At 32.2% G+C, this 70,394-nt stretch overlaps 9 protein-coding genes and 2 long non-coding RNA genes across 15 annotated transcripts; 8 read left to right on the plus strand and 3 right to left on the minus strand.

The window, feature by feature from the left end:
- The first annotated feature begins 4,644 nt into the window (after positions 1–4,644).
- On the plus strand, positions 4,645–9,976 carry LOC146943925 (Telomerase activating protein Est1). Of its 4 annotated transcripts, XM_085742266.1 has the most exons (7): positions 4,645–4,858; positions 5,531–5,619; positions 5,995–6,088; positions 6,183–6,785; positions 6,876–6,998; positions 7,108–7,316; positions 7,702–9,976. In XM_085742266.1, the coding sequence occupies exons 3-7, from the start codon at positions 6,032–6,034 to the stop codon at positions 9,728–9,730; spliced, it is 3,021 nt and encodes a 1,006-aa protein (XP_085598392.1). In that variant the 5' UTR covers positions 4,645–4,858; positions 5,531–5,619; positions 5,995–6,031; the 3' UTR covers positions 9,731–9,976. The 4 variants fall into 4 exon arrangements, with proteins under 4 accessions (XP_085598392.1, XP_085598389.1, XP_085598390.1 ...); XM_085742263.1 differs by lacking the exon at positions 5,531–5,619 and having other exon boundaries at positions 5,964–6,088; XM_085742264.1 differs by lacking the exon at positions 5,531–5,619 and having other exon boundaries at positions 5,975–6,088.
- Positions 9,977–15,274: 5,298 nt separating this feature from the next.
- Positions 15,275–16,027, minus strand: LOC146943926 (uncharacterized). Its single transcript, XM_085747749.1, has 2 exons — positions 15,476–16,027; positions 15,275–15,391 (listed from the first exon to the last, which is right to left on the minus strand). The coding sequence occupies exons 1-2, from the start codon at positions 16,025–16,027 to the stop codon at positions 15,275–15,277; spliced, it is 669 nt and encodes a 222-aa protein (XP_085603875.1).
- A 767-nt stretch (positions 16,028–16,794) lies between these two features.
- LOC146943927 (uncharacterized) lies at positions 16,795–25,183 on the plus strand. 2 transcript variants are annotated; one of them, XM_085742261.1, is made up of 21 exons: positions 16,795–17,041; positions 17,129–17,229; positions 18,873–19,006; positions 19,097–19,365; positions 19,690–19,738; positions 19,830–19,929; positions 20,076–20,125; positions 20,292–20,501; positions 21,022–21,102; positions 21,216–21,269; positions 21,583–21,663; positions 21,778–21,831; positions 22,148–22,228; positions 22,342–22,395; positions 22,557–22,704; positions 23,218–23,327; positions 23,437–23,586; positions 23,795–23,950; positions 24,253–24,366; positions 24,482–24,673; positions 24,805–25,183. In XM_085742261.1, exons 1-21 carry the CDS (start codon positions 17,007–17,009, stop codon positions 24,952–24,954), a joined length of 2,373 nt encoding a protein of 790 aa, XP_085598387.1. In that variant the 5' UTR covers positions 16,795–17,006; the 3' UTR covers positions 24,955–25,183. The 2 variants fall into 2 exon arrangements, with proteins under 2 accessions (XP_085598387.1, XP_085598388.1); XM_085742262.1 differs by having other exon boundaries at positions 16,819–17,041; positions 22,345–22,395.
- Positions 25,184–27,951: 2,768 nt separating this feature from the next.
- LOC146943928 (uncharacterized) lies at positions 27,952–29,282 on the minus strand. The gene is made up of 4 exons (XR_015028119.1): positions 28,992–29,282; positions 28,556–28,866; positions 28,389–28,464; positions 27,952–28,302 (listed from the first exon to the last, which is right to left on the minus strand). It is a non-coding gene; the product is annotated as an uncharacterized LOC146943928 (long non-coding RNA).
- A 1,806-nt stretch (positions 29,283–31,088) lies between these two features.
- On the minus strand, positions 31,089–33,869 carry LOC146943929 (uncharacterized). Its single transcript, XR_015028120.1, has 2 exons — positions 33,542–33,869; positions 31,089–31,273 (listed from the first exon to the last, which is right to left on the minus strand). It is a non-coding gene; the product is annotated as an uncharacterized LOC146943929 (long non-coding RNA).
- A 3,237-nt stretch (positions 33,870–37,106) lies between these two features.
- On the plus strand, positions 37,107–40,164 carry LOC146943930 (small ribosomal subunit protein eS6-like). The gene is made up of 6 exons (XM_085742270.1): positions 37,107–37,169; positions 37,252–37,316; positions 37,412–37,469; positions 37,560–37,668; positions 38,499–38,771; positions 39,782–40,164. The coding sequence occupies exons 1-6, from the start codon at positions 37,164–37,166 to the stop codon at positions 40,015–40,017; spliced, it is 747 nt and encodes a 248-aa protein (XP_085598396.1). The 5' UTR covers positions 37,107–37,163; the 3' UTR covers positions 40,018–40,164.
- Positions 40,165–40,989: 825 nt separating this feature from the next.
- Positions 40,990–42,338, plus strand: LOC146943931 (uncharacterized). The gene is made up of 2 exons (XM_085742269.1): positions 40,990–41,853; positions 41,967–42,338. Exons 1-2 carry the CDS (start codon positions 41,119–41,121, stop codon positions 42,249–42,251), a joined length of 1,020 nt encoding a protein of 339 aa, XP_085598395.1. The 5' UTR covers positions 40,990–41,118; the 3' UTR covers positions 42,252–42,338.
- Positions 42,339–44,054: 1,716 nt separating this feature from the next.
- Positions 44,055–45,603, plus strand: LOC146943932 (uncharacterized). The gene is made up of 2 exons (XM_085742271.1): positions 44,055–44,259; positions 44,520–45,603. The coding sequence occupies exons 1-2, from the start codon at positions 44,134–44,136 to the stop codon at positions 45,408–45,410; spliced, it is 1,017 nt and encodes a 338-aa protein (XP_085598397.1). The 5' UTR covers positions 44,055–44,133; the 3' UTR covers positions 45,411–45,603.
- A 2,528-nt stretch (positions 45,604–48,131) lies between these two features.
- LOC146943933 (uncharacterized) lies at positions 48,132–49,921 on the plus strand. The gene is made up of 2 exons (XM_085742272.1): positions 48,132–48,310; positions 49,299–49,921. Exons 1-2 carry the CDS (start codon positions 48,203–48,205, stop codon positions 49,764–49,766), a joined length of 576 nt encoding a protein of 191 aa, XP_085598398.1. The 5' UTR covers positions 48,132–48,202; the 3' UTR covers positions 49,767–49,921.
- Positions 49,922–56,701: 6,780 nt separating this feature from the next.
- LOC146943934 (uncharacterized) lies at positions 56,702–58,157 on the plus strand. Its single transcript, XM_085748779.1, has one exon. The coding sequence runs from the start codon at positions 56,720–56,722 to the stop codon at positions 57,743–57,745; it is 1,026 nt and encodes a 341-aa protein (XP_085604905.1). The 5' UTR covers positions 56,702–56,719; the 3' UTR covers positions 57,746–58,157.
- A 7,323-nt stretch (positions 58,158–65,480) lies between these two features.
- On the plus strand, positions 65,481–69,094 carry LOC146943935 (uncharacterized). Its single transcript, XM_085742267.1, has 12 exons — positions 65,481–65,933; positions 66,188–66,352; positions 66,429–66,696; positions 66,785–66,878; positions 66,962–67,086; positions 67,247–67,337; positions 67,422–67,563; positions 67,644–67,801; positions 67,891–68,011; positions 68,142–68,312; positions 68,458–68,544; positions 68,646–69,094. The coding sequence occupies exons 2-12, from the start codon at positions 66,194–66,196 to the stop codon at positions 68,871–68,873; spliced, it is 1,644 nt and encodes a 547-aa protein (XP_085598393.1). The 5' UTR covers positions 65,481–65,933; positions 66,188–66,193; the 3' UTR covers positions 68,874–69,094.
- Positions 69,095–70,394: the final 1,300 nt, after the last annotated feature.

Here is a 70,394-nt window from a genome sequence, read left to right on the forward strand (position 1 = left end):
CAATCCAGGAGTAAGATACATACAATTATTTTCCATTGTTTTCAATGAAATTCATATAATTGGTAGGTAGAACCCAAGTGACAGAAAATTATAGCTAATTCAGCTGCAACTAACTTGATATTTTCTAGAAATTGGAGTAATACTTTACAAACTACTCCCTCTGTTTCAAAATATAAGCAAAATTCACTTTTTAAATTCATTCATTTAATGATGTATGTGGTTGAACCACATACATCATTAAATGAATAAACCTAAAAAGTGAATTTTACTTATATTTTGAAACAGAGGGTATTGAAGAAGACTGAGTCAAAAAAACTATTGAAAAAGATGATGAGAGAAACAAGTATGAAGGCTGCTCTGGCTCTTGGATCTCCCATTGAAATTTCTATGCTCTAGGTCAAAGGTTCATATCAATTTGACTAAGGAAATAGGAGCAATATTTCTTGATAGCTTCAATCTTCAGGAGAGATGGTTGGTTACCTCTATTATGAGCACTAGTTGTTACATGGAGACGAGACAGGTGGGACCCTGTACCATGTTCACGAAGACACTTTGAAATTTGGCATGAAAGAAATGGATATCATATCAAGGCAATTCTACAATATAAATCTTGTTTAATGCACAAACTAGTTTATATGCTTGGATCAATAAATACCATCAATAAATTAAATGAAATATGATATCATATGATTTATTGATCCAACGATGATAATAAAAACAGGTGTGCATGATGCTAGGGTCGATCTAAGGGTCAAGCCACCAAAGCGAGGGATTTAGGCCTTATGACTTTGAGTTAAAAAAGGTCTCAAAATAAGTGTAATTTTAGTTATAAATATATAATATGACATACTAATGATCAATATTTATCAAGCTTAGTTGATCAATTTTAAGGCCTCAAATTCTTTTGGACCAAAGTTCAAATCTTAGATTCAACAAAGTTTGATTTATTATGTTTTTAATATGCATTGTTATTTTTTAATTACAAAAGGCCTCATTATAAAAAATTTGCTTTCGGCCTCTTGACATGTTGGGCCGACCCTCCATGATGCAAGTTTATTTTGCTTTTCACAACAAAGTCTCTAATCAAATTATTAACCAAACAACAACTATATATGCCCCTGCCCCCACAATCATGTCTATGTCCATCAATATTTTTGGTGCATGTACGTTACAGGTTATGATTTGTAATTAAATCCAACTTGGTGAATATATCGACCTCACCCAAACTAATACGACTAGCACTTAACTTGGATTCTTGTAATAAAAAAAACCAATTAATTTGGATTTAGAGCCGTTTGATATAGCTTAATATGGAAAAACTATTTCTTTATAGAAATATTTGTTTGGAAAATGCTAACAAATGCTTTTGAGTTATTATAAAATAGTTTTTCCAAACAAATATTTCTATAAAGAAATAGTTTTTAACATGAATTAAGTTTTTCTTTCGTGTTTTTTGTTGTTGTGATTTCATCTTTTCAGTACGGTGTTATTTTGTTTGTCACCTTGACGTGGTATTGTTTGATTTCTTGTATTATTAAATGGCTCGTTTGGTTTAGATTGATAGATCAACTTCAATCAATTACAAATTCAATCATTGCTCTTTATTGTTGCAAATTTAGAGACGTGAGTATTTCGTCCACATTGAATTGGTCATTTTACTTGTAGCTATTTTACCGTTTTATACTATTAACTTGAATGATGTGAATTTATTTGCATATTTATTCTTTTATTTTTAGCGATATAAATTTGTGAATTGTGATTGTTTTCAACGTAGTTTATTAATTTGAATGAATGAATATCATTAATTTAGTCACGAAAGCAAGCAATTCAGTTGGAATATAATTATCTTTCTAAGTTGGAATATTATCTGACCCAATTTGTTAACATGATTGATTATCCTCATTGTCTAGAAGCATCTATTGACTCCTAAAAGCGTGGTTTATGGTTGCTTTTGCGTATGGAAAATTCTTCTTGCACACTCATATTAACACAAACGCCTCACATTTGTGAATATTTATAATGCAAGTGTCGCATAAATTAATAATGATACAGGATCAAATATAATCATATGTAAAGATTGTCCATGAAATGACTTTGTAGCTTTTTGTCACTATTTTTTCGATTATTATTTAAGGGTCATGTTAACTTGTGCCCTTAGAGCACATGTTAAGCAACCTAAATAGAGCAATTTTGAATTGAAAAACACAATATAATAACTTTTAAGAAGTTGAATGCACGCCTTTTGATATGTGTATTTCTATAATGAGTATCTTAACATGTGCCTTGAGGGCACAAGTTAACATTAGCCTTACTTTAAATAATCTTAATTGGTTGGTAGGAATTCTATATGTAGTGAAAAATGTCACTGATTTCACATAAAAGAAAATTTGATCAGTAGTTAAATAAGTGAAATGCTAATAATTTTTCTGAAATTCTTTTTAGTATTTGTTGAGAAGTATGACGAAGTCCAACAAGAAAAAAATTATAAAAAGATTGATTTTGTAAGAAAAATGTTAACAAATGCTTATTAGTTAGGGACTCTTTATTTATTTTTTTTGAGAGAAGTTAGGGACTCTTTATTGTGATTCTAAAGTAACTAATATAGCCAACTAACGGTTAATCACAACTAACTTTTAACAATCTTAAATGATCTTAAGAAAGAAGGGTAGGGGGTTGAAAATCTCAGCTAAAAATTACTGTGTCTCTCAGCTCACCTGCACGTTTAATTTAATTCTCCAGTTTTTTGCTAGCATGCAAAAATTGAATGCTATCTTTTGTAATCCATTGTGTTTAGTATCTTTGACCCCAAGTAAGCAATTTAAGGTATTCAAATGGAAGGTGATTAAACCTTTTTTGTTAGAGTCATTTTGTCAGCTCAACCAAAACCATGGTGGTTGAAGATTATACTATTTATTAGTACGGAAATTGAAGATGATATTTCCAACCACACACACCATTCAGCAGCCACTTGCCCTTGCACACATGTACGGTCAGACCTTTGTCATGACCCACATGAAAATAATTGAATCAATTCAAATTATGATACTTGTTAGTAGATTATAAGAATTTGAGAGTCTTTAAGTAAATGAAAATTGATGAAAGGACTTAATTGTAACAATTAAAAACTTTGAGGGACAAAAGGTACTAGAAAAAACTAGATAAACCAAAATTACATATAGCTCAAACCAGAGAGATCAAAATTATTTTTAATGTAAACAGTCATGTTAAACCAAGCACTAAAACCTTTTTGAGAGTATTTTTATTCTAAGCTTTATTAAAGTTTAGAAGCGGGGTTTAGGAAATCTTCTTTTGAAAGTTTGTGAGTAATATCTAATCTAAGGTAACTAGGATTAATGGACCATAGATTTTAACCTTTTGTGCAATATAGTCTTTGTTGCTTTTATTTTTTAGTTATAAAATGTGATGTCATAGTTGGAACCTTCTTTGTCACTTGGGTACAGGCGTTTGCATTAGTGACGATATGGACTTTTTTTTAGTTTACAGTTATGGATTTAATTATGAGTTTTAGATAATTGATTGGGTAACGTTATTGATTTCTAGAAAAACTTTACGTGGAAGAATGGGATTTCTTTTTATACTAATATTAATAAGTTCAACTTTGCTCTAAAAAAAATTAATGACCTAAATTAGGAGAAACACTTGTGTGGACCAGGACCAAGAATTTTGATTTTGGTCACACACACAAGTTTTTTCTTTCTCTCTCTTCTCTTCTCTCTTCTCCATTTTCTCTCTCTTCTCTCTTCTCTCTCTTCTCTTTTTTCTCTTTGTGTGACCAAAGACCACTTGTGTGGACCAGGACCACACAAGATTTTCTCCCTAAATTAGTCTTTCACAGTTTACTCGCATCCTAATTCAATTTTGTTCAAATTAGTCTTTGAAATTGTATATAAAGGACAAATTAGTTTCTATATTAGTCTTCTCTCATCATAATAGAGGAAATATTTTGTCTACCGTATAAAAATGTCAGTTTTTTATTTAGAGAATCATGAATCTGAGTTGGTATTAAGTGAAGAGTAAATGACATGTTGATTTAGCTAAATAGACAACCACACATTTTAGTGTTAAGTGAATTTCAGATATATGATTGAATTGATCATTTCTAAAACTACCTTCTATCAACTTAAGTATATACAATTAAAAAAAAATATATCCTTAATTTAACAAGAATAATGACCACGTGGACCTATCTTTCTCCTTAGCTATTGAACTAGTGTGAAAGAAATTAGTTTGATCGTTATGATTAAGATTTTGGTTAAGTGATATCTCATTGGTTCGTGATTTCTCTATGCACATTGTTTGTCTTGTATTCGACTTATGTTGATCTTAAAACATGGATGAAAAATGTTGCAACGCATGTTCATGCCGATTGAACTAATCATTGTTTTAACAGTTAAATGAAGTTTATTTTACACTTTACAGTAAAAAAAATGAATAAATTTGCACAAATGAATCATAAAAATCAAAATTGCTCAATTGTGATATTCAAGACTAAAAATACAATAAAGTTTAGTTAAGAAATATGTGATGATAAGGACTATATTTAATTCTTATTATTATATTTTTATTGACCATAGTAGCAGAAAATATTTGATATGAAAAGCCTAAAAAAACGGGCTAAGAAGTAGTTTGTCTTGTATTCAGGTTCAGCCAGGCTCATCATCATTAATCCACAATCCTACCTTTAACTTTGTCTGTTTCACATCTGTATCACTGTTGTTGGTGGTCCAATTCTTCTTGCTTCTTCCCTTCCCCGCTTCTATCTTACCTTATACCAGCTTTATGCTTATCTAGCTGGACTTGGAATTCTTTACTCAATAATTCTTGTATATTTCATTAGGTAATCTTTTACCTGAATTATTGTATTTCACTTTCTCAGTACTGTTAACTGAATCTTTTTATTATTGTTTTTTATTTGGCTTATGCTCTATGTCTTTATTTGTTTAAGTAGGTATTTGTTTTATTTGCAGTCTAACTCTGTCAATTCAATTCTGCTATGAGTGTGGTCAGAAACTTGTAAAACCAAACCTTCTTTGTTGTTTTTGTTTTTCACTTTTCTCTTAAGCTGTCTCAATTCTCAAACATAGTTATATTATATCTTGTCCTGAATTATTTCATCCACAAAGAAGATGATTGATGATGGTTAGCACATATGATTGAACCAGGGCCGGCCTTGAAGGGGTGCAAACAGCTCAACCGAGCTGGGCCTCCCCCAAGGATGGGCCTCAAAAAAAAGAAATATACCCAGTAGTATACTATCCAGTAGTATACTATCCTGCAATAAAGGGGGTGCAAACAACGCATGACTTTTGATTGTTTTGTGCATGTTTAATTTTCCTCTTGCTTTTGGTGTTAGGTGGGGATTCCTCATGTATACAGTAGTTATTTTCACCTATGGGTGTACCGCATATATACGGCACGTTGTATTTATCTTTTAAAAAATATAAATAGAGCATTGCTCTTTTAAAAAAAATACGTTTTGATTTTATCACTGGCCTCTTTTCATTCCCAGAGCCGAGCCTCCGAATTCTCAGGGACGGCCCTGGATTGAACCTTCTCATACTTGCTGCAACTTGGATTCAAGTTTGGAATCTACGATTGGTAGGTTATACGTAAATTCTATTATAAATCCTCAATGAGGTTGATGATTCTCTCATGACCTTGCATAGGGTGTGCTACTCTTAATGTAAATTTTATCATACCAAATTAAAATAAGTTAAGGTCATTATTATTTTCTTAACTAGTAGTCTGGATGAATCTTTGTTTAAAGTTAGTTATTAAGGATGCATGTTTTCCATGAATGTTTTTGGTACTCGGGCTCTTGAAGCGCTTAATTGTGTTAATCTTTTAAACTCGTGTTATTGTTCGTATAATACTGGTTTTCTTATAGCAAGATTTTACCTTTGTTGAAATTGAATATTAACTTCATTTTCATATTTTTAAAGTTTACTAATAGGTCAGATTTGTGCCTAGCAGATGCGTTTCATTTGAAGGAAGCACTTCAATTTCGGTCATGGCAACCAATCTATCCCTTTCTCCTGGAATTCGTAGTAAAGAAGTACTCTTAGAGGTGACTTTGTGATACTGGCATTCCTTATGATGCTTAGCTTTTGAGAAGTATTTAGATTTGATATCGTTAACTTTAAACTTTGTTGAATGTTCAGATTGGCAATTCTGAAAAGCAATTGTGGGCATTGATCCATTCTAAAGGCATTCTTCACTCAGATGCTCAATACTTGTACCGCAAGATCCGTGCTAGTTATGAGAGAGTTTTGTTGAACAATTATACATATGCAGAACTTCAGGATGTTGAATATTCTTTGTGGAAGCTCCATTATAAGCATATTGACGAATTTCGCAAAATAGTAAAGAGAAACTCGGCTGATGTGGAGAGCAACAAATCAGGAATATCACAAACCGGTGTTGAGCAGAGAAGAAATAATGATCCTTTTAAGCTATTTAAGTTATTTTTGTCCGAAGCTTCTGAGTTTTACAAAAATCTAATTGTAAAACTAAGAAAAAACTCTGGAGTATCAGAAGAGGCATTGTTGCATAAAAAGGGTTGGATCTTTACCTCTACGGAACCAGAAATCAAGCTGAAATGCAAATATTTATGTCATCGGTCCTTAGTTTGTATGGGCGATCTTGCGAGGTATAAAGAACAATGTGAAAATCCTGATACTCAAAACCATAATTGGTCAGTTGCTGCCACACATTACTTGGAAGCAACAAGAATTTGGCCTAATAGTGGTAACCCTCAAAATCAGGTAAATGTTTCTTATCTGTTTCGCAAGGTATACTTTTATCATCTACGTATTTTTTCTTTTTCATGTGACAGTATCCTTATCCATTTGCAGTTGGCTGTATTGGCGACATATATCGGTGATGAGTTCCTTGCTCTATACCACTGTGTAAGAAGTTTAGCAGTTAAAGAACCTTTTCCGGATGCCTGGAACAATCTTATCTTGCTGTTTGAAAAGGTAATTGATGATAATCTCAAGGTTCTTTAATGAACTATATTTTCCTATGTTGATTGTTTATGAGCTTATTTTATCGCAACCTTCTCATGTGCCGCTTTTGATCCTGCAGAATAGGTCATCTTCTCTGCAATATGTTTCTGGCGAAGTCTGCTTTGATTTCTCTAAACCTTCTGGAAGAATCAGTGAAGAGAAGAAGGCACAACTGAGAAATGATTGCACAAACTACACTAAAGTTGAAAACGAAAGTAATCATTTCACTGACACAAAGTTATGGTCTCTTATGGTCAGAATGATAAGTTTCCTCTTCATAACATCAAGGTACATCTTAAATTCAATCTGTTGTAGAATTTTCGTGGAATTTTGTTTTGCCTCTTTACTGTTTGAATTTTCCTCATGTAGTTAAATTAAGTCATTCATGTTTACATATCCTTGATTTTCATCTCTTCTTCAACATGTATTTAATTGACAGTTAACAACAATTTATAATGTAGGGTTTCTATTTGCCTTACAGCAGTTAATATTTATACTTCATCATGACTGTAATTAAGCTGTGAGCATAAATTTTTACACCTTTTCCCAAAAGGAATGCCAATGTTCTAATTACACCAATTTGTTTGACACAAGTGAACTCCTCATATAATGAAGATTAATATGTGCTTTAAATATCTGAATTCTAATATATGTGTTCTGATCTCTGAATCAGTTTCGAGGAATTCTCTATTGCATTGGCATCTACAATTGGAGAGTTGGATACAATGTTGAAGCTTGAAGATATAGAACTGAAGACCATGTTGGACTCCTATAGTCAAATGGATTTAGCCAGAAGAGGTCCTTTTCGAGCCATACAAGCAGTTTGTATTCTAATATTTTCCCTAAAGAATCTAATGGGTAAGCTTGAAAAGGAAGATTCAGAAGACAAAAATGTTACACAGTTAACGCAGATGGGATTAGCTGCTGCGTTTGGTGTCATGGGACGTTTCGTTGAAAGATGCCTTGAGGCTAAGTCTTTGAATCATTGCCCTTTATTACCTTCTGTGCTTGTTTTTGTGGAGTGGTGTTCAAGTGTGCTTGACGCAACTGAAGTATGTTCCTCTGATCAAAAGTGTGGAAGAGCCATTTCTTACTTTTTTGATGTGTTTGTTGAGCTTCTAAATAAACTAAACGGCAATAGAAAGGAAACAAAAAAACTTCTTGATAGCACTCCGTTGTGGGAGGATTTTGAGTTGCGGGGTTTTGTACCTATAGCTAGTGCACATTTTTCATTGGATTTCTGTAGTAATTGGGAACACCGAGAAAATTTTGTAAGTGGAGTGGAATTGCGAGCTGAACGCATAAAACAGGCAGCAATGAAGATTGCTAGCAGATCAAATACTTTACAAAAGTGGATTACATATGATGAAATGGGAAGAAGATTTTGTGTGGCTAGATCAAATGAATGTCATGGCAAGAAAAAATCAGAACTTGTGGAGTCCAATACAAGAAGGGAAGAGACTAATCAGCAAACTAACAAAGACACCGAAGAACAATGCAAAAGGATGACCGAGGACAATCCAAGTAGCGCTATCATCAATGCAAAACCTTCTGTGGTGGAAGAAGAAGAAGTTATTCTCTTCAGGCCTCTTACAAGGTATAATTCAGCGCCATTGTCCCCGTCTACCTCAGCTGATGAGCAGTTATCACAGAAAGACCGTATAGACCAAAGCTTACCATCTGATGATTGTTTGCGACGTGCTACATCTCTTCTCATGGCACAAAACCCAGCTCAAACTCAAACTGATCCATGGGAATACCATGGAAGCAGTTCGAAATTCGGGAGTGACAAAGAATTCAAACAGCAAGAACCTTCAACGAAGGAATCAAATGCACTGAGCGAGGGAGGGTCAGAAGCTCCAATCGCTGCTGGCCCACCCTCGCTCAATGCTTGGGTCCTCGATGAAGGAAGTTTGAGCAACAATAGAAGAAATGGGACAAAGGGTCCTATTGAGCATAGGTTGCAGCCTATTCAAGAAATAGCTTCTTCATCTTTAGCAGGACTATCCATCAATAAAAATGAAAATTCAGTCATTAGTTCAGTGAATGAATCTTCAAACTTCAATGCCTCATCTGCCACATATTCTCTTCCAATACCCTCTGCTCCATTACTACCTGATAATGCTGCCTGGTTTACTGATGCACAAGCACAACCTAGTTTACCAGCTCCGAGATTTCCAGAAACTTCGTCACCGATAAGTGGTTACTCAGATTGGAGTTCTACTTATGGTCCACCTGGATATGATCCTAGATATCCAGTTTTTGTCAACGGATACCCTCCACCTGGACGAATGACTTCTTCGGAATGGCTGCGTTGGTACAGAGAGAACCACAAACCTGAGAAAGCCAACAATTATATGCAGCCTACTTATATGAATAGTCCTGCTCCTCAAAATCATGATAATCCTTACAGGTTTGATCAATTTGACAGATGGGGCATTCCTTTGTCGTATAATAACCAGTACACGTATATTGAGTCCCCAGGTCCCCCACCATTGCAGCCGGGCTTTCTCAATGCAGGCGAACACAAAGCTAGTCTCTACAACAACTGTCAAAGACCGGTCCCTTTTGTGTGCGGTGCTGTGACAGAGCTGAGAAACGAGCCGCAATCTCTGCTAGAGTGTCTGAAAGAGAAGGAATGGCGTCTCCAGCGAGATCCTAACCTCAGAGGGCCTACATTCACAGGAAATTATAACTCTTAGTCTGAAACTTGTGCTGCAAACCATTCCATAATTGTACACCTTGTTGTGCAGTCATTTTCGCAAAGTACCAAGTAGTATAAATGTGTAACATATGTATACAAATGTCTCAGCCATTTACTAAATGAATTGAAGAGCTCTAATTTTTAAAGAAAGTGGATGAATTATCCTTCATTCAGCCACTGTTCTAGGATATGCATGTAAATTATTTAGGGTTGAAATTAAGCGAGGAAATCCTCATTCTCAGAACTTCGTACATGATTAGTTAGTGGAAACAAAACAAGCATATACTTGCCATGGTTGGATTTGTAATATACTATGAGATTATATATGGTGGGATGAAAAACGTTTAGGAACATATGTTGCCAAATCTATGTTGACTTGAGTGGTATATATCAAAAAACAATTTCTTAGGACAACCTGGTAAAAAAGATCGCACTGTTGTTTTGGCAGTGGAAAACTTTAAGAAGAAGAATAAAATGGACATGAGAACAAAAAAATCCATGGATAAAAAACAATGTATTATATTATGTGATTGCTTGGTGCAGCTGGTGATTGTGGACAGAACATATTTATTTCATAACTTTGTTAACTATGTTAATGTGTGTGTTACTTGAATGTCTTCATTGCTCTTGTACCAACATGTTCTAGATTTTGAGTTCATATAAAACACTTACATGAATATTAATTCGCAATCCTTAAATTTCTCTTTGAGTGGTTCTTAATCTTAATCATATAGTTAAAGTTGTTCTTTTTACCGAAGTCAACATGGTTATTACCGGGGATTTTTGAGGTGTTAAATTTTATTGACTGCTCTTAGGATCTGTATATCAAGGCCAAATTGCTAGACTATAGCAAATGACTTATCAAGTCAATGACGGATAAGTTAGTTAATTGCGGATAAGTTATAACATATAAGTTCATATGATCAAAACAAAACTGTTTTGTAAGGGTTTTCTCTCACAGGTTTATAACATGTTTTCACAAGTTTATAGTATTTTTTGAGATTCTACTTCCAATAGTATTTGAGCTTATAGAACACCATATTTCATTTCACTTTTATCCACGTTATCTTAATTTAAATTGGATAGGAAGACACTGTATACATTAAGATAGATATAACTTATATCATATAAGGATTAAGATAGACAGAAAATGTTCAAGAGAATATATTCTAAGAATTTCTAAATGGATAGCAACCAAATGTTCCTGATCATGACTCATGATGAGGAACATAGGGACTGAAGATTTTCCCTTTGTTAAGGTCTCTTGGCTTCCTTCTTCTCCTTATGCTTCTCTTTCTTTGGTGTGACAAAACAGAAACATGAACAACATGGGAACTGCAATAAGAACTTCATTTCTTTCACTATATGTCTATATGCTCTTATTGTGGACTATTATGGTGGATATAACATATATATAGAGATCAATTACCTTAATGCGTTCTAATTCTTTCATTTTTTATTCTCATGTATATTCATTTTTTATTTTAATGCTAACATTTTTTCCTGTGAAAGGGAGATGCCTAACGTCTTAGCTTTTATACCTTGCATGCTAGATATGCCTTACTGTTATTCCCCTGCATCCACAAGTGGTTTGGATTTTCTTTACTCTGATTTCCCCTGTCTTTCTTCAACAAAAAATATATAATAATGTACAAGACATTCAAAGGAGCAGATGTCTGATTTTAGAAATAATGATTTATAAACATACACAACCAACAATAAAGTGGTTAGCATTAAAATAAAGTGGTTCGACCAGTAAGATATTTTGGCTCTTTAAGCATGTAGTCACTGGTTTGATTCATGACTCATGTGTATGGTAAAAATTTGGTTGGGAGAGGAGAACTCATCTTGTGTATCCTACATATGTTCTCGTTTAATCACTGTTAAGCGACGAAGAAACTTCGTACTAATATCATCATAATTAAAAAAATGAAACATACACACAAACAACTAAATCCAACAAGCAAAACTCAATTCTATGAAATATTGTACAATCTTTTTTGAAAGAAAATATTGTACAAAAAATGAATTTACATATATATATATATATATATATATATATATATATATATATATATATTTTATTTTAAATTTATTCATATTCAACTCTCAAATAGAATTTTATAATTTAACAAATTTTTCTTATCTTTGTTCACTTGACTACACTTTTACTTGAATGGTTTTTTCATAAACTTGTATTATTTTACGTGAGAAGATAATAAATATTACAGTCCCTTCAAAAATAAATATTACAGTAGAATAATGCACAAATTATAACGTGGTTTCAAGTAAAATATTCATTTTCGGAATAATTATAATTTCTCCATTTACCTTCATTCAGAATCTTTATCCTTATAATCTATGTTTAAAAAGGTTTTATCCATTTGGGTTGGCAATGTAGTGTTGCATGAGACACACACTCAAAAAAATGTTAGACTTCTTAAACAAAATGTTTTATCTACATTTTTTATTTTATTAAAACACACACTCAAAATTTGAAAACTAATAAAAAATTGAGGGGAAGAAATTCAACTCATTTCATTGGATAATAAGTCAATGATATAAGGTAGTACATCACTAAATAATTGGGAGCTAGTTTCTAATGAGGTTGTCAGTGCTAATTCATGAGTCACCTCATTTGCTTGCCTCCGGCTAAATTATACCTTAGAGTTGGTAAATTGAGTTCTAAGTAGCTATCGACAATGATTAATAATGCTTCCAAAATCATTTTTGCTACTATTATTACTATTGACAAGTTTCAAATCCAATGAGAAGTCCATACTAACATGAATCCTAACTCAGCCACCCACCGCAACGCTTCACAAAGTCCTAAAACTTCGCCTACATCCACCGAACACAACAGCGCAAACCATGTTGTTTTGGCAAGCACATATCCTCTATCAGCATCTTGAATGCACATACCGATACCCACCTGATTATGGGACGTCGAGAAAGACACATCTACATTGCATTTTTGTCTCCCAAGGGCGGGTCTCTACCATCGAACCCAATGAGAAGTATTTGGCCCTGGTGGCATAGGTGATGGTTGTTTACATGCGGTTCTTCACAATCCTTGCACAAGTTTCCATTCTTTTAAAATGTGGATGGCGTGTACACAAACTTGTGTTGCCGTTTCATTCACTTGTTGCCACAATCTCAAGTTAAGGTACTTCCAAATATTCCGAAGGACTGATGCAAATAAAGAGCAATGTGATGGTTAAAGTTAATCTAGTAAACAAAATATTATTGATGTTGTATAATCATACTCATTCACGACATCATCTACAATATTCGTTAGGTTCGCAACATGCCAAACTTGAGACACTCGAGGACGTGTAAAAAGAGCATGTAAAGAATCCTCATCTGCTTCACTATATATAACACATTTTAAAGGACATGCAACCCCTCTACTGTTGAGATGTACACGAGTAGGAAACTCAATAACGACAAACTCTCCAAACAAGATATTTCACTTTTGGTGGCACCTTGAGTTTTCATTTAGAATTCCATTGCTCGGACATTCTTAGATGTGATGTGTTTCGAACTACTACTGGACAGATCCTGTAAGCACTACAAACAGAATACCAACTATTTTTCTCATATTGTCGTACCAACTTATCATTAGTAGCTTGTGGGAAGATAGGTGTGTTTAGAATTTGAGTGATGGTGTCAAGGTCAAACAGATAGTAAACAAGATGTTTGTTTCACGATTTTGATGTCTGATCTATTAGCTCGCTAACAAGTAATTTGATATTGAGCATTACCATTGTGTCAATTATTTAGTTCATACATATGTTTATCAATTATTTAGTTCATAAATATGTTATAGCTTCCTTAAAAAAAAATGTTATAGCTTCTTTCAAAAAAAAAAATGTTATAGCTAATTTGACCATAATTTGTAGATTTGGTGAAAAATGTTATTCATATACATATTTCGATGTAGAAATTTGCTAAAATATTTTTTTTTATATTGAAATTATTATTTATTCATTTATTTCAATTAAACAAATATTATGTAGGCAAAAATATGTATGAACATGTGAGTTGCATACTTAGAAATTATTTATACCATATATAAAGGGAATGAGAGGTTTTGGGTTGGCTGTTTTATTATTTCAATTATATCCTTAAACAAATTTTCTTATAATAATGTTATAATTATTGGTGTTGTTAAAGAAGAAAATAATTTACATTATATTTACTATATTGTTGTTATCATTGAAAAAAAATAAACATGGTTTGCTGAGTTTTGCTACATTTTGAAAGTCACAAATATCTATACCTATACTTTTAATCAAAATCAAAATTTCATAAAAAAAAAAAAACTCATCATCGCAATAAAATGAACGGAAAGACGAGCACATAAGTGTCAGTCTTTCTGCTAGTATTTATAATAATATTACTCTCCCCGTCCCATAATAACTGACTTATTCGTCAAAAGACATAAAAAAAATGTCATTTAAATTTTTAGATGGTACCAATTATATTAATTACATGCACCACCCTCAATTCAATATATTTTACTTTGAATTTATGATATTGGTAAAATCAAAGATACTTTCTCTTTTATTTATATAATTTTTTTAATGTGTGTAAAATGGATTCCACTTGGATTGACCTCGTGATGTTGACTTGTGACATTAGAGTGTGTTTCTCTCAAGTCTCAGGTTTGATTTTCTCCGGTGTCAATTTCAATGATCTAGTTCATAAAAAATTTGGTTTTACTTTAAATGGACCTCGTAAGTAGACGGTGAGATTAAACTTCTCATATTAGTCGGTCCTTAAATCGAAAATCGAGTTTTAAAAAAGAAAAGCGTGAAGTTGTCAAATAACTTAATTATTGTCAAAGGGAGGGACTATGCTATATAATGTATAATAGAATATATTACCTTTCCTAAACTATATAAAAAAATTCATTAACTTGCTACAGTTATCCAATGGCATGTAACCCTCATTTTGTTACAGTTATCCAATGGCATGTAACCCTCATTTTGTGATTGATATATGTAAAATTCAATTAAAATTGAACCTTTCACTTTAAATTTCTTCACCACAATTTTTATTTATTGGTTAAAAAGATGTAATCAATGATATATTTTTAAACTTTAAATTATTTTATATATTTAAAAAATGCTTGTGTCAATTAAAAAAATAATATTTTAGAATATTTTAAAATTGACTTTGAATTAAAATATTTTATAAATTATACAATGAATATAGATGTATTTTATACCTCATTTAAGAAAATCAAATTTATTTAAAATATAAATTAATACTACATATTGAATGTTTTAATCATTTTACAATTTATTTATTTATTTTAAAACAATTCAATTAATGTGAGATGAGGAAAGTAAGTCAATCATTTATCAACATCATTTTTTTTTGAAGAGGCTAAAATGCAATATATTACCACAACAAAAATGGCCTTCCTAGCACAAGGTGTGCCACAGAAGAAACACCATAATACAAAAAGTATCTGAACCAATATTTACAAGGCACAAGCCTACCACCAACAAGCAAAGAAAGAAAAAAAAGACAATTAGCCTATTCCGAGAATAGAAAACGGACTTAGCCACCAACCATGATAATTGAGGGGAAGACTGACGTGTTTCCCCTTCAACCACATGTAAGTTAGTGACTTGATTTTGTCCACCACCTGCGAAATAGAGCAATTTTTGTTGTTAAAAATCCGATTATTTCTTTCTTTCCAAATCTCCCACACTGTTGCAAACCAAATAACCTGAATAATAGACCGTCGAGACGCAGCCACACCACCAATATAACCGAATTGATAATAATGACTTTGCGCATCGAAAGGCAAAACCGCGGTGAAACCCATCCACCTAAGAACTTGATTCCAAACTGATCCAAAAAGCATACAATGAAAAAGAAGATGAGAAGATGTTTCCACCTCCCCACACCCTCCAGTACATAACTGAGCATCAAAGTTAATAACACGACGCCGGAAAAGATTATCTTTAGTAGGTAACATGTCTCGAAACAAACGCCACACAAATAATACAACCTTCAAAGGTACTTGCTTCAGCCATAGAGATGAAACAGATATCACAGGATCAACATGAACAGAAGCATTAATAAAATTATAAGAGCTTCGGACAGTATAAACAAAAGAAGGATCCAATCGCCACGTCCACCTATCACTCCTATCCACCTGCAATGTTACATTAATAAGCAACAACCTAAGCTCCCCCGCTAACTCCTCCTCCCACGCAAACAACCTACGACGCCAACCCCAAGCCGCCCCATCCGCCCCCCACCCTAGCAAATGCATATTACACACAGATTCTTCCTTGAACTCAGACAAATCATATAATCTAGTAAACCGATCTCTAAAACACACTCCACCCAACCAAGTGTCCGTCCAAAATAGAGTAGATTTACCATCACCCACTACCTGACTAATGTTACCTTGGAACCACTCCTCAGACCGCAAGGCAAAGATAGCTCTCCACCATGCCGAAACCTCACGACCTCCCTCCCGCACCCGACCGTCCTCCACGCCATATCTAGACGCCAACACTCTAAACCACAACCTATCTCTATCCACCAATATTCATCAACATCATTATAATAAAATATAATAAAAAAATATATACAAAAAAATCAAATAGTAAAATCATATAGATACATGTCCGTTTTTCAACTAGTAATAGACATTTCATTCTTTAAAAAAAATAGACATTTAATTCAAAACAAAATAGAAACAAAAAAAAAAGGATTAAATACATTTAATTTTAAAATCTTTTGCTCATACTTTATTACAATAAATAAACTTGGAAATTCTTTATTAAAAAGATAAATAAATTTTGAAATTGAAAATGAAAGGAAAATGAAAGAAAATGAAAAAGAGCTGAGTATGAGTCCAAAACCCAAACCCAAATTCCAGAGCGAGTCCATCGGTGTCTGGACCGAGTCCATCGGATTAGCGGGACCCACTTGATTTGGTGCACAGTTGCCAGAGACGTCACACTCTCACTCATACACACACACACACGCACGCTGTCTCTATTTCTTTTCTTTTCTTTACCCTTAAAATCCAATTTTTGTTTTCTTCCTTTTTGCATGGCACTCTCACTCTTTTCTTCTCTACTTCTCTTCTTCTTCTCCTTCTTTCAATTTCAACTCCAATTCCCTCTTCTTTTTTCTCTCCATTTTCTTTCCCTCCTTCTTCCTTCCTTTAAGCGCCGCGAAAATTAGCTCAGATTCTTCTTTCACTATACGACACCGTTTTCATCATCATCATCATCAACATGGACTCAAACAACAATGATCCCATGGAGAATATGTATACACTCTAATTAATCAATCTCTCTATTTTTTCTTCATTTTTTTTTTATTAATTGATTTCGATTTTGATTTTTTTTTTTTATAGGTTGCGATACTACGTGCTTGAATATTTGACGAGAACCGGAAGACATCACGCCGCTTATGTTTTCATGAACGAAGGAAATGTTCCTGAATTTGATCCCATTGGTAATCTTATTTGTATATTCATTCATATATATACTTAATTCGTCGATTTAATTCATATCTAAATTCTCGTAATGATCAAGTTGTTGCTGGTGTGATTTTGGCGGCAGCACTGTTTGTTGATTTGGATTAATTAAAATTAACAAAATGTAATTATACGGTTTTTTAATTGGTACTAGTAGTTTTCAAATTGTACTGATTTGGTGTATTTGGTGTTTGAGTTTGATATACTTCATTGTTAAGTTACTTGAAATTGAAACAGTGTTAATAATATTAATAATCAAACTTAAGTTTTTTTATTGCTGCTGATTAATTAAAGACAGATACTACCCACACCCCAAATAATCCAAGTTACATCCCAAAGTTACTAATATACCCTTTATTCATGTTCACTGCACATTAATTATGTATACGTAAATTCAGTTTACATAGAGTATGTAAACTCAGTTTACGTAGTGTATGTAAACTCAGTTTACATGAGTTAAGTAAACTGAGTTTACATACACTGCGTACACCGAGTTTACATACACTATGTAAACTGAATTTACATAAGTAAGTTAAGACTGAGTTTTAGTTCATGTAAACTGAGTTTACGTAGTTTATGTAAACTGAGTTTACATACATCAAGTAAACTGAGTTTACATACACCAAGTAAACTGAGTTTAGGTGTATGTTATTCCTTTTCAGAATATGTACGTAAACTAAATTCACGTGAGACCTATATGTAAACTTAATTTACGTTACCTTTCTATGTAAACTTAAATCAAACAAATCGATGTAGATAGACAAACGTGAAATTAACAACAACTATAAACATCCATAAATCATAGAGCAAACGATAAATAGAAACTCGAAGAAATTTATGAAATTCACTTACTTGTATTAATCGAGTACGTATCAATGGAAGCGATGTTGATTCAATTGACGATTTTTGTAGGTATTGATTGCATATCCATGGTGGTTTGTGGGTGAAAAAGGGGTGAGGGTTCAGAATGATAGTAAAAGAAGGGTTTTTAGAAATTTAGAAGAAGAGGGTAATTTTGGTATTATTGTAAAAATTTTAATAAATTTGGGTGTAACTCTGATTATATGGGGTGAAACTAGAAAGAGTCTTAATTAAATCTAGGGTTTGCTTAATTGGTACTGGTTTCCAAATTGCACTGATTATTTATTTGATATTGATTTTGTTTTTTCATTGTTAAGTTATTTGAAACTGAAACAGTATTAATAATCAAATTTAAGCTTTTTATTGCTAGTGATTAAAACTAGCCATAATTGATTGATGAGTTTGCCATTGCTAGTGATTAAAACTAGCCATAATTGATTGATGAGTTTGCCTTGAGATTAATGTTGCACTGATGCAGGGGAGTTTATATTTTGGGGGTAAATTTTTATATAGTTGATTGATGAGCTTTTTATTGCACTGATGCAGGAGAGTTTATATTTTGGGGTACATTGTTATATATAATTGATTGATTGATGAGCTTGCCTTGAGATAATTAACTGTTGCTCTTTTAATCATGAATTTAATTTTGATGTACTTTTAGATCAGATTATATATTATTCTGAATATTGCTGGAATTTGATTGATTTTTAGTATTGATATTGATGTAATGTAAATCTCCTTGTAAATTGATTTTATACAGGCAGGGAATTTATGGGTTCAATGCTTGATCCTCCGGATGGAGTACTACTGCATGAATGGTGGTCTGTGTTCTATCCGGTATTTGATTCTAGACGAAGGAGGCATCAAGAGTCTAACACAGAGCCCTCTAATAAGGTGGTATCGAAATGATAATTGATAAATCTTATTTTCTGTTTACCCCCATGTTTCATCCTAGCAACTCATTCATTGCTCATCAATTTTTAGGTCCAAAGAATAACCAATGCTGCAAGGAATAATCCCTCTTTTAGAATTCCTCAAATACCAAAGAATGAGCAGAGACCTCAACAATTTCAACCCAGCTCCAGCTTTAACAATATGATGCCACCTCCAGCTGCTCATTTGATTTCTCCGAGACTGTACAATAATGATCACCTTGGAAATGCTGCTGAACAAGTTGATCCAATTTTGCTTGCTCTCATCAATGGAAATGGAAATGCAAATAACCCGAACTTCTTCTTAGGGAGTAGTTCAATGTAATTGTAAAGATGCATATTTTCAATTTTGAATGATTATCTTGTGATTATTGTTTTCTCACTTATGCAGATCTGTATTCCTTTCAAACCCACATGCGAAATAGTTTACTATAGGTCCTTTTACCTGTAGTGAGTCTAGTGACACTATAACTGTGCTGCTTCCTCTTTCATAGGCATTGATTTGTTTTAGAATGTTATTCTCCCTGATAAAAAAATTCTGTTACATTGAAGGGAGTACATTGTTGATAGTTGCACATTTTAAATTGGTGTTACATGAAATACCCTCACTATTTCTCTTTACATACTTTTATTTTGTTTTGTCAGTCATCCATCGCAAGATGTAGGCACACAGGTCCAGCAGCAAGTCTACAAGGTATCCTCTAGTTCACCAACATATAACAATGAGAATGGCAAACTCAGTTTTTGGCATGACAGATTTATTTAATGTCATTATAAACTTTCAGGATAGTGGAGTTGGTATGCATGTGGGGTCTCCCATACCTAGAAACCCTCTGGATGTAAAACAAAAAGCAATGCTGCCTTTAGATGGACCGCATGTAACAAGTATGTCTTGAACCTATTCTCCATATTCCCCATCGATGTAAATAATAAAATTCACATTCAATTTTAATGAAAAGAATTTTATTCCTTATCTGATTAATGCGTGAAATATTATATTTCGAGATCTTAATGATTATTTTTGTTTGCAGATAACTACGAAGCTCCTAATTTTGTGCCAATGAATGGATGGCCATTAAATGTGAGTGGTGGATATAATTGTGGAATCTTTTGGACAAAGGATTCCATTTGTATTCAGTTTTTCTCTAAATTTCTATATATTGAAGTGTATATGAAAGCTTGTTGTTGATGCTACATTTTTATCCTTTTTTATTGACTGAAATTGACCAAGATTCATGGTTCTGCAGGACCAGATGCTAACTTCCATTTTGCAAATACCAAACTATGGACAGCAGCAGTGTGAAGTGTTGAACACACAAAATCAGGATGCAATCCTTACTCAATCACTTACAAGTACTCCTAACAGTCAGACTTTCGCAGCTCCTCAAAATTTTACCAGATGTAACAATCAATATCCAGAGATTCCCAAAACTGAATCAAATAATAACTATAGGGAGGTTTGTGTTTTCGTGTCCCATCAGTTGACATTCCAGAAGTCATTTGTTTTGATTTTTGGATTTCAGGGAAGCTCTTTTATTTTCATAATAGTGGGGGTAGATCCCATAGCAAAATGAAACATCGTAAAGGGAAAGCATAGTTCACAATCTTTTCTCTTTGATAGTGAAGATTGCTCGTTAGTTATTAACTCATAAGATTCAGAAGTTTAAACACTAGGGAAAGTCAAAATGATGAATTTAGTGCACAATAGTTCTTGTGGTTTTTGTCTCGGTCGTCATGGTTTTCATGAATGTATTTGACATAATGAATCCGTAATGGTTTTGTTTCCCTCTTCTTAAAATAAGCTTTTGTTTGTCATTATTATTATCTGATCTGAATCAAACTACTGATGAATGTTTTCTATCCCATTCTATCTTACTATACATATCGTTTGATAAAAGTATCTGTTAATATTTCAAATGAATTTGCTTTCATTTTATTGTATTGTCTTCAGCGCAAACTAATTTCATGATGATACAGCTGGTGGACCAAACTGTTAGAGCTGGAGAACCTCAATGCAAGCAGGATCAGCAAATGCAGATGCAGTCCCAAAATCTCTATGTATGGTATTCAACTCTTTAAAATTCCAAATCACTGCATTTTACATTATTGGCAACAGAAAGTGATTATTGTGTTAATTTTTCTGAAAAATACGTATACCTATTCTCAATCAGGAGAGAAGAAGGAGAAAGATAACAGCACCCGTAGCACCTAGAGAATGTGTCCCGGTAGGTTATCATAAATTTTAAACGAAGAACCCTGATTTTATTTTTTTTGGAACGGTGAAAAATTGATCTTTTCATGAAGATCCTTTGTATTTGACATAATGAGATGAATATCTTGTGGCTTTGTTTCCCTCCTCTTAAAATAAGCTCTTGTTTGTCATTGTTATTATCTGAATCAAACTAGTGATGAATGTTTTCCATCCCATTCTATCTTATTATACATATCGTTTGATGAAAGTATCTATAATATTTCAAATGAATTTGCTTTCATATTATTGTATTGTCTTCAGCGCAAACTAATTTCATGATGATACAGATAATGGACCAAACTGTTAGAGCTGGAGAACCTCAATGCAAGCAGGATCAGCAAATGCAGATACAGCCCCAAAATCTCGATGTATGTTAATCAACTTTTTGAAATTCCAAATCAAAGGCACTTTATATTATTGGCTACAGAAAGCGACTATTGTGCTAATGTTTCTGAAAAATATGTATACCTATTCTCGATCAGAAGAGCAGAAAGAGAAAGATAATACCATCCGTAGTACCTGGAGAATGTGTCCCGGTAGGTTATCATAAATTTTTAATACAACCCTGATATATTTTTTTTGAATGGCGAAAAATTTATCTTTTCATGAAGATCGTTTGTATTTGACATAATGAATATCTATTGGTTTTGTTTCCTTCTTCTTAAAATAAGCTCTCATTTGTTATTATTATTGTTGTTATTTTTTTTTAAATCAAACTAGTGATGAATGTTTCCATCCCATTCTATCTTATTATACATATCATTTGATGAAAGGTATCAATGATATTTCAAATGAATTTGCTTTCATGTTATTGCATTGTCTTCAGCGCAAACTAATTTCATGATGATACAGATGATGGACCAAACTGTTAGAGCTGGAGAACCTCAATTCAAGCAGGATCAGCAATTGCAGATGCAGTCCCAAAATCTCGATGTATGGTATTCAACTTTTTAAAATTCCAAATCACTGCACTTTACCTTATTGGCAACAGAAAGTGATTATTGTGCTAATGTTTCTGCAAAATATGGGTACTTATTCTCAATCAGAAGAGCAGAAAGAGGAATACGACAGCACCCATAGCACCTAGAGAATGTGTCCAGGTAGGTTTGCATAATGACAAAGAAGAACCCTGATATCTTCTCACTCCAACTTGCAATGAATAATTCCATTACCATTCGTGTTAATTCATTTTTCTTTTTATTTGGTGAATTGGATTCCTGTCTTCTAATCTTTGTTATCTCCAATGGAATACAAACTATAGGACTGTGTGGATGCAGCAGATGGAAAACCAGCAGATGAAAATGTCGATTCTTACCTGTCTATTGAAAATGCTGATGCTGATCTTAGAAATTTGCCTTTCAGCAATCTGAAACGAATTCCAGGAACAAAGAGTAGAAATCAGAGTAAAGGTAAAATATTCATGGACGTATGCTATTGCTAAGAGTTCTATGTATGCAATCTGTACAGTGTGCTTCAAACTAGTTGGTTGGAATTTCATATTGATTTTTAGAGATGCTAGATATGAGCCCATATCAATTTTTTCTTTTAGCATAGCATCGTTTTAAAATCCTCTGGTGGTTAAATCTTGTGGTGTAGTTCCAGATGAGTTAATGTAGTTAGAGTGGCAAAAACCTTTTTGCAGGTTGAAATCAACTATGTATATTGATATCATGATACAGGTTTTTGTATGACATACCATAAACCTGGTAGTAGCATATACAGATTCTTTTTAACCACATTCTTAGTTGTAGTCTTTTTTTTTTTTTTTTTTATTTGTATTTTTTCATCCCCTTAGGTAATGGAGATGATGATATAACTTTCGTCGACATTATGAAGACGAATACGAGATTATTATGTGGCCTATAATCTTCTTGAGATTATAAATATTTATGTCTAACACAAGGATTCTGATCATTTGGCAGGGTTTTCACTCAAAGAGGTTGGATGCCTTCACTCGAGCAAAAGCAAGGTTTTGGCTAGCCATTTTTCATCAAATGGAAATTATTTGGCAAGTGTTGGACATGACAAGAAGGTGGTTCAATCTAATCAATCTTCAAATTTAGTTTGGTTGATCCCTTCTTAATCACTGCCTGGGTTTTTCCTTGTTTTCCGAACTTATTAACTGTAGTTTGTGATGACAGGTTTTTATTTGGGACGTAGGAACTTTTCAAAGTTATGCTACTGAAGAAACACATTCACTTCTCATTACAGATGTTCGGTTTAGACCACAGTCAACTATATTTGCAACATCTTCCTTTGATAGATCTATAAGACTATGGGACACAACCAAAGTAAGCTGTTACTTGCCACTTTCTTCTTGTTCTGATTGTCTTCATGTATGTTCATAGCTTCCAACTGTTAAGAATATGGATCATTCCCCTCTTCCCTTCACCTTTATCTCTCCTTTCCTATTTGCACGTTCATTTCTTCTTCCATTGCATTTTGTGGCAAATTTAATATTCGTTTTTTTTTTTTTTTTTTTGCTTGTTTATGGTTTAGCCCACCAAATCATTGTTCAAGCTTTCTGGGCATTCTGAACAAGTAATGTCACTAGACTTCCACCCAGAAAAGATGGACATTCTTTGCTCGTGTGATAACAATGATATAATTCGCCTGTGGAATGTGAACAAACGTTCCTGTCTGCGTGTAACTAAGGTCAGTTTTACGCCCACCTTTTGCTTTTGGAATAATAATATATATATAGTATATTCAATTCTATGTAACAAGCTCTTAACCAATGTCATTAATAAAACAATAGAAATTCTTCATACCTAATATCCTTTATTGATTTGGTAGGATTAAATCTCTAATGTCATGTACAAAACTATGCAGTTGGTCTGGATACATTATTTTAGAAAATTGTGATGACATTTTAGCCAGACGTGATGTACTCTTTCATATGCTTAAACATCTGCTATGAAAACAGGAAGCCAATTAATAATAATAACATATTGCAGGGAGGTAGTAAACAAGTTAGATTCCAGCCTCTTGGGATGCTTCTAGCTACTGCTACTGGAAATAATCTCAAAATAATTGATGTTGAGACTGATAAACTTGTGTACAATCTAAAGGTAAATTAAAGATTAATTCTTATCTACAGTATACCATGGTACTTGCCTTTCATTTCACCGCTTGAATGTTGCGTTTTGCAACATACTATCATAACTGAATTTTGTTTCCTTTTAGGGACATGATAAAGATGTTCTTTCCATTTGTTGGGATAGAACAGGAAAGTATATTGCCTCTGTCAGTGAAGATAGTGCACGAGTCTGGTCGGACGGAGAATGCATCGGTGAGTTGCATTCAAACGGGAACAAGTTTCAATCGTGCATATTTCATCCGGGATATTGTAACCTCTTAGTTATTGGTGGCTATCAGGTAACCCCTTCTTCCATGATGTGATTGATATTTTTGCCCTTGCCTTTCTCTATGCTCCTGAAGTTATAGTTTTTTTTAGCATATATTAGAAACTCCAATTCCCTTCTAAATTTATCTACTAAACTTTGCAGACCCTTGAATTCTGGTGTCCGACTGATGAGAGCAGTAGAACAGTGTCGGTTTCTGCACACAAGGGGTTAATTGCTGGACTAGCAGATTCACCCGAAGCTGAATTGATTGCCTCGGCTAGCCATGATTGCTTTGTGAAACTATGGAAATAAGGGTTTGAGTGTATGTTTCAGTGCCAGGATGTTAGTTAATCTTTGTGGTTTTATATGACCGTATTTCCTTTCTTGCTACATTTTTTTGGGATTGATTAGAAAATCTATAGGTAAAGGACTAAAGGTTTACCGTTCCATATAATCTTACATAGACAAATTATACAACTCCAATATGTATACAAGATACTGTAGGTTGACTCAATCTATTAGAATGCACAGATGTTAGAAACTTTCGTGGCTTTGTTTTCCGCTTGGAAAGAGGAAATTCCATGAAACTGCATTGCTGCATTTAGATTCTGCTCCGCTACTCTAGTTTTTCTTAAGAGCTTTAATTGTCATACATTTGATTTGATATCCTAATTTTCAAATTGAATAAGGTCGCAGACTGGAAGTAGTAAAACAGTTCAATTGTCACAAAGTATTCCAGAACTATGCTGAAAGCAAGCAATATATTGAATAGCTGTAGTAACTAAAGCAGACAGCCAGTATTTACTAATGAGCTTTGTTATTTGGACACACACCGCGTATACTCCTAATCTAATTTGGTTTGATGAAGCGTGCTTAAGGAGAAGAGAGTTAGAGTTTATGACGTGTGATTAAGTAGTGAGAGAGCGAAGAAAGATAACTCTTCATAAAAGCATTTTATTCTCAAAAAAACAAAAAGTAACCTTGCATATCTATAAAAAAAATTATGAAATTTCACATGATGAAATTACGTGACTGATGCAAGATTCAAATGTAAGATCAAAGCTTTAACTATCTTTAAAATTACATGGCAAATGATTAAGCCAGTACACCTGAAAATCCCTATATGTTAGTCTAAGTTTGAGCCCGATGAACAATATTGCATGAATGAGTTAATTAAGACACGCCATATGAATTGAGTTAACTTAGTCAATTTAGTTGGACTCACCTAACATTGGGTGTGCACTAAAAACACCTATTAAATAAACAAACATGGTAAAGACTTGATCTCTCATTCCAAACAACTTCCAGACGAGATTTGCCGTTATCTAGTGGAATTGAATTTAATCTCAATCTCTTTAACCTCAGCCTATTTCCCTCTCTCAATATGAAAATTTGAGAGTCTAAATATCTCTTCTCCTAACTCCTATCATAAACAATTAAAAGTCGGATTAAGGAAAATGTATGTCTCATGGCCGACCCAAATGGTAAAAGCAGCAACGCCGCTATCCAAGGCAATGGAATATGAGACAACTCCGGTGGAGATGCCACCAGTTACGGTAGCGCCATCAACACCAGAAACATCAAACATTTATTTATGACGGTTACTTGAGAAATATGCAAACATTTTTCAGTCGAGCAATGCTATATATCAAGAAAGATTTTATCAAGAAAGATTCAAAAATGACATGACAGAATAATCACCCTTAGATTTTATCAAGAAATTGTCCTGAAATTAATGTTAGCCAATAAAATCTCAGCCTGGCCGGAAATCATGGGGTGGTGGGATTGAAATCTAATGGTGATTATTCTGCCATATCATTCTTGAATCTTTCTTGATAAAATCATTCTTGATATCTAGCATTTTTCTTTTCAGTTTGCTCCCAAATAAGCATTGAGATTTATCGGAAATCTCCCGTCAATACAACATACATAAACAATTAAACATTCAATAAATTCTCTAGGATGAAATCAAAACAAAAGACAAAAAATTCTGAACAATAATTTAATATTTAAAAATTTTCCAGAATGAAACAGATGAAAAGAAATGAAAAAATTAATATATGTGATTCAAATATTAGACACACACATCAAAAGATAAAGAATAAACACACAATTGATAAGATCTTTGCATTTGGTTCTTTAACTTGTATTCTAGGATATTTGTTAGCATTTCTCATTTTTATACGTGCTTAAAATCATCAAGGATGAGCAGAGTGTCAACAAGAGAGCGAAAAGAGAAAGAAAAAAAAAAGTTGATGCTTGTAGTTCACAATAAGATTGATAGATCTTCTTGCTTAACTAGACGATTTTAAAACATCTCTTATAGTGTGCAACATCAAAAAGTTACTTATAACAAACTCATAGATCCTCCTTGATTGGAAGTTGAGAAGTTTGTATGAGTTGTAAATCATAAACTTATACTACCTCCGCTTGCTATTAATTAATTATAAATATATTTTTTTCAAGTTCATTGAAAAATTGATGTGTATGGATTATATTATAAACCATATACATCTTTTATTTAATGAACATGAAAAATGAATATTTGTTTACGATAGTGATCGGAGGGAGTACAAGATATAGTACTAAAATGACACTCCTTCTGTCCCAATCTATGTCATTTTGGTCATTTCTTATATATTAAGAAATGTAATTATGTTTGTACGAGAAAGAAAAATTACAAGTTGTTTAACAAAATTTTCTTTCATTCGTCCCAATCTATGTCATTTTGGTCATTTCTTATATATTAAGAAATGTAATTATGTTTGTATGAGAAAGAAAAATTACGAGTTGTTTAACAAAATTTTCTTTCATTCGTCCCAATCTATGTCATTTTGGTCATTTCTTATATATTAAGAAATGTAATTATGTTTGTATGAGAAAGAAAAATTACGAGTTGTTTAACAAAATTTTCTTTCATTAATGGTATACGAACGATAAATTAAAGAATTGAAAAAAAAAGTAATAAATAGTTAAGAGTATAATAGAAAAAAATAAAATAAATATTTTATTGGTATTGTAAAACAATTTATAATTTTGAACAATTTTTTTCCTCCAAAACGACTTACAATTTAGAACGAAATAAATATCCAACGAAAAACAAAACACAAATACATATGACCGGTTGTGTGTGTGAGTCTATATATATATATATATATATATATATATATATATATATATATATATATATATATATATATATAGCCATTCAAAAAAACAAAAACAAAAAAGACATATATTTGACCAAAATAAATAAATAAATCAAGACATATATAATAATATTTTTATATATTTTTTTAAGTTAACGATTACAAGAAGTAGTAAAGTACATTTTGATCTCTTGAAACCAAGAATCACTTTAATCTACGTAATATATAATAACATAAAAATTAAATTACTAATTGTAATCTTAGTTCCTGTAATTCAAAACTAAATTGCTAATGTGGACCATGAAAGTAAGCTTGTTCATAGTCGTGCACTATAGAAGGAGATAGTAGTATAATTGAGTTCTACTCTCTTCCAATTAGTCGAGTTTTTATTTCCTCGTATAGCTTGAGAAGACGTTGATCATCTACAAATTATATCACATCTAATTTTTGTGTTTCTTTAAGGAGATCCATAAATGTTGACGTCATACATATAACATATTTTGTTACCAGCCTGTAAAAAAATAAAAATAATCACACCCATGAGAAAACAATACTTAGTTAAAAATCCAACATCACTACTTTAACTTTCAATCTCACCTTTAGAAGACATTGAATCTTTCATATGGAGTCATACCCTCCCGGGGTGCTTCACCTCAACCAAACGCAGCTCCTACTATATCATTGAACAAAACATGTAAGAATCATTACTACATACATAAAGCAGAAAAGGAAGTAATAAACCCAATCTGAAGATAGATACTCACATAAGATTTAACCATAAATGCTCCAAGGTAAGAGCTATATGGAAATGTTCTCCCTACATTTAGTGGAGGAAACATGTATCTTGTTTGAAAAAACATACATCATAATAAAATGATGTAATGTTTGGAATGTGAGAAAAGTGTGTTTATAATGTTTGGAATGTGAGTAAAAATTGTTGTTTAAACAAGATGCCCAAAATTTGTGTTTCCATTTTGGAAACAAATGTGTAATGGACATGAAATTTCCATATTGATTGCATGTTGATTTGGCTTGAATTCAGAACTTGGGACATAACACACAAATCCACCTATCCCTGCACCAATAATATAATAGATTTAAGATCAGTTTGATCAATGATACTGATACAGGTCCAATAAATTTGCATCATGTAAGCAAGTTAAAGTCGTGTAATACCATAATGAATGATATAAAACCTACCCTCAAACCAAAAAAAATTGGTCTTTGCAGCCAAATGGGGAAGAATTTGGATCTCATCATCAATGTAATTGGAACATATGTTTTCACTCATCAAGAATATAAACTATTATTGGATCCTATAATTGGAAAAGAGAATACAACATCAACTATGGAAAAAATTAGGCTTAATAGCAGTTTTAGCCCCCTAACTTTCCCAAAGTTGCGATTTTGGCCCCCCAAGAAAAAAAACTACAAAACCGCCCCCTAAGTTTTGCAACTGTAGCAGTTTTGGCCCCCCAAGGCAAAAAAAAAAAAAAACACGTGGCACCTCACTTAGGGTGCCACGTCAGCGTAGACCGAGTCAAAATTGGCCTTGGGGGCCAAAACTGCCACAAATGCAAAACTTAGGGGGCGGTTTTGTAGTTTTTTTTCTTAGAGGGCCAAAATCACAACTTTTGAAAAGTTAGAGGGCTAAAACTGCTATTAAGCGAAAAATGCAATCACTTTTGTAAATACAATGTAATAGCACAAACTTTTGTAATTGTTGTTTCAATGGATGGTTATTGAAGAACATCTTGTCATTTATAAGGATGATATGGGGATATGCAATTACAAAGTATTGGTTCATGAAACTTTCCTCTATTCCATCCTTGTCGTTTTCCTTCTCAAATTTTGTGCTATCTAGCATTACGTTGAAGTTTGTAAAAAAATCGCGAAGTTAGAGAAATTCAAGTCAAGTAGAGATTAACACGATAAATGACATAAAATAACATTAAAGTAGGTTAAAAAAGAGAAATGATATTTTGACAACCACTTTTTGACAACTTTTGGACAACTTTCTCTCTCATACTCACATGATGTTGTTATCCTCTCTCTTCCTTTTTCTCTCTCCATTGTTTTTGACCAATAAGAAGTATGAAAAACAAGGTTGTCAACAAAGTTATCATCAAATGAATGTCAAAATATCATTACTCGTTAAAAAAAGATGAAGTTCAAAGAATTCAAGTCGAGTAGAGAGATTCATGTAATAAATCACGTGCGATGACAACTCCTTGCAACCAATTATCCTTGTTGTTTTCCTTCCCAAATTTTGCGCTCTCTGACACTAATTTGCAATCTATAATTTGCAATCTATAATTTGCAACTAATTTGCAATCTTCAAGTAAAGATTCACACAAACAAGCAGATGAGATGACAACTTCGCTGCCGGCACGCAAAAGCAGCAACAAGGTAACATAATGTGACATATCATAATGGATAATTTTGCCACAAAAGTACTACTAGTAGAAAATGTCAAGTTACAAATGAAAATTATCACATATGAATATTAGAGATAAAAAATATATTAAATCTGTTTATAATTTTGTCGATTTAGTTAAAAAAAATGTTCCTCTTTAAAAAAAGTTAAAAAAAATGTCAAGTTTTTTTTTTTAATACAAAGACATTCCAACACCTTAATGCCTCACTTAAAAGTTAAATTACATGCTTAGTAAAGTTGGCAAAAATGTTAAAGTTAATAAGTTAACTTGTTCAAACACTATACTTAGATAAGTTATACAATACAATAAGTCATTGTGAATTCCATAGCCATGGCGAAATATAATTAAATTTGGTGCAATTTTCTTTTCTTACATTGAAAATGGTTCATGCAAATTAAACTCATATATTTAGATTATTAATAAATTTATAAAAGAAATATATTTGTTAGATAATCCCTCTTAATATAAGAAAAGAGTATGTTGTGGAAAACTAATTTATGCCCATCAATGGTTGGCTGCCACATCTCACATTTGAGGGTAAATTATGTCTTAAAATTACTTTTTGTGACTAAATGAGGTCATTTAACTGATATGAGGTCATGTAACTACTAATAGCCTATATGTTGGTTAGTTTGCTTATTAAAAAACATAGCAACATTCAATTCCAACTAGAGATGGCTGAGTGCGTTTGAGAGGGAAAGAAGATAGTTTGCTTTTACTTGAAAAAAAATTGTTACTACCAATGACAACTTATTTGTGTCAGCCTTGACTTTTATGTGTACTCTACACAGCTGCCAACCAAATTTGGGGGCAAGTTCTCAAATTCAAATTTCAAATTCAATCAAATTAAGTTTCAATATATATACAAGTGAATACTCATACACTCTCTCCATCACCATTCTCTTATTTTCATCTTCTCTCATTCAACACAGTTCAAAAAATGTTCCACACATGAGTGGAAAAGTGGTAACAATAAAATGAAGAAATCATGAAGATTTTTTCAACTCTATCATCTTCAAGCTTCAAATACAAAATGAGCAACACCTGCAATAAACACCGAAAACAGAAGAAAAAAGGTAGCAACATATTTGTTTCAAATACAATCAACTTCAATATATATCATACCAAAAAAAAAAATTACACTATTATTATCTTCAACGTTTTTAACAAATTTTTAATATTTTCCACTACAAAAGATATATTTGCACAACTATGAACCATGTCACAATATATCACACTTTTATCCAAGATTCAATACTCCATTTCATTCATTGTTCTTCCTAACAAAAACTTTTTTTTTCTTTGCTAAAAAGTATTTTTTTTTCTTTCATATCATTATGTAAAACTAACTACACTTTTTTTCAGCTTATTCAACATGACATGTTCTACATCCAAGGTATAAAAGACATCATTCATAATTTTGTATTTCTTTTCTATTACTTTTACCTTCTTTTTACTAAAAGAAAGAAAATACACGAGCAACAAATAGCAGTATAAAAAAAAATTCAACTAGATTTAAACCAATGGATAAGGTATGATTCTATGCAACAAACTACAAAGAAAGACATTATTATGCAGAAATAAACTACCTTAATTTGATTTTAGTATGCGGTGTTACATTCAATAGAGTTCTTATTTTATTCAAAAGTTTTAATCTTTCATTCTTTTATATATCTAAATAAAATATATCTATTATGTCAAACAAAAATCTTCCAAACCTACTTCTGTAGATCTATATAGATATAGTATATAACAAACTGTGTTTAACAAATTGTCCAAAAAAATATATTATTGCTCTTTAAATTAAATTAAAAACATGATGAACTAGAGGAATAGATCCAAAAACATTTTCAACATGAACATCTTACACTTCTCTCATTAAAAGTTTTAACAGTAGTCCGCAATGGATGAAAAATTAATTTTAAAAATTGATGAATTTTAACAGTAACTTCTTTTGAAAATCTTATTTGAAAGATCTACAGAGAGATGGAAAACTAGGGAGGATAATTGTTTTTGGTACAGAGAGATGGAAAATTATAAAGACTTGGTTTGATTAAAAAAATTACAATTAATTATTATTAAATAAAAATAGATAAAAAGTAGATGTGGCATTTTTTCTTAAAATTTTTTTGTTGTGTGGCTACGACATATCACGTGTGAACAGTTGAAAAATTGATGTGTGATAATGAAAAATTTAATATATTTATTAATAAAAAAAAGTGGTGATAAGAGGCGTAATATTTTTATTTTTTATTTTTGGTATAAGGTGAGGTAGAAAAAATTTGGGGGAAATAGTCACTTTGGTCCTTGAATGAGTGACGAGTAGTCACAATAGTCCCTCAATGTATCGAAATAGCAAAATAGTCCCTGATTGTGCACTTTGTTAGTCAAAATAGTCCTTGATATTAAAATATTTCATTAATATTGTCATATTAGTCCTTATACGTACTTACTTATTATCATTATAGTCCTTATATCAAAAGAGTTATTGTGAGTGTTAAGGGGTTATTTAAGCTTTAGGGACTATTTTGACTAACAAAGTGGACAATCATGGACTATTTTGGAATTTTGATACATTGAAGGACTATTGTAACTACTTGCTACACATTCAGGGATCAAAGTGACTATTACCCCAAAAAATTTGAAAAGAAAAAAAAATTGTTGCAGATGAAAGATGAAGTGGGAGATAAATCTATGTCATTACTGCATCTTTTGATTTCTATCGGAGAACAAAACAAAAAAGTTTCAAATTTAAATTTTTTGATTTATACCATAATAATAATAATAATAATAATAATAATAATAATAATAATAATAATAGTTCCAATGACTCTAAAGCTGCAATGAAGGATAACAAATTTTTAGATTTAGAAACAATATAAATAATTTTCGGATTTTCCTTAAAAAAAAAATTAGATGTCACTTGAACAAGGGTTGGAATCTCAAATAAAAATAAGATCTTCAAGATTTAGGTGCACAAATAGTTACAAATTATTGGTAAAAAAGAAACATGACAACAAAAAAAAACATAAGCTTGGTCTTTTCAAAAGAATGGGGATAAATACAAAAACAGAGAATAAATAGACAGTCAAACTGGTAAAAGAAATCATACAATAGAGTCTAAGTTTTTTTTTTGGAGCAAGTAAAATACAAAAAAAAAAATACAGATTCAAACCAAATAAGATGAAGTTTTGTGCAGATCTACAGACAATTTACATATCTAAGAAAGTTGTTATTGTTGCATGTGCAAAAGAAGAAGTCATGTGGTTTGGTGCCCAAATCATGATGAAATAGGTACAAAAGAGAGCTTACATCATAAAAATTCCATATCTACTGCTAGACTCCTAATATGAGATCAAAGTTGGTAGAAAATGGTGTTTATTGCAGCGGCGGTGCTACAGGGTCAACCCTAGCTAGATAGTTTTGAAAAAGTAAACACATGGGAAGAACATAAACGATGATATCATGAGATTGGTGGTATTTTAATGGACATTATAAGCCAGATGGTTGTGGAGGAGCAGCCACAGCCAACGAAAGGAGAAGAAGAGGTGCTAGGGTTTGTTTAGAGAAGAGAGAACTTCTGATAAATGAAGAGCAAGAGAGAGAAAATTAAAATAAAATGAAAAGTGTTTGTATGTGTGGTGTGAGTTGTTGAACTTGAAGGAAAAAAAGAAAAAAATAAAATGAAATAAAAAAAAATGTGGGAGAGGAGCCTCCACGTGTGACAACAGTAGGGTTAATTAATTGTTTTAAATTTTTTTGGGTCAACTTATTAATTGTTTTTAATGTTATTTACTTAGATAAAACACACCACCAAAAAAAGGATAAAACACACCACAAATCTTGTTTTGTTTTTTTAAGGAAATATTGTTATATTGAATATTACTGCTTCCGTTTCATATTGAGTGACACAGTTGACTTTGTTTCATTGCATATATTTTAACATATTGGATATCATTTTTAAAGAAATGATTAATTATGTTGATTTCAATGATAAAATCAGTATTATCTCCGTTTTAAAATACATGTCACAGATTTACAATGTGTATTATACACATATCTTACTTTGACCACATTTTTTAACTAATATATAAATATAAATGTTAGCATGTAAGATATTTGATTCGTCTCAACGAATGTTTTTAGAATGTATCAAATTTTTATAATTTTTATTTATATAGAATTTTTTAATGGTCAAACTTGTGTATTGACATGTCATTATTGATTTCCAATGCATATGAACACAGTAGTTACTAATTTACGTTGAGTCCCAAGGTTCGCTGCAACGTAATTCTAAAAGGCATAGACTAATTTGCCTTTATGTTTGGTATGTACAGTATATTTACTTAAAAACTCTTTAAATTAATAATTATTAATTTATCGATAAATTAATAACTCTCTAAATTAATAAATTTCTTCAGTCCTGACATTATTAATTTATAGAGTTTTAACTGTATTTAAGTTGGATAAAATTCAATAAATAATAGTATAATGGTAGAAAAAATAATAAATGTTGCATTGATAGTTTAAAGTGTCGATTAGTATTGAGACAAAAAAAATATTAAAGAAACAATTATTTTGAGACGAAGAGAATATAAAAATAGATAAATATTTGTCATACACGAGACAAGTTGTCAGTGATAAAAAATTTCAAACAACAATTATAAACGGGAAAAATTTCCACTAATAATTTTTTAAAATCACTAATATACACGGGAAAAATTGTGACTGCTAAAATGTTCCAACTATTTAAACTATCATGTCGCCTCAATTCTACAAAGATATTAAATAATTATCGTACACGGAAAATAACTATTATACACGGGAAAAGTTATCTATGATAAAAAAATTAAAAAATGAAGAAAAAGGAAGATGTCGCGGAAAATCTAACAATGAGAAGTACTTACTTGAGGTCAACTATTTATTATACACGAGAGAAGTTATCAATGATAAAAAAAAATTAAAATAGTTATTATACACCTAGAAGATTTGTCGTTGATAAAAAGGTAAAATAATTACTAAACACAAGACAAAATGTCAGTGATACAGAGTTAAACATAAATATTACACACAGGAAAAACTGTACCAGATAAAAATTTAAAATAATTATTAAACATGAGATAAGTTGGCTCTAAGACAAATTTTAAAATGATTATTATACAGAGGAGTAGTTGTCGTCGTAAAAAATTCAAAAATAATAATTATACACGAGACAGTCTATCACTGATTCAAAGTTTAAAATAAATATTACACATAGGGGAAGTTGTTTATGATAAAATGTTAAAAATAATTATTAAATACGGACCAAGTATAAAACACGTGACAAGTTATACCTGGTAAATTTTTTAAAATAACTATAAAACATGGGATAAGTTGTCTCTGATATAAATTTTAAAATAAATATAATACATGGGAAGAGTCGTCGTTGGTAAAAATCCAACAATATTTATTATAGACGGGATAAGTTATCGCTAATAAAATTAAAAACAAATTTTACACACGGAAGAAGTTGTTCATAATAAAATATTAAAGATAATTATTAAACATGGGTCAAGTAGTCGATGATACCAATTTTAAATACTTTTTTTCATATTTTTTTAAAAAAATCATTATTAGTTCATTATACATGGGGGAAAATAATGATAAAACACGGGAAAAGTTGTCCATGGTTAAAATTTTCAAATAATCATTACAAATGGGAAAAGCTGTCGTCTATAGAAATTTCAAAATAGTTATTATAGATATGACAAATTGTCAATGATACAAAGTTTAAAATAAATATTATATACTACACCAAATTTCATTGATACGAATTTTAAAATAAGTCTCATACAGTACAGAAGTGTCCATGATAAAAATATTATTATACACGGGACAAGTTATCGCTGATATATATTTTAATATAATTATTATACACTTGACAAGTTGTAGCTGATACTATTATTCATTGAATTAAAATGTGAATAAAATATAAACTGAAATAAATCATCCAATTTCACTACTTTCATAAACTACTTTCAAAACATATTACAAACAAACACATAGAAACTACAATTTCACTATTCAAATTAAATAATCGCAACTTCAAAATAATACACCCTCCGGTCACAAATATAAGCAAAAATTCATGTTTTAAATTCATTCAATTAATGATGTATGTGGTCTTTATTGTAGACAACATACATCATTTATTGAATGAATTTAAAATATGAATTTTTTGCTTATATTTGTTATCGGAAGGTGTATAATTTTTTTTGGGTACAAAAATAATAATATAATTTATATCCATCTTTTTATACAATTTTTAAATAATGTTTTTTTTAATAATCGGATTTGTTATTCAACGTTTTATATACATTACAAAAATAAAAATAATTATCTATTTAATTTGTATACATTTCAACTGTTTATAAATACTTAATGTCAAGTTCATACTCTACAAATTCGTCCCCGACCAACCAGTACCCGTGCGGATGCACGGGTATCTTACTAGTAACTATAAAAATTAATTGTTTGTAAATGATAAAATGTTATAGGTAGTATGAACAATGGATATACTAAAATCCAAATTAAAATCTGCAATTATCCATTGTGTGAGAGGTTTTGTCACTAGTCCTTTTAAAATCAAAATAAATAAATAAAATATTTCTCTATTTTTTGTCAAGAAAAATCTTATATTTCTATCTAAGAAATTATATATGTATATGTATTTGGTACAAACTATGATTTTAGTCACAAAAAAGAAAGAAAGGGTGTAATAAATAGATAAATCTGAAAATGAAACAAGTGGGCTGAACTGTGTGGACATGGGCTTGGTTAGGCCCAATTTGATAACAACATAAGAAAGAGAGACAAAAACCCTAATTTCTATCATCACTGAGCTCACTCGCCGTATCGCGAACGAAGAAGCTCAGATCCAAATCCACATTTCACAATGAAGGTTACTCTCTCAAACCGTAATTTCCCTTGTTCCTTTGATTTCATTGCTCTTATGCTTAAACCATATAGAAATTGTTTTGCAGTTCAACGTTGCAAATCCAACCACTGGTTGCCAGAAGAAGCTTGAAATCGATGACGACATGAAGCTGTAATCTCTTCACCTTTTTTTTTTTTTTGCGTTTCTTCTATTCACACGATTTGTTCTCATGTTCATAATTGTTTTTTTTTTGTTGTAAATTGTAGTCGTGCATTTTGGGACAAGAGGATCTCACAAGAGGTTTTGGGTGATGCTTTAGGCGAAGTATGTTTGAATCTAGAAAAATTATTTGAATAATCCTTAAATTAATTGTTATATTCATTTATAACTGTTGCGTGATTTTGCTACTCGCAGGAATTTAAGGGATATGTCTTCAAAATCACTGGTGGATGTGACAAACAAGGATTTCCAATGAAGCAGGGTGTGTTAACCCCTGGTCGTGTTCGCCTCTTGCTCCACAGAGGTATAACCTTTCTACAGTTTTTTTTGTTTTTTTGTTGTGTTTTTATTAATTATTATAGTGAGGTTAATGATTATACTTAAAATTATATGTACTATAAACCCATTTGTGTTGGTGATGGCTTGACCTTGGAGAGTGCTCCTCCTCGAGGTTTCGGTTTGAATCTCTCCGGTTCCAATTTAGATGGGCTAATTCAGCTTTTTCAAAAGAAAAATTATATGTACTATTATTTGCATTATAGGTGTTGTATACTCTTTATCATTTACTTGAATGGTTCCTTTTGTTTTTATTACTGTTTGAATTATTCGTTTCCTGGTTCGCTGGGCTGTCCGGTTTAACCCTCTATTTTAGATCTTTTTTTCACTTATACGAGACCCAAACTGGTGAATTTATTTTGTATGTTAGTGGATTTTTTGTAGGCATTTCATGTTTGCTTGTTGTTGTTGCTGTTATTAATTATTCCTTTTTAGTTTTGTTAATTATGCTGTTTGATTGTTCATGATGTTTGATTTATTAATTATGTTGTTCGGGTGGCATTGAGCCATTTATGTTTTTCCCCCAAATTTGTCAGCTGCCAAAATTTATACATATATATATATATATATATATATGTATATGTATATGTATATGCAGCAATATGTTTTTTATAATACCAGCGGCTGGTGACTATTTGAGCCCCGCCTCACGTTGCCCTGCCACTCCCCTCCTTTGACGTGTTAATTGCTGACCTGGCCACTTTGCCGTCTCTAATATTAGATGGTTCTCTTAGCAAAGTAGTAAGCCCTTGTTAAGTATTTATTTGGTAAGTTTTAATTTAATGTTTGTTTGAGCAGGTACTCCTTGTTTCCGAGGACACGGAAGGCGCAATGGAGAGCGAAGAAGGAAGTCTGTTCGTGGGTGCATTGTCAGCCCAGACCTCTCTGTTCTGAACTTGGTTATTGTGAAGAAGGGTGAAAATGATTTGCCTGGTTTGACTGATGTTGAAAAGCCAAGAATGAGGGGTCCTAAGAGAGCTTCCAAAATCCGTAAGCTCTTCAATCTTTCCAAGGATGATGATGTCAGGAAGTATGTCAACACCTACCGTCGGACTTTCACAACCAAAGCAGGTAAAATTTCTTCCTGATTCTCTGTTGATAATACATAGCTTTGGTTTTGAAAAATGGTCTTGGAGAACATCCTATTTAGTATTTATCACTTGTAATATATTGTCTCCAATATCTAAGTTGGAATTTTTCAAAATCACTTGCTATTATAATATAGGGTGAGTCTGGTTGGTGAAACTTTACTGTTAAACTTTAAACTTGCTGTATGTATTGTTAGTTAACGTCATATAAGAAATTATGCAATTCAGTTGCCCATTGTATAGATGAGTTTGTGGAGCAAGACTGTACTTTTGGAATAGTGTGTTTCCCTTCCCATCAATCCTTGAAAAATTGAAAGAAGCTAATACACACTGCTTAAGAAGCCGACTTCTATCCCTTCCCACTAAACTTAAAACCTTTGTTTTGTATATTAATTATGCTTTGTTGTGGTTAGAAGTATAGGATGATAGAACAAAGTGACTGCTGTTATAAATGTCGTTAGTTAGTTAACATTGGGAAGGTAGTTGGAAAGTAGTTTAGTAATCGCGGAGTGAATGCAAGAGAATATTTAGTTGTTTTGAGAGGAAGATTTCAGGTTTCTCTAATAACCTGATAGATTGCTAAATAGATGAAGTGGGATATTCCCGTTGCTGTTAATAGGAACTAGATTAAAAAAATAGACACAAGAACTGAATTGCAACAGGGATATCCCTCTGATTCTATTTTTAAATCTCCCAAAACAATTGCAAATTGACAAAACTGACTTCTCTTGCATACAATCTGCTATTGATAGACCACTCTCAACTAATTTCCTACTGCCAGCTAACTTAAGACAATTATTACAGCGGTCGGTTGCAAAATATCCGCTCTTTTATTTGGGTTCCTTTCCCGCTTTCATGGACTTGCATGATAGGAGGTTGACTTGTTCTATCTGAGGACTCATTTTGTAATAGAATATTATCTATGGTCATAACTATGGATCTATAATTTATAATGGTTTCTAGTCACAAAGTAACACGTATCTGATTGTGCAGGGAAAAAGCAGAGCAAAGCCCCAAAGATACAGCGCCTGGTCACTCCTTTGACTCTTCAAAGAAAGAGGGCAAGAATTGCTGATAAGAAGAAAAGAATTGCCAAAGCAAAATCAGAGGCAGCAGATTACCAAAAACTTCTTGCCTCTAGATTGAAGGAGCAGAGGGAACGCCGTAGTGAGAGTTTGGCTAAGAAGAGATCAAGGCTCTCCACCGCTAAGCAAGGTGTTTCAGCGTAGAATGCTTGCAGAGATGAAGTTGATGCTTCACCTGAGTTTTTGTAGTATTATTTTATGCTGATGCTTTTGTTATGATATTTTGCAATTCAACAATGTTGTTTTAATACTTTGTGTTTGATGGATTAATAGAATTTACTTTTACCTTGATGGATTGAGTAGCTTCTTGATCTCTTCTCACCGGTGCAGTTCTTTCCGGACCTTGCGTGTACTTGCTGTGTTCGATGTCTGATGTTTTTGCATTTCAGCAATTTTGTTTTAATACTCGTCTGATGAATCGATTGGTCTCTTGATATATAGTTGGGGTATCTATTGACTGTTGCGGTTATTTACACACCCTGTTGTGGACCTGTTGTGTTTGTAGCCTTGTCTGTCACTTGGGTTGCCATTTTTGAGATTCTCAATGTATTCTTTATTAAACTGTCATTTTTCACATTGAAAACACGCACCTGCTGTGTTTGTATGCAGGGCTCATAGCCTTGTCTCGCTGTGGTTGTATGCAGGGCTCATAGCCTTGTCTCACGCTTGGATTACCAATTTTGAAATTCCCAACGTTTACTTAATTAAACTGAGTAATCTTTCACAATGAAAATTGAATGTGATGTAGAGCTCTAAGCGGTGAATTTCAGCTTCTCACAGCGAATCAATGAGGATTGAGTATTGCTTTTCATTGACATTTGCAGATTCAGTTTCAAATGAACCAAGTGGAGCTGTTTTTGCAAACACAACACAATGAAGTTGGTTCATAATTATATGTTCCCAAACTTAAAAGTTTTTGAGATCTGAGAAATAGGATTACCCTTAGTTTCTTTGTCTTTAGCAAAAGAGTTTTTGATGAACTTTTAAAAAGTGCTGCTCGTGCTGATTGATCTTATAACATCTCTGAAGAGTAATACCTCAAATTCGTCCTTGAATTATCAGCAATCCATCAAATTCGTCCCTGAATTTATCGAAATATCTATTTAGTCCCTGAATTTTGCAGACGTCTATCAAATCAGTCCCTCCGTCCAAAAGCACCGTTAGTGGTGATGACATGTCCCCTTGCATGCTGTGTTGTCCTGTACACGTGTCAACAAGGCAGCCGCGTGTACAGGGACGAAATTGATGGAAATGGAGAAAATTCGAGATTTAACTTTTGAGGGTAATTTTTCCTGTGTTTCCAATTATACCCCTCTATTACCATTGTCTTTCATCCTCACATTTTTTTCACTCAGAAGCATCAAACCAGTCCCTAATCTTTCACCTTCCCGCCTAAACCGTCACCCTCTTCACTTCTCCAAAATCATCATCATCACCAGCGATCAGCCATGTATGCATGCATGTGCAGCACTTGCATTGAGAGGATTGAAGCCAGAAGATCATTGTCATGCTTGGTTGACCCTTGGATCATACAGGGCAACTTATAGCTACTTTATTCAACCTGTGAATTCTCAAATTTACTGGGGACCAACACCTTATGAAAAACCTGTGCCACCAAAGGTGAAAAGGACAGCAGGAAGACCTAAGAAGAACCGGAGAAAAGATGGCAATGAGGAACCTATTGGTGGGAGTAGCATGAAGAAAACCTATAATGACACTCAATGTGGAAGATGTGGACTGATGGGACATAACTCAAGAACTTGTGCAAAACAAGGTGTGGCTAGGAGACCAAAGGATTGGATTGACACTGAGCCTGAAGAACAAGTACAAGGTAATGTGGCAGGTGTGGAAACTGTTGTTGAGAATGTTGCTACTGAGGTGCAACAAGAGAATGTTGCTACTGAGAATGTTGCTTCTGAGGTGCAACAAGATAATGTTGCTACTGATTATGGACCTGTAACTGATGCAGTTTCTAGACAGGTATGACTTTATCCAAAATATGGATCGATTTGATACTTACTGGCATAATTTGAGGACTAATTTGATGGATTTTGTTATAATGTAAGGGCTGATATGATTGATTTTATTTGCAGATAATGAGTACAAGGAGATATGGCATGAGAGGACCAGTGATTCATTCAAATGACATGCATAAACAAACACCACTGAGGGGTCCTGCTCCACATAATTCAACTGCTCCTGGAATTGTTAGAGTTCAAAATCCAAATTACAGGTCCGCTTCTACTCAACCCCAATACATGGAGTTTATCCCAACTCCAGGATTTCCAAAGCATCGATGCTTGTTTAAATTATGCTTTTGGACTAGTTTAATTATTGCTTTTTGGACTTGTTTAGTTTATGCTTTATTGGATATGTAATCACTTAAGAACATCAAATGATTTGATGACTTGATGGCTATGTAATTTGCATTTTTTGGCTATGTAATGACTTATGATGGTATGCAATGTATGTCTTTTTATAATCAAAGTGTCTGGCTTTTACTTTTTACTTTATTCAGCAAATGTATGCCCAAGGATCAAAGTGATATCTGGTGTGAAACTTCAAGGACCTATTTGATGGTAATTTCACTAATTTGAGGATCGATATGATGGATATGCATATAATTCAGGGACCATTTTGATTGAAACTGTTTTTATATCAGCATTTTGTTAACTTCTTTTCTACCAGTAGAAATTAGCTTCAAAACTGTCTGTTTTTATATCAGCATTTTGTTAACTTCTTTTCTACCAGTAGAAGTTAGCTTCAAAACTGTCGCATTTTGTTAACTTCTTTTCTACCAGTAGAAGTTAGCTTCAAAACTGTCTGTTTTTATATCAGCATTTTGTTAACTTCTTTTCTACTAGTAGAAATTAGCTTCAAACAATGACCAATGATTTTTTAATTTCGAATTAAATCAACAAAAATTGGGTTTTATGTTTTTGAATTGGGGAAGAACACCTACTCAATTCATGGAAGAATTTTGGAGGATTTTGAACTCTAGGTGACAAATAATAACATTAGGGTTTCATATTTATGTATTTGGGGAAGAAAGAGCCGTTAATTTGGAAGTGGAGAAAGAGCCGTTATTGAGTACAAGGAGAAAGAGCCGTTGCCAATTTTCTGAAAATCCATCAATTTGGTCCTTGGAAATTTTCTGAAAATCCATCAATTTAGTCCTTGGAAATTTTCTGTAAATCAATCAATTTGGTCCCTGCTTGCGTGGCATCTGACGTGGCAAGCCTTGTAAAAGGTTAACGTTACACGTCACCTCCGTTAACAGACCAACTTAACGGAGGGACTGATTTGATTGACATTTTGTAAATTCAGGGACTAAATTCAAGGACGAATTTGATGGATTGCTGATAATTCAAGGACGAATTTGAGGTATTACTCCATCTCTGAAGGTGTATACATCTATTGGGTATCTACCTAACATTTTTCTCATTTGATTGTTGCTCAATAAATCTCATATCAAGCTTTGAAAACAACGCTACACGATTATGACTATCTTATGAGGGTAACCGATTGTTTTTGAATCTCTCATTGGAGTGTCATGTGGAATAATCTCTTTCTATATACAATAACAGACACTAGGAGGAACCTATGAACTAATGCATTGGTTCGGTGGAGTTCACTTGAAATCTTGAAATGTGCTCTTTTAATTTTTCTTTGGGTCATGCTAACTTGAGTTTTAAAGACACAAGTTAGCAAGTTGTTCTAACTTGTGCCTTAGCATTTTTTTTTTAGGAACATTTTCCTTTTTCTTAAATATCGAAACATGTTTCAAGTGCTCATTGATGACTTATGACGGAATAGGTCTAGAACACACCCACACGACTTATAGCATGACATTTGTATAAAATTTTCATGGCTCTTACATTTATCTATGCCAACCAAAAAATTAGAAGAATATTATTATGCAAAGAGGATCCACAAACACAATCCACATGGGGAGCAAGAAAAGATAAGTTAGGATTACATGGGACAAGCATGTCCACAAGTTTAATTTAAAAACTATCTACCAGCATTGAAGCACGTGGCAGATGTCCAAGCAAACGTGGCAAACTAAGTACACATGGCAACCCAACATGTTTGCCACCTTTTACTTCTTAACATGCAATCCTCGTATAACGGTGACAAACGGTTCACTTTATAAATCGATCAAATTTCATGACCGAAATAGAAAGAACACATTGTGATCAAACACAAGTATTCAGAAAAAGAAAGCAAAAAAATTTTGAAGGAAAAAAAGAAAGAAACATGGCAGCAATGTTCATGACTAGAAACGCAATCTTCCGCTTCTCAAAGGCATTCCCTAACGTACCTTCACTCTCCCTTCCTAAACCCTCCAGAGTCTTCGTTGCTTCTGCTTCCAACCAATCAGACGTAAGTTAACTTCATTTATTTCAGTATACACTCACATTGGTCACAGTATAACTGAAACAATTTGAATGGCAGTAATAGCAATTTGAAATTGTTATGTTGCAACTTATTTTAATGTTCAATATTAATCTAAACAAGGTTTACTCTTGGACAAAATAAGAGAAAAATATAGATTAGTGTTAAAGGGGTGTAAGTGTGAAATATGTGTCTCATCTCATTTGTTCATCGAAGTTTTTAATTTTTTTGTATATTTATTTTTTCAGTGGAGAAATTCAGCAGAATCAACAAGAAAACCTTCAACCAATTGGGCCTATGACCATTCTTCATCAAAGACAAAACGTGATGCTGAAATAGCCGATAGAGCAAGAGAAACAATGAGTGAAGGTGTAGATTCTGAGGACATCAAACAATACGCACGTGATGCAAATGAGGACATCAAACAATTTGCACGTGATGCAAATGAGAAGACAAAAGATGCTGCAGGTTCAATGTGGGAGAAAGCCAAAGAAGGAACAGACAGAGCTGCAGAGAAGGCAGAGAATGCTGGAGAGAAGGCTAGAGACTATGCTTATGAAGCAAAAGACAAAACCAATGAAGCAGCAGGTACTATGTGGGATAAAGCTAGAGAAGGAACAAATAGGGCTGCAGAGAAGGCTGAGAGTGCTGGAGAGAAGGCTAGAGATTATGCTTATGATGCAAAGGAGAGAACAAAGGATGCTGCAGAGAATGCTGGAGAGAGCATAAGAGACTATGCTTATGATGCCAAGGATAGAACCAAGGAAGCTGCAGAGAGTGCTGGGGAGAAAGCTAGAGATTACGCTTATGATGCAAAGGAAAGAACCAAGGAAGGAGCGAGTTACATGGCTGACAAGACAAAGGAAGGAGCTGAGAAAACAGCGGAGAAGACGGGGGAGGTTGCTGGGTCGGCGACTGAGGCTTTGAAGAGTGCTGGGGAAATGGCGAAGAAGACTGCCCAAGGAGCGTGGGAGACGGCGAAAGATGCGACACAAAAGATCAAGGAGACTGTTGTTGGAAAGGATGATGATGATGATCGTGGTAGTGGTGGTGCTGGTGTAGTAGTAGATGATGATGGTGTTCATGAATTGGGGAGCCAGAGGAAGGTTTATGGTCAGACTCAGAGCAAGGATTATTGAAAAGAAGGATTAAGGTTTTAATTAATTAGGATAATAATATGATCTTGTGTATGTATATATGTTTATCAACTTTCAAAATGCAGGTATGTTTGTTAACATGGGTTGCTTAAAACCCTCAAGAAATTGCTTGTTTGGTACTTTTAAATAATATAATATGAGTACTTTTTTATGAACAAATAGAATATTTTTTAGACATACGGTCATTTCAACAGCTTGTGAGTAATATATATCTGTGGCCTCTTTAAATAAGATATACCTCAAATTTCTCATATTTTCATAAAAACTCTCAATGGAAGTTATCATTCGATTGAATACTCTTTAAATAAGACTCCCAAACTATATTGGCTCCATAATGGTTTCTTATGATATTAAATTAGTGAATCTCTTGCTAGACCATCACATAGCTTCCATACTGGCCTCTGTGAGACAATACGTTAATCTTAACACAATCTAGAGTAGGGGGCTTTAGAGTATGCTAGAAAATAGTTTGCGATTAATCAAGTATGAGTGATTATGTTCCACATCAATTAAGAATGGAGGAAACAAATGATATATAAGAGAGGGAACCATAAACCCATTGTCTTAAGGTTTTGGGTAAGAGTGTGTTGTTTAAGTCTCTTATGTTTCTGGACGTTAGACACATTACCGCTCCCTGGACTCCCCAACAAGATTGACTAATGATCTTTTGCACATGCCCTAGATTATAAACGGGTAAAAACCAATGAATCTATGTCCCTCCAAATCTCATAGATAATAACACCAAACTAAACATTTTGATTATCATGGTGTAGGTCTATATGATTAGGGAGAAGCTTCATCGTTCTTAATACATGTCGGATCACAAATAAGATGTGTTGAGATATAACTTAAAATTGATTTGTTTTTGGAACAAAATTGTGACATGATTTAGAAAAATTGTAGCACGATTTGGTGATTTCGGAAAAAGGGTGTTCTGAAGAACAATTTGGAAAATCGTGACACAATTTTGCATATTAACAATAATGGTATTGTGTATGAAATGAAATCATGATTAGATCTGTACAAATCATGGTGTGTTTTGCTTGAGATCTAAACACTATATAAGCATCATTTGACTCATTTGTTGAGAGCTGGAGAATCTCATGAAAATCAAAGGAACTTATAAACTAAGGCATTGTTTGGAACAAAGGAAGGAAACCTACCAGAAAAGAAAGGTTATAGAAAGAAAGTGTTTCCATCGTTTGGTTTGATTATAAACAAGGTAGGAAAAAAGCTTTTTCATGGGTCCCACGTCAAAAAGCAATCCTCTCTCTATCCTCTTCAAATTGGTGAGAAAGTTAACGTCAAAAAAAAAATTGGTGAGAAAGACCACATAAAACATATATTTGTTGAAAAGACACAAAACCCAAAACTTTTTTTAGGGGAGAAAAACCCAAAACCATTTTATATAATATATATTAACTGAGATTATAATATAATATTTGTATATTTGTACGTACTGTCTTTAAAAAAATATATGTGCACGTACCGGAAAAATTTCATGCAAATGGTTAATATATATACATATGCTACAATAAAATAATTTTTTATATTAGATTGATATCGTATAATAGATAAAAAAAATATAAAGGTATAAATGTCATTAATTAAATATAGCTCATTCTTTCCTTTCACTTTCTATTTACTTTCATTCATTCCAAACAACCATAAAACTCCTCTCACTTTCTTCTCACTTTCCCTCTACTTTCTTTCCTTTAACAATCTTTCCTCTTACTATCTTTTCTTTCACTTTCTTTTCTCATCCAAACATACCCTAAAAGTTGAGGGTCTTTGGGTGAGATTTATTGGTTCAAGAGTTGAATCTTGGAGAACCAAAAGAGGGGCTTTTGGAAATGAGTTGATGCCTTTTGGGGAGTGATTCATGTGGAAATCACATGAGAAAGTAGTCATTTCTAAGCAAGTTGGATGAATCTTAGGAGACCAAAAGAGAAAATCTTAAAAAATCAAAGTCTAAGATTGGTTCCTTTTGAGTTAGATTCTAGAGTTGAAAAACAATTAGCAGTGAAATCCTTGAGTCGCCTCTTGGTCACATGAAGAGATTATGAAAATGGTAGAAATTATGGTTGCTCTTGGAAAGCTTGTTGAACTAATTTCTTTTAACTCTTATATATTTTTATAAAGAACTCTTTCAGATATAGGTTATTGTTGGATCGAACTGAGTTAATAAATCTTTGTGTTCTTTACTTTGCACTCTTTTTATCTTGTTATTCTTTTGTTCCACTGCGGTTTTATTATACTCTTGTTTGCTAAGTTAAATCTACATCTGTTGTGGTTATTTTAGTTATTGATTGTCTTTGATACTTGTCTTACACAATTAAGTTTATCAGTAGTTTATCGGTGTGATTGAGCTCTCAAATTATTCGCATGAAATTATAAGGTAAAAGAAATCTTAATAAAATATCTTGTTATTCTTAGGTAAATTCTACTTAAGAGAGTTTTCACCTTGTTTTATTTCATGTCGGCACAATTCAAAATAAAAAACAAAAATCACGTCGGCATATTTCCACAAAAAGATAAATCACGTCGGCACAAATAAACGGTCCTGCTACGAAACATCCAAACAAACGTGAAAAGGCTAATTATACGTGGCACCCCCAACTGTTTTCCACGTGTTACTTCTAACATGAGGTCCTAGGTTAATGGTAACAAATCCTCCAGTCTATAAACCAATCAAGTTTCATTTCATTTCAAAAGAAAACACACACAACACAAGTGTCATCAAACAAAACACAAACTCGAAAAACTTAAGAAGCATGGCATCAATGTTGACAAGCAACACACTATTCCAAACCTCAAACTCATTCCCCAATGTCCCTTCACTCACCCTTCCTAAACCCTCCAGGGTCTTCTTAGCTTCCAACGTAAGTTAACTTCATAATTTTATATCTAGAGTAAATTTATTTTGGTCCTTCGTAATTTTCTAACGATTCTTGACAATAATAAGATTCAAACGAGTCTTTGAAATTTTTATACTATAGATAAATTAATCTCTAATTTATTATAAAGGAAATGTTAACCAGTGCCCCCGAGACATTAGTTAAGGCCTTTAAATGTTAACTTATCATGAAAACATGTGTAATCAATGTATCGAAAATCGAAATATTTAACTTTTTTATAAAATAATTTCTTCTTTTGGAATCCTTAAAGAGTGTCCCGGGGGCACTAGTTAACAAGACCCTTATTATAATAGAACTAATATTCATTTGTCAGAAAATTGTAAGTAACAAATAAATCCTCGTTCTTACTTATATCTATATCCATATATCTATATAATTCCGATGTATAGTTAAAACAAATATAAAAAAAATAGTTAAATTGTTTTGCGCACAAAAATAATATAGTTAAAGGGAGTGCAAACAATGACTTTCTTCACTAACAAAAACAAAAATACATATTTTTTTATTATATTCAAGGTTAAAGGAAGTACATATAACCTTGTGGATAAAAAAAATATTGTTGAGAGGGATACTTCATTAAAAATGGTGAGTGAGTGTTAAGTTTGATGTAAATTAGTCATCTAAAGATATTTCACCCCAATAACATAACATAGTTAAGAAAAAAAAAAGAGAACTATACATTTTTTCTTTATGCTAGTATATATTTTTGGAAAATGCTATTTATCTAGAAAAATAGCATCAAGAATTTTTCAAGACACATGTGGCAAGTTTTAATTGCATGATTTATTTGTCCACTTCCTATTTTTCAGCCACACCTCCTTGAATTGTGGCAAATAGTGCATTGTGATTGGTTGCTTTTTATTCTTGAAGAATTCTTGATGTTTTTTTTCTAGAGATATAGCATTTCTTCTCACAATCATTGTATATTTATTTTTGATGTTTTCTTTTTCAGTGGAGAAATGCATCAGAAGGAACAAAAAACACTTCACTCAGTTGGGCTTACACTTCTTCTACAAAGACAAGAAGATATGCAGATGGAACAGCCGGCAAAGCCGGAGAAACGGTGAACGCAGGCATAGATGACATCAAACAATTCGGACAAGATGCAGATGAAAAGATAAAGGACGCGGCGAGTTCAATTGCGGATAAAGCAAAAGAAAACACAGACAAGACTGTAGAGGCAGTAGGAAGTGCTGGAGACAAGGCAAAAGATTATGCTTATGATGCAAATGACAAAACCAAGGAAGCAATAGGTTCTGCTACTGATAAGGCAAAAGAAGGATTTGAGGCAGCAACGAAGAACACACAGGAGGCTGCTGGGTCAGCGACAGAGGCTCTGAAGAATGCAGGAGATCAGGCAAAGGAGGCGGTGGAAGGAGCGTTGGACGCGGCCAAGGATGCAGTGGCTGGGAAGGAGTAAGGGATATTAATGTAAAAAATGATGAATTAAGGCTTTCATAATATTATGATCTTGGGAATGTATGTTTCTCAACTTTCATAATACAGATATGTTTGTTAACAATATTTGCTGTATAATTCCCTCAAGAAATTGATTGGAGATAATTTTTAGTTAAATGAAAAGCTATCATCAATTTGTGTGTGTGTGGTGGGAGGTTGGGGAGGGGGGCTGCAATGGTGTTTCCTCCTCTTCCAACCATCGAAAAATGTTTGAAGAGATATGAGAATCAATAAATAATTTCCACAAACGGCACCAATAATTTAGAGTGGACTTGAAGACGACAATTTAAAATTGCTCTAACACGATGGAGGATCGATGTTGATCAGCAAAATGAGTGGTGTACCTGATTCCAACGCTTAAGCCGGTGAGGGTTTTAGGAGAGTTTATAGGTTTAACCGAATGGAAAATCTACCTTTCACCTGGCATTTGGGTTGTGTTTAATGGATTCTAGGTTCGAAATGGCTATGCGGTTTATGACATATATCCTATATGAATCACATATTGTTTGTCTGATTGATATAGAGGGCCATGATTTGATCAAGAGATTTTGGTTCTTTGTGTTATTGAGCCGGATGTGGCATGTATCACTAAAGGTGGGCATTTGAGGATCGGTCCATGTTTCTCGTTTTGAGTCTCGACCAATCTATAACGCTAAGATTCAAGTAGTCTTGTTGGAAAAATTAGATATAGAATTATTATAAGGTAATAAATAACGAGAACTATTATATCAAATTAATACAAATCTAGATAACATAATTTCGTCACTAGATGTAGATTTCCCGATGCGGTAGGTCTCATGACTGGTACTCTAGAATATAAAAATCACTACTTGCTAGCGTCTCTGAAACAATTAAAATTCCAATAGTCTCTTCACGATGCAAGACATGGTTATGATCATGAAGAAAACCATGTATGTACACTATATTTTTCAATATCTTTAATAATTGTGACTACTAATCTTGTGGGACGGTTGGTTCGAGTTTCAAGTCTAGGGTTACAAGAGAAATTATCTCGTTTATCCTTCTTGCGTACACCTTCCTTGCAACATAAAAATCTACAGGTAGTTATGTCTCCAACATTTTTGCGTCATTATTTTCTAACACCAAATCCATTTTCAACACCAAAATATACCTAATCGGTGCTTCTAAACAATCTAAGAGCATCCACAATGGTAGTTCCCTAACAAGGACTCCTTAAATAGACCCCACGTGACACATCACTTATTTATAATTTTTTAATAAAAGTACCTATTAAGGACTCAATGACTCCAATGACAATACACTAATAAGGACTCCAATGAAAAGTATTTAAATATGTCCCACTATCTTTACATATTAAACAAAAATAATTTATCTATTACTCATTTTTACAAGTGGGACCAAGTAGTACACATTTTATTACTTCTTTATGCAAGTGGGACCAAGTAGTACACATTTTATTACTTCTTTATGCAAGTGGGACCAAGTAGTACACATTTTATTACTTTTTTAAACGTGGGACCCGTTAGTTACTCAGGAGAGAGAGGGTCCTTATATAGTTGCCTGTTCCTTAACGAGGACTCAATTTTTCTTCCTCCAATGGAGGGTCCTTAACGGGGAGTGGTCCTTGTTAAGTAAGGACCCCCCATTGGAGATGCTCTAAGAAATTGTTTTCTCTACCATTCATGGAATTGATCAGGTGAAGCCATAACCTTCTACTTTCTTGGTAGTTGGATTAAGGTGATGCAACCATTTTAGTTGATTGTGGAGGGAAGTGAAGTTGGTTTTTTATTTTTTTATTTTTAACAACAATATATATTGTAAAAGGAATAAACCCAACAGGTCCAACTCAACAAAATAACAAGGAGTCAAAAAGGGCAGAATCTCTTCTATCCAATTTTCCTTGGGGAATTGAAAGTACTATATTTGATATGAGAGAATGAGATATTAACTCATACAAATCAGAAAAGGTCAAACATTTTCTATGTGAGGAAATGAAAAAACAACGTAACACTGGTTTTGCTCAACCCTAGCGTCATATTCTCACAATTACTTTCTAGGAGAAATCTTCGACAATAGATATCACTTGAAAAACGTAATCCCATTATTACCTTGACCATGCTCTCTGCAACCAATATTTTTAGCTTTGATTTATTTGAATGCTAGCTTGGAATGGAACATGATGGTCAGGGACTTAGGGTAAGAATAAGCCATAAGGTGAAGGTCTCGGGTTTGACTTCTGAAAGTTCCATTGAAGTAATGTAAATGAAAATAACTTTGTAAGGGCTCTTTAAGCCGAAAGTCTTTTTTGCCTTGGATTGCGGTACCATTCCTTCGTCCTATATTTTTTATATATCTTTTTCACAAAAAAAAATAGTAATTTTCTTTTTAGGTGATGAGTTGAAGAAAGTTGGTACTTATCAGGCACTAATACTATAAAATGAACAATGTGCATCATTGGAGTTTATTTAGACACTCTAATAGAGAAGGGAAAAAAAACCATCGTGTTTAAGAACCAAATTCCGGATTTACTAATGAAATGGTCTTTAGACTGGTCAACGAATCTTCGTGAGAAATGGTCAAATATGGACAGTCAAACGAGGACGAAACGAGTACGAAATGATGTCATGTACAAACCAAAAAGTTAATCGTTTAATCATGATTTTTTTGGTCATTTTCTCACATTTTTATTTGTTTTGAATATTTATATTTCTATTGCATTGTCTGTTTTTCCATTTTTCTTCCTATGTAGCGCATCCTAGAACAAAATTCCCTATTTTTTTTATAATATTATTGAAATAATGACGGAAATTAGAGATGAAAAAAATAAAATTGGTCGTTAAATGTTTGGCCTCAAACATTTATCGACAATAAAACCATTTAAAAATGCATACACACAAATGGAGGGTTTATGTTTCAAACCCCGATTACAATATCTGAACTAGCAATTTTGACATTTTTAATTGATCTGAAATTTTGGACAAAATAAATTATATTAATAATATAATATTGGCACTCATATGATAGTTGACTACTAAAATTATAATGAAATATTTATTATATTAAACATAAAATTAATAGTCAACATTATATTAAACATAAAATTAAATCAAAGCAAATGGTTAATATAGTACTTAATTATTTAATTTCAGAATCATACCGAAGTAATTGTTATATCTAAGAGCGTTTGGATAAGATAATAAGAGATCTCTTCAAACTTAATCAGAGGTCTCATCACGAATCCAGACCTGCAAATACAACAATGTCAAATCTCTTCATTAAAAATTTTCCACCTTTTGTGATTTTATCCGACTTGAAAGATTAGTTTTTGTAATTGAACGATGAGAGATAAATGACTATTATTTTAGAAAAAATTAAAAAGAACTTACAATTGATTTGTATTTTTAAAACACAATTAAGTTTTTTTAAAAACATTTACTTATATATGAATTAATATTACGTACAATATTGATCTAGAGTTAATTAGGATTTTGATCCCCATAACCCACTAATGAAATTAGTCGCACTATTTTAAAATCACTCGCCTTCGGTCCCTCCCTCAGACTTTTGAACTCAAAAATAATGATGTGACATATTGTAGTTTCAACTTTAGAAATGATTTATTTTTGTAATTTAATTAATGATATATAAATAATTAGTCCACTTGAATGATCCCACATCATCAAATCATATACCATGACATTTAAAATATGTCACATCATTATTTTTTAAGTCCAAAAACCTAAAGGAGAGATCAAAACTAAGAGATTAAAAAGGGATGGACCAAATATATGAATGAGTTAAAATAGAGGGACCAAAACTATATCTAAGCTATTATTTATTATTATAATCCATTAGCATTCAAACGGGCACTACGTCCGTGCTCGTCTATCTGATCGTTTTATTTCTTTCAATAACACCAATAATATAACATTCTTACAGAAAAATTTGTTTACGACTATAATTGGATTAATGAAAAATTCAGTCCAAAAAAATCTCGTATTCTCTTTATATATTGTTATTGATTATGATTAGTTAATTATAATTATTTTCATTTTTAATTTAAGATATAAAAAGTTTAATCTAAGCATTGAATAGTGACACTTTTTTTAGTGACTTATTTGCATAAAATAATATGATAGTAATTTGTTACGACTTTGTGAAAGCAATTTTTTAATTAATTTAAAAATTAAAATTACTCTCCTATATTAAATTAAAAATTAATGAATAATATAATACTAATTACACCCTCTGGTCACTATTATAAGAAAAAAAATCAGTTTTTCTTCTAATTGTGACCAGATGATGTATGACTAAGTTACTAAAAGTTAAGGAAAATGCTAACTTTTGCCCTTAAGACACAGAATAATGAGTTAAAAGTAGAAATATTGTTGTAGTTAATGCACTTGAATTTAATTTTTTTTACTTTTAATTAATTGAATGCACAAAATTTAAGAAAAAAAATCTACTTTTGAGTTGTTTAACATGTGTCATAAGGACACAAGTTAGCATAATCCAAAAATTAATAATGTATAACCTTAAGGTACATGATTTAAACTCTAAAAAGGACATTCAAATTAAATACCCATTAATAATATAACCTTTCACAAAATTTATAATTGCTCAATTTTTTGAAAAAGAAAACGTCACTAATTAATAATAGACGCCAATATTAAAGGTTAATAAAAAATTAAATTAAATTAATAAAAAATAATAACTCCATTCTCTTATACTTAAATTAATTGTTAATATAATATTAATGTTTTCTTGACTAAACTAATTAGTAATAAGTGATGTATGGGGTCAATATTATAAACCAAATACATCAATTATTTAATAAACCTAAAAAATGACATTATAATAATTCTTTGCATGAGCAAATAAATCATGCAATTAAAACTTGCCACATGTGTCTTGAAAAATTCTTGATGCTATTTTTCTAGATAAATAGCATTTTCCATTATAATAATTGAAGGGTGTATGTCTTATACTATAAGTTATTAATAGTTCCTGATTTAAACTCACATTTATAAAATGAAGTATTTATGTCACTGTTATTAAAATAATTTTTAATTGTCAATTTTTTGAAAAAGAAAACTTTACTATATTTATTTTTTTACTAAGTCAGGAGATTGGTAAGACATCAAGGGGAAGCGACGACAACCCAACTAAGTTGGCACCCCGAAGAACTCTCATCCGAACTTTACTAATTAATAATAGACCCCAAAGTTAAAGGTTAAGAAATTTATAATATTAAATTAATAAAAAAAACATTCCACTTTACTATACTAAAACTAATTGTTAATATAATACTAATGTCTTGATTCATCTAAAAAAAATATAAGACATCAAGGGAAAACGACGACAACCCAACTAAGTTGGCACCCCGAAGAACTCTCATCCCAACTTTACTAATTAATAATAGACCCCAAAGTTAAAGGTTAAGAAATTTATAATATTAAATTAATAAAAAAACATTCCACTTTACTATACTAAAACTAATTGTTAATATAATACTAATGTCTTGATTCATCTAAAAAAAATATAAGACATCAAGGGGAAACGACGACAACCCAACTAAGTTGGCACCCCGAAGAACTCTCATCCCAACTTTACTGATTAATAATAGACCCCAAAGTTAAAGGTTAAGAAATTTATAATATTAAATTAATAAAAAAACATTCCACTTTACTATACTAAAACTAATTGTTAATATAATACTAATGTCTTGATTCATCTAAAAAAAATATAATAATAAAGTTTTCTTGACTAAATTAAAAAAGAACACATATTCTCCTGTATTAAATTAAAAATTAATGAAAGACTAAAAAGATATAAGTACCATGAATATGATCAATTATGATCAAGAGAGGAAAAATAAAGAGTCTCCCTCTTTATTTTTCCTCTCTTTATCATAATTGATCATAATTCAATACAAGAGTAAATAAAATTACATTTAAATTAAATATTTAATTATTAATAATTTACATAACTCAGAAAAAACAAGTTTAATTAGAGCCGTTTGATATAATGATTAAACATCTTACGTCGATTCTAATACGGTCCCACCATTTTTTGACCAGTGCCACCTCATTGTGGTCCTTCCTCTACTCTACAATGTTTTCTTGTACAATTCTCTTCTTCCTTTAATCTTTAGCACTAACACTTGTTCACTTTTTCTCTTCTTGTTGGTTGAAATCTTGGTCAACACAACTGAAACTGATAGGGAAAATTTTCATTCATGTATGTGGAACTATAGTCTCAAGTGTTGTTTTTGTTTCTTCTCTTTTTTTCTTTGTTTCTTTATAGGAGTTTCAGAAAAATCTCACAAATTCATAATTTTTTCCTCCCCAGTCAAATATTCCAAATATGAAACCATTCACATTTTTGGATGCTTGTTAATCAACTTTTTTTTCCATTCCTTTAAATTAATTAATCCATCCAAAAACATTTAATGTAGAATAATTAAGATTATAAAAATCAATTAAGATTTCCCCCCAAAAAAAAATCAATTAAGATTTTTCATGTGTTGAACATATTGAAAATAATACCAATATTGATGTGGATATATATATTCTCATAATTTCATAGATGGAAAAAATTAAATCTTTAGTTGATTTTATTTTATTTTATTTATTAAAAATTTGGGTAGGTTCATGCAAAGGGTAAAGATCGCCGTTGTTTTGGTCAAGGTAGATTTTCATATTTATTTTGCAGAGACACGTAGAACAATTTCTTAATTCAGACTCAAAAATCCGAAAAAATTAAACTTTTCAGACACTTTTCCCTTAATAGCTGCATCGTAAGAAAAACCAGAAACCAACCAATAGCAGTAGCAACCGGTTTTTCTTTTCTTATTTTTTAGTTATAAATACGGCACGCCTCTGCTCAGAAAACGCACACTCAAATATTCTAAAACTAAATAAAAACTGAGAGATGGAGCAAGAACGTGGTGATGGTGGAAGGAGAGGTGAGATGAGTAAGCATGTTCAAGCTCATCCTCAACCTCAGAAGTGTCCTAGGTGTGATTCATTCAACACCAAGTTCTGCTATTACAACAACTATAGCCTCTCTCAGCCTCGTTTCTTCTGCAAAACATGCAGAAGGTACTGGACTCAAGGTGGAACATTGAGAAATGTTCCTATTGGTGGTGGTTGTCGTAAGGGAAAGAAATCCAAAACTTCATCCTCAACACCATCAAGTAATTCCTTAGGGAATTCTTCCCTGTCTCGGCCAACACTGCCACAATCAACCGACCAGTTGACCATGGCTGCGATGGCTAAAAACTCTTCTTCTGTTTTTGCTTCATTTTCCTCTGCTGCTTCTTTTTATCAAGGAGGTGTTGTTGGTTACATGTCGCCTTTTGCGGCATTTAATCATTCGTTGAATTCGAATCCATCAACACACTCTTCAGCACACACTTTTGAACAGTCTCAGAATGTTGGTGTTGGAGTTGGTGTTGGTCTTGGTTCTTCTTCAAATTTGAGCCTTTTACAAGGTTTCAATGTTGCTGCTGCTGCTCTTGTAAGCTCATCACAAGGGCCGAATCGTCCACCGCCGCAACAATTCTTTCAACTAGGTGGTAATGGAGGACCAATGTTTACCTCTGAACCACGAGGTTTGAATTTGATTCCTCCATCTAGCATGGTTAATGCTACTACTTCTGTTGCTACTGATTCTGCTACTTATAATGAAAGTTGGCCTCAAAGCTTCATCAATAGTGGTAACAACAGAGCCTCTGATCAATCTTTATGGAGTACTATCAACACCACTTCAACTAATGGTGGTGGAAATTCTGAAAGGATTGGTGTTGGTGCTGATGCTGGTGGTAGTCGTGGTGTTGGTGCTGGTGGTAGCCGTGGTGCTGGTGGTAGCGGTGATGTTGCTGCTGGGGGTAGTGGATCTGCTTCTTTGGCTCTGAATCAATGGCATGATCTGTCAGGGTTCAATCCTCCTCAGTGATCTTGTTGATGTTGTTGCTGCACCTAGAAAATCCAAAGATGGAAAGCATAGCTCTGAGAAATTAATCTATCTTGTTTCGTTTTTTTTTAATATAAGGTCTAAGTAGAATATATATATATATATATATATGTGTGTGTGTGTGTGTGTGTGTGTGTGTGTGTGTGTGTGTGTGTGTGTGCGTGTGTGTGTGTGTGTGTGTGTGTGTTTTATATATTATATATTGGGTATGTTGGTCTGGTTGATTGTGCAAACATTGAACCCTAGAGTATTTTTCTTTTCGGTTTATTATTACCATCAAAGACAAATTGCACAGAGGAGTTCAGAGTTGAGTAGGGTTGTTTTGAAATATTACATATATATAGTGATATTATTATATTTACAATTATATTATCAAGTGAAGTATTGTGACAAATTGGTTTTTTTTTATAAAGGAGTTATTGTACGAAAAGAAAAGTTAAATTGTAGATTAATAAACGAGAATTAAGTTGAATTATTTTAATTTCAATGCATGCATGAAAAGGGGGTGATGTCTCTGTTGAAAGAGTTGATGGAATTGGTTCCATACTGAGATGAGAATATGGATGACTTAACATATTCTCTTTCAAATTCTATAGTAATTTGTTTTATTTGCAACTATATTTTTTGTTATGTATTGGTACACAATTTATTTTATTGACTTGGTAAAGTCCAGTCAACAATTACTTCAATCAAGATTCAAATTTTAATTTTTTGAATGATTCATTGTTAGTGGGAGCTCGCTATCGCTTAAGTTCAATCACTTAATTTACTAGCTTGCTTTATTACTATCATGCAATATGTGCATGGTTGCTATGTTATTTATATTAATCAGTTACATGTGAATTGTTATGTCATTTCATATGGAGGAAATAATGCAAGCAATTGCAAACACTGCTACATCTTTAATGTGTTGACATTGTCAATTACAAATAAGAAGTGTGACTTATATCTGTTTCTCTCATTATCTAACCATAAACTAACTCACTCTAGCATGTCTCTGTTTTTTCCTTCCTTTCTTTTGGCATTACATGCGTTTTTTTCCACTTAAATTGTTCAAATGACAGTTTTGTAAGTCTGAGGATAGAAATGAGCAAGCTTACCCAGACCATAGAGTTAAACTAAACTATGTGATGAGGAGAAGATGATCTAGTTGATAAAACATGCATAACGTTGAATAGATACTAGCGCATGCAACCGACACTACTGTGACTTTCTATCTGCTTTGCGATTGAGCGGAGTTATAGATTTGTTTTATGTTTCTCTTTGTTATACAACCTTAACATTACACCTTGAAAGGTTTTTTTTCTTAAAGATAAACTAAAACACTATTTTATTTTTCAAAAGACTGACCACTTTTCAAAATCAACCATCTATCATCGAATATATGTATATGTATTAAAGTAAGGTTATTATCTTTTACAATATATAAAGTTGATTGTCAGATTGATTCGAGTTCTTTTCTTTGGGTTGCATTTCTTTTTCAGTTCTTTCCTTTTCCCCTTTGTTTTGCTTACTTTTTCTTGTTTGTTCGATTTCCTGGGTTAGAGGTTTGCTCCCTATTTTTGTGTATCTTTTATCGTCTGAGAAGGTTTTGGTTTATGTCCCCCTTCTCTTTTTGTTATTGTTTTCTTTTTATTATTATTATTATTATTATTATTATATATATATATATATATATGGTGTTGCAGCTGGTCTGCCATCTGCTCCCCTTTTGCCTAAAAAATCTATGTTATCATTTTTTATGATATTATTTAAATTAGCAGAAAGACGAAAACATTAGGTCCCATCTTGACACTAGTCTACTACTAATCTACTTCTACTACTGATATATTAAATTTAATAGTCACCAAAATTAACTAATTAACCTCAGTTAAACTCATAATCTTCTTGAATTTGTGGGTTTAATGGTCAATTAAATCTAAATCGATTTTTAATTATAACTAGATTACGAGTTTATAGCTTAAAAATCGAAAAACAATTTTTGTTTTTATTTTTTTAATTTAAAAGAAAAAACATGTACTTCACATCTACTACTGATATATTGAATTTAATGGCCTTCAAAGTTCAGTAATTATCTTAAGTTAAATCTTCATAATTTTGTGTCAAAATTTTTCATCAATTCACTATTAATAATATGAAAAAACAATGTATTATGACATAAATATAGGAAAATAGTTTATTCTTCTCTCTTTTATTTTTTTAATCCCAATAATTTGCATATAAAATAAAAAAATATATAATAGAAACACCATTCATGTTGGTATTTTGATAATAGTCACAAGTTTTCAAAAACTTTATCATATCAAAATTCTCATATCGATATAAAAAATATGCTTTCTTATATATAAACACATACAATCTGCAACAAGGATGGTGCAAATATTTTACAATGTTTTGTATATATGATAAAATTTATCTAATTTTTTTTTTTGTGGTGGCCGGGGTTCGAACCTCGGACCTTGCATATTTTATGCATTGTCCATACAAATTGAGCTAAGCCCACAAGGACATAAAATTTATCTAATAAAAGCACTACATTAATGTTGATGTTTTGAAAATAATAATGAGTTTTCAAAATTTTATCATATCGACTTTCTCGTATCATTATATAAAAATTTGCCCCCGTATATATAAGCAAATAAAATCAAGAGCGAGAGCAGTGTTAATATTTTACAAACTTTTTTTTTGCTTTCGCACCGGTTTCCGATCCACCAAAGGTGGGCGATTAATCCGGCTCGTGCATAGAGGCATGCGCACTGGCCAAGCATTGTTCCCCATGGGAATCGAACCCGTTATTCCCCGAGTACGTCCTTGGAAGGAGCTCCTTGCCACTGGAGCCCAAGCAACTTGGTTATATTTTACAAACTTTTGCATATAAAAGAAGAAAAAATATATTAAACATTACATTAATGCTAATAAATTTCATTTAATATCTTTAAATACCCCCTTTTGATCATTTTTATAAGAAACAACTAACTTTTTATATTCCTAAATAACTGATGTATATGATATATATGATAGATCATATACATCAATTATTCAACAAACCTATAATTTTTTTTATTATAAAAAGGATGAGAGAGAGAGAGAGAGGGAGGGAGATATATATATATATATATATATATATATATATATATATACATAGAGAGAGAGAGAGAGAGAGAGAGAGAGAGAGAGAGAGAGAGTATTTCACAATATTATCAATGTAATTGGTTTTTATATAATTAAAGCAATGTTACGCGATCAGTGTGAATGCACATATCTTTTACAAGTTATAATTAAAGCAATTCACACTCGACATCCTCTTATGAGTCCAAATTCCATCTTAGGATTCATTTTGGAATAAATATCTCAAAAAACTAGATATATTACTTTGATCTTATCCACTAAATATATCATTTAATTTTTTAAATAATTTCTAATAGTTTTTGGTAGAAATAATTAATGTCTAATTTTTTTTAGACAAAATAGAGGTTGACTCAATAGAAATAATAATTTGGAATAAATATCTCAAAAAATTAGATATACTACTTTGATCTTATCCATTAAATATATTATTTAATTTTTTAAATAATTCCTAATATTTTTTGGTAGAAATAATGAATGTCTAGTTTTTTTTAGACAAAATAGATTTTGACTCAATAGAAATAATTAATGTTTAAGTTAATTTTAATATTTTGAAAACTCATGACTAATAATTTTGGAATAAATATCTCAAGATATTAGATATACTACTTTGATCTTATCCACTAAATATATCAATTAATTTTTTAAATAATTTCTAATATTTTTTGGTAGAAATAATTAATGTCTAATTTTTTTTATAGAGTTTGACTCAATAGAAATAATTAATGTTTAAGTTAATTTTAATATTTTGAAAACTCGTGACTGCTTTCAAAATATCAAAACTAAGTAGTACTTCTATTAAATAACGTTTTATTTTATAAACAAAACACCGTTTAATATTTGCACTGCTCCCGTTGCAGATTTTATGTGCTTATATATACGGGAAAAAATTATAAACATATATGACAAAGTCGATAGGGTAAAATATTGGTAACTCATGACTATTTTCAAAATATAAACATCAATGTAGTGTTTCTATTCTTTCAAAATATAAATAATAATTTAGTTTTTTTCTATTAAATAACAGTTTATTTTATATGCAAAACACTGTTAAATATTTGCACCGCAGATGTTATTAAACCCATTGCAATTTTTTTTTTTTTTTGCAAAAGAGTATGCAGCTAAGGTGCTAACCTACTAAAATATATATAAACGAAAAAAGAGATTACAAGATGGAGGGGACATAAACCAAAACTCCATTAAAAAGAGATGAACCTAAAAGAAGGCATCCCAAGCTTGTTTTTTTACATAAAAAGAGCTAATAAAAATAGGAACCTCAAGCCAAATTGTTAATGCTTGCAAAGATAAACCTGCATTTGCCAAGGAGTCCGCAACCTCATTTCCTTCTCTGTAAATATGGGTAACAATACAATTCATTTGTCAAAGCTTGATCTTCATATTCTGCCACCTGTTTCTTAAGTTCCAAGGTATCTTAGCATCTCTTTGAAAAGCCAATACTACTAAAGAAGAGTCTGTTTCTATCCAAAGGTTCCTCCAACCTCTTTGAGTAGCCATTTCTATGGCCCTTAAGGCTCCACTGATGTCTGCAATATAAGAATTAGAGTGACCTAAAGGTTCCGCAAAACAACATAAAAAGTTTGTTTCATGCTCTCTAAAAACTCCTCCACAAGCTGACTCACCAAGATTTCCACTTGAGGCTCCATCAATATTACATTTGATCCACGCCTGAGGTGGAGGACTCCATATAACCTCTTTAATAATAGGAGCCCTAGGATGATGAATTTCCACATTAAACATTTTAATGACAGTGAAATCTCTAAGGGAGTTGGTTGAGGTTTTTCTTGTTGTGTTGCCTGATAAAGTAGTGCTAGCAATAATCATGGATATGCAAGACTTCCAATTGATGGATTTGTTGTTAAACCTAGCTTGATTTCTGGCATACCAAATAACATTGAAGAGATTAATCAAAGCAGAACGAACAACTACCTTACATTGAGGTGACCAAGCAAGATCACAAATTTTCCATATATCTTCAAGGCATGTTGTAACACCCCGTTTTCCCAACGTTAAAATTTCATAACAATTATCAGAGTTTTTCATCACAAAACGGAATGTTACATTTCTTAAAAATCATAAATGAAATAAATTAATATTTATCCTTCAAATTCAATCAACAAATTATTTAATATCTCACAGCGGAGTTAATTCAACATCTAAAATAGTCTTGGCACGCATGCCTCATCTTAAATGATCTCATAAATTCTTAGTTCAATAATAATTCTTAAACTTCAAAAAGGCAATACGTAAAGGAACAGAAAATAGTATCAAAATCCCCATCCCGTTACGTATCAGAGCACCTAAGGACACAGTGAGAGATAGTCACCCACGGCCGCATCTAATCTTGATTACCTGCAAGTTACCCATACGAAGAGCAACATTTTCAAGCAGAAGGGGTGAGATTTCTCAAACAATAATATTAAGCTCATAAATCATAAATTACATTTAACAATATAAACATCTTATAATTTAACATTTACAATCAAATACATAGACATCATCATTTCATCTTAGCAATATATCATCATATAGCAGTCACAATCATCGTCACATATCAGCTTACTAAAAGGCATCACAAAGTAATTCGTTAAAACATCACAACTTAACAACTTGACTTGACAATGTATCTAGACTCGACTATGCAACTCTTAACGTCTTAAACCATCTTGAATCATCATGAAAATGCAAATGCATGTGGTACCAATCTAGGGCATAAGCCCTCGTCGCTATTGAGCAAAAGCTCCTAGGGCATGAACCCTCGTCTCTGGTTGAGCAAAAGCTCCATCGTCGTGGTTGAGCAAAAGCTCCAGGGCATGAGCCCTCATCTTTAAATGAGTATGCATGGACTCAACATCTTACGTCTTAGAAACTTCATGAACATCTATGACATCTTAACATTTGACAACATAACATCTTAACAACTTGATGACTTCATAACGAATCGACGACTTAACAAACTCTTTGACTTAGACCGACATTTACATCTTAAATAAGATCAACAACAACATATGCAACACTTATAAAGTCACATCATATCAGCATCATAACTTAACAGTATCAAATGATAAACATCAACATCTTAAACATCGCATCAACATAAGCATCATAAATAACACATATTTAAATCACACATCTTAAAATAACACATTTTAAATACCACATAAATTTTAAAATTCAAATGTGATCAAATCCAAATAATTAAAATCATAATATTCACATAAATATTTAAGAATGATTCAAAGTCCATTAGCAGCGAAGAAAACAGTAGCGACCCAAAAATAATATAGTGAAAAGAGAAGAAACAAAATTCACACCAATACTGATATACGTTTAGCAAACCCTATCGGTATGATAAGAATAAAAAAAAGTATATATGTATATAATTATCCAAGAAGCCGAAGTGAACGAATCCGAAGTTAAGTTATGTCGTTGTCATACCCCAATTTTGGACCAGTCATTTCTTTTCCCAGTCATTTTTAAAACGTCTCAAACTTTTTTTTTCGCTTTATTCATTTAAAGTCATTCGGTCGTCTTTTAAAATTTTTGAGGCTTTATTTTATAGTTCAAAATGAATTTCTTTTTGTCCAAGTTTCGTGTAATTATTCCTTTTGCACGTCAGCTTTTTAAAATATTTTACGCGTTCTTGTTAAGTATTTAGCGTCTTATTTATATTTTAATTTCCTCTAAAAGCTTTTAATTTAAATCTTCCTCTTTGTCCGTGTTTAAACCGCTTTAAAAGATTTTTGTTCGCGTTTTAAACGCCGCGTTATCTTAGACATTTCAGTCAAAATTTCGGCAGAGAGGTATTTTAAAATACCTCATTTAAGATAATGTTTTCATTCTTGTTATCCTTTTATTATTATTATTAATTACTTTTTTTTTTATTACTATTATTATTACCTTTAGTACTATTATTATTATTATTATTATTAATTATTTTATTTCTTTTTCTTCTGGTCACGTGAGTGACCTCTTCCTTTTGTTTTCCTTTTGTTTTTATTATTTATTTTATGTTTTGTATTGGTTAAGTCCTTGGGTCCCTTTGTGACCATGTGGCAGTCTCTTATTGGCTCAGTTTTAAAACTTGCTCTCCAATCCTCTTTTTGCCTTGCTGTTCACCTGTATCAGAGACTTTAAGGGTAATACTGTCTTTTGCATCAGAGTCAGGGTTAGCCCTACTTTTTGCTATTTAAGTCACTGTTCAGTGTCAGAATAGAGCCCCAATGATTGATTTTACACTGTAGCGGCAGAAACCCTAGTTCCTCTTTCCTTTTCACTTGTCCGAATTAAATACAAAAATTCACAAAAATAATCCAAGAACACTATGAACATTCAAAGTCATATGTTCACCCAGAAATGAAAATCCAGTGATAAGTATCCTCCCCTAAACTCAATTTGCACAAATTAACAATTCAAATCACAGAAAATTACACAGAATCACTTGAACATCAACAAGCAATTCGTATTCACGTGTTCATCAGCAAGCAAAAATCGAATCGAAAGGAGTAGAAGTGGATCTGTAGGAGTGGATCTTAGCAGCAGCTCGTCCTTCTTAATATAAGAAAAAAACCTGTTGTGGAATTATCGTTTATAACCCAATCTGCCCTTCTGCCAGGCAGCCAAATTAAGGGTAAAAGGTGTCTGTAAAACTTAAAATCTAACTAAATATGTATAACTAGATATGATTAACTTTAATGAGGTCATGGTCAACTTGGTTTGGTTAAATGTGTCTTCATAATATTTAGTTACTTGCAATCTAATTGCACATGTGACGTTTTAAATCCTGGACGAACTGAATGCTACAGTAAAATGTTTAAAAAACAATATGCCTCACCAATCAAATCGACGGTACAATGGGTCACTCTTTTCAAACTATCACACTTCTCAATATTTGAACTCATTGTGCTCTGCTACTACTCTATATCACACAAAACAACACAGATCCATTTGGTTAAGACAATACACATTTCATACTTCTCTTCACTCTATCAATATTTTCGTCTCATAGATCTTCAAACATAACCTGGTAATCCTTCTTCAGTTATAACAATAATTTTTCACAAAAAATATGTGTGTCATTTTATATGTCTCATAGTTCATATCTGATATCTTTGTTTATGTTATTTTTTTGTCTATAATATGATGTTTTCATTGTTTCTGTTTAATGTTCATAGTTTAATAACATTTGATTTCGTGGCTTTCATTTTGTTTTTCTTTGTTTGTTGATTTACTTCACCATATTTCCGAGTTGTAATATCATTTGTTTGAACTTTCCTTCAGCTGAAAATGGCTGCACCCTTTGAAGTCAAAACTAGACCTTTTGTGTTTTTAAAAGACATCAACGAAAAGAAGGACTTTTGGAAAATTGCTGTGAGGGTTAGGGACAAATGGACGGTTGTTAAGGATGGAAGGGAGCACTTAGAAATGGTCATCGTGGATGCAAAGGTAATATGGTTACAAGGATATCATCTTATTTTTTATGAAAGTTGGTCTAATACGTTGTTTTTCTTTATTATAATAGGGTACTGATGTTCAAGTCATCATCCCAACGGCATATAAGGCTGAAGCCGATAAAAAGATTGAAGAAAATACAACTTATACCTTGAGCAACTTTGTGGTATTGACCAATGATTTGTTTTTCAAAGCATCGGTTAACAAGTACAAGTTGATTTGGACGGGTGGAACAACTGCTGTAGACCCTAATGTTCATGATATCCCTGATAGTGACTTGAAGTTCAAACCCTTTGCTGAAATTGTTGCTGGGAAATGGCGTTCTGATCTATTAGTTCGTAAGTACATTAACTTACAGTGTTTTGTTGATTTACTTCTGTTAAGTAGTACTTACTCCAACTGTAAAAAACACTTTTTTTCCAACAGATGTCATAGGATATGTTCATGAAATTGGGCATTGTCAACTAAATCAAGGAGGGTCTAAGAAACTGCAAGTGAACTTGGTTTTGAAAGACCTTAGGTGAAATTTAAATTATCCTTCAAACTACATTGTTTCTGACCATATATTGTCAATATCACTAAATATTGTGATAATGTGTTTAGTGACATCTCTCTACACTGCACTCTTTGGGAGGACTATGCTGCAAAATTCATCAAATTTAACAATGATAACAAGGAGTGTGGTCCAGTTGTAGTGATGTTGAAGTATGGGAAGATTAAGGAAGAAGGTTGTTTATTTTTCATATTTATCTTATACTATTATATTTAAATTGCATATATATGTGTGTGTGTGTGTGTGTGTGTGTGTGTGTGTGTGTGTGTGTTTGTATAAATATGTGTATATATATATTTTTTGAGGAGGATCTTTGCAAATGATTAATATTGCAGGTAAATACCCTCTCTGTGTTTCTAACACCTATGGTGCTACGAAAATGTATATCAATGCTGATATATCCCAAATCAAAAGGTTCAGGGAAAGGCAAGTATCTTAATAGCACTCATGATGTCTTGCAACAAAAACATTTGTTTAATGTAATACTAATTGATCCATAATACTTTGCAGTTTGCCCAAGAATGATCAGATGATGACACAAAGCCAAGTTATGTGTACACAATCATCTGCTGGGTCGCAATTTAGTACGGATGATGACTTGCTATCTAATCCGTTAATCATGCCACTGTCTGATATTCTGCAGCTTGATGAGGTATATCTTATTTGCTGATGTGTGCAAGGTAATATCTTATTGTAACTTCATCTGATATTCTGTGTTTTTATTTCTCTCAGATTTCTTATGTTGTAACTGTTGCAAAAATCGATAAGGTCAATTCAACTAAATTTGGTTGGTACTACATGGCTTGCTACAAGTGTAGTAAGATTGCTAAGGGTGAAAACCCTCCATACACTTGTGATGCAGGCCACAATACTGAGACAGAAATTGTCAGGTAAAATGTATTTCCTGCTTTATAACTAATTGATATATAACATAAGCTGATGGCCCATATACTGATTCATACATATTGTTCCTTTTAAGGTACAAACTTGAGCTGGATGTTTCGTATGGTGATACGAAGGCTACATTTGTTCTTTGGGATCGTGAATCCACACAGTTACTGGGGATTTCTGCTGCCCAGCTTCGAAGCAACATGATCCAGGTTTAATCAATAATATATTTTATTATATACTAATTTGACCTTTCTCATGAGTTTCATATATATCTCAAATATTCAAAGAAAACCTTAGGTGTTTCATATATTATTGATTATTATATGGTTTATCATTTAGGCTGGTATTACAAACCGACTAGAATATCCAATGCTAATGGATGGCATAGGTGGGAAGAATATGGCTTTTAAGATCAAATGGCAGCCAAAATGGAAGACAATATCTGTCGTTTGCTATAGAGAAGGAGATGTTTTGGCAACGTTGGTCAGTTCTAAGTTCCCAGAAGCTGTGGTATGCATTAATGAAGTTTTCACATCTTATTTATGTTATTACTTTGATATATGCACATATCTAACTGCATTATTATAATCCATATGATCAAACAACAACTGTTGAGAGCCTTACCACATTATTTTGTTATTGTCTAATTCACGAGATCAACGAGTCACGCGCTGAGTCAGCCGATGATGCTGAAAAACCTCCCGACAGTGTTGCGCTTACTGAAGAGGTCACCATGTCTGTTGTAAGTATTTATTAGTTGTGAAGTTGATATAATTAGTGCATTGGTTTAGACTTTTTAAAATATATCTATTTGAGACATGGTTTTTTACCTTTTATTTTCAGGAGCCCTCTGCAACTGCTGAATACGATCCGGACACATTGAGCCAGCTCACCCCAATGAGTGATAAGTCTCAAGGAAAGGTTACCAATCATGCGTCTGCTGATAAATTCACCCCTTTGAAGATGCCCGAAACAGTTGTGCTTCCTACGACTGCGACATATGAAGAGATCATTCCTGCCAAACAGTCTTCGTCAAAGAGGGTTAAGGTTATCAAGACTGAAAAGAAGTGAAACATGATCTATGTTACTACTTACCTAAGGATGATCCCTGTTTTGTAATATTACTAATATTGCTTTATCTCTTGGTACCAAACTTTCTGCCAATGTGATAATAGACAAGTTATTCATCCAATATAGGATGCTATATCTATATCTATATTATGAACCTTGGGTTCTATATATGTTATTAACTCATTAGTCTCTTTATAAACAATTTCATCCTGTTTTAACAATATTCCTGAGTTATATCTGATAGGAGCAAACGTTCCACATTATGTTGCAAATTGCTTCCACCACTATTACTTTGAAAGTCTCTTTATTGATCTACCACATTTCTATAATGGTCAACATCTTATGAAAATGATTTCATATACATATCTTGCTTACACGTACAACGCACTGTACAACATAGCTTTATATATGAATTCCTATTAACACAAATCTTAAAAATTATTATAACGAACAAGTACACAATCAATCTTATATATTTATCTTCCAATAACACATTACAGTATAAGATTATACATTAAGCTCTCAATTTACACAGTATCTAAATGTTTACCTCTTTTAACAACACATTACAATATAATAGTAAATACCAACTTTTAGACAATGTCAAAATGAACAATTCAGATCTACCATAATGGCTAAATTTTTTTTGGCTGGTTACACAGTCGCTTTTTTGCTGACTACACATTCACATTTTATTTTCTCTTTTAAGAACTCATTACACTATAATTTTAAATACCAAGTTTATAATTGGAGGTCAACATAAAAAATACAGATCTAAGGGCATTTAATTATGTTTTTGGCTTAGTGTGATATTTTTGTGTCACGCCGTTTCATTTTTAATTGCATAATTTTTTTTTTTTTAATAGTTTCATGCCAATATTACTCAATGACATCTACACTTATATGTCTACAATTTTACACTCAACGTTTTCTTTTGGACTTGACATGTGAGGGAAATATCATAGCAAATTGTGCCAAGCATTAAATGTTGTTATACTGTACACACTGTTGAGTAAACTTTGTGGTCTGCTGCCAAACGTGGTATGGAACCTGCAACTTTTGTAAATTATATTTTAATAATGACTTATATAAAACAATTATAACATACAAACACTCTCTCTGCATTATTAAGAATTTATCAAGTAATTAGATTCATTCATTTTGCCAAGATATGATTCATTTTCTACATTAGTACAAGGTGTGCTTCAGACATTGGTTAAGATCAAAACACGGTAATCCCTGTTATAATCTAGCTACTTTTTAACATGTTGTTGCAATACTTATATGTTTGTCTACCACTACAATATCACATCTGTAATGTCTTTTGTCCAAATCTGCATGTATTAGTTACTCTGTGATGTAAGCATTCATATCTTCATTGCATTTTAATGGAGATGCTATTCATATTCGTTTTAATCTTTTGACCCTATATCAACTTCCATTTTAACATACTACTTTTATATCATTCATTTTTATGCAAACTACATTTCATGTTGAATTTCAATATGTGATTTTAACAAG

Source organism: Medicago sativa, chromosome 2 (genome assembly GCF_051527215.1).
Source record: "Medicago sativa cultivar Bolivia chromosome 2, Bolivia_mono, whole genome shotgun sequence".
Lineage (NCBI taxonomy): Eukaryota > Viridiplantae > Streptophyta > Magnoliopsida > Fabales > Fabaceae > Medicago > Medicago sativa.

Excerpts from the sequence above, each read along its gene's own strand:
- LOC146943934 (XM_085748779.1), top strand. The coding sequence starts at position 56,720 with ATGGAGCAAGAACGTGGTGATGGTGGAAGGAGAGGTGAGATGAGTAAG.
- LOC146943935 (XM_085742267.1), top strand. The coding sequence starts at position 66,194 with ATGGCTGCACCCTTTGAAGTCAAAACTAGACCTTTTGTGTTTTTAAAA. Across the intron at positions 68,012-68,141 it reads TTCGAAGCAACATGATCCAG|GCTGGTATTACAAACCGACT; the intron begins GTTTAATCAATA and ends TTTATCATTTAG. Across the intron at positions 68,545-68,645 it reads AAGAGGTCACCATGTCTGTT|GAGCCCTCTGCAACTGCTGA; the intron begins GTAAGTATTTAT and ends TTTTATTTTCAG.
- LOC146943931 (XM_085742269.1), top strand. The coding sequence starts at position 41,119 with ATGGAAATGGAGAAAATTCGAGATTTAACTTTTGAGGGTAATTTTTCC. Across the intron at positions 41,854-41,966 it reads CTGATGCAGTTTCTAGACAG|ATAATGAGTACAAGGAGATA; the intron begins GTATGACTTTAT and ends TTTTATTTGCAG.
- LOC146943925 (XM_085742266.1), top strand. The coding sequence starts at position 6,032 with ATGGCAACCAATCTATCCCTTTCTCCTGGAATTCGTAGTAAAGAAGTA. Across the intron at positions 6,089-6,182 it reads GTAAAGAAGTACTCTTAGAG|ATTGGCAATTCTGAAAAGCA; the intron begins GTGACTTTGTGA and ends TTGAATGTTCAG. Across the intron at positions 6,786-6,875 it reads GTGGTAACCCTCAAAATCAG|TTGGCTGTATTGGCGACATA; the intron begins GTAAATGTTTCT and ends ATCCATTTGCAG.
- LOC146943933 (XM_085742272.1), top strand. The coding sequence starts at position 48,203 with ATGGCATCAATGTTGACAAGCAACACACTATTCCAAACCTCAAACTCA. Across the intron at positions 48,311-49,298 it reads GGGTCTTCTTAGCTTCCAAC|TGGAGAAATGCATCAGAAGG; the intron begins GTAAGTTAACTT and ends TTTCTTTTTCAG.
- LOC146943927 (XM_085742261.1), top strand. The coding sequence starts at position 17,007 with ATGGACTCAAACAACAATGATCCCATGGAGAATAT. Across the intron at positions 19,007-19,096 it reads ACACAGAGCCCTCTAATAAG|GTCCAAAGAATAACCAATGC; the intron begins GTGGTATCGAAA and ends ATCAATTTTTAG. Across the intron at positions 22,229-22,341 it reads TGCAGTCCCAAAATCTCGAT|AAGAGCAGAAAGAGGAATAC; the intron begins GTATGGTATTCA and ends ATTCTCAATCAG.
- LOC146943926 (XM_085747749.1), bottom strand. The coding sequence starts at position 16,027 with ATGCATTTGCTAGGGTGGGGGGCGGATGGGGCGGCTTGGGGTTGGCGT. Across the intron at positions 15,392-15,475 it reads CTCGACGGTCTATTATTCAG|GTGGTGGACAAAATCAAGTC; the intron begins GTTATTTGGTTT and ends TCTATTTCGCAG.
- LOC146943932 (XM_085742271.1), top strand. The coding sequence starts at position 44,134 with ATGGCAGCAATGTTCATGACTAGAAACGCAATCTTCCGCTTCTCAAAG. Across the intron at positions 44,260-44,519 it reads CTGCTTCCAACCAATCAGAC|TGGAGAAATTCAGCAGAATC; the intron begins GTAAGTTAACTT and ends TTATTTTTTCAG.
- LOC146943930 (XM_085742270.1), top strand. Across the intron at positions 37,317-37,411 it reads ATCGATGACGACATGAAGCT|TCGTGCATTTTGGGACAAGA; the intron begins GTAATCTCTTCA and ends TGTAAATTGTAG. Across the intron at positions 37,669-38,498 it reads TCGCCTCTTGCTCCACAGAG|GTACTCCTTGTTTCCGAGGA; the intron begins GTATAACCTTTC and ends TTGTTTGAGCAG.